At 42.7% G+C, this 60,948-nt stretch overlaps 1 protein-coding gene across 3 annotated transcripts; it reads left to right on the forward strand.

Annotated features, from left to right (window-relative positions):
- The first annotated feature begins 28,596 nt into the window (after positions 1–28,596).
- On the forward strand, positions 28,597–58,014 carry LOC132898015 (transforming growth factor beta-1-induced transcript 1 protein-like). Of its 3 annotated transcripts, none has more exons than XM_060939363.1 (12): positions 28,597–28,840; positions 48,627–48,677; positions 51,319–51,476; positions 51,597–51,652; positions 51,828–51,964; positions 52,033–52,108; positions 52,476–52,560; positions 52,714–52,890; positions 54,536–54,709; positions 54,803–54,884; positions 55,076–55,224; positions 56,360–58,014. In XM_060939363.1, the coding sequence occupies exons 1-12, from the start codon at positions 28,828–28,830 to the stop codon at positions 56,624–56,626; spliced, it is 1,425 nt and encodes a 474-aa protein (XP_060795346.1). In that variant the 5' UTR covers positions 28,597–28,827; the 3' UTR covers positions 56,627–58,014. The 3 variants fall into 3 exon arrangements, with proteins under 3 accessions (XP_060795346.1, XP_060795347.1, XP_060795345.1); XM_060939362.1 differs by lacking the exon at positions 28,597–28,840 and adding an exon at positions 31,300–31,979; XM_060939364.1 differs by lacking the exon at positions 48,627–48,677 and having other exon boundaries at positions 28,621–28,840.
- The last annotated feature ends 2,934 nt before the right edge of the window (positions 58,015–60,948 follow it).

Raw genomic sequence — 60,948 nt, forward strand, 5'->3', positions numbered from 1 at the left:
ATATATACACACACACAAAATGGAATCATTTGCTGACAGCTCAGTCCCCCCCAGTTCAAAAATCCTATCTGCGCCCCTGTCTTACTCCTTCCCTGGACCCAGTTCCCCGGAACTGAGGCGTAGAGCCCCAAAATCAGCCCCTGCCCCCAAAAACCAGTTTCTTCCTTGATTGTTCTCCTCTCATTCTCCTTTACCTCAAATGTCTCCCCCAACTTTCTTTCTTTCTACACAAGTAGAACTTTCATGCCCACCAGGACTGGGGCAAAGCCCAGGCAGGTTTGCAGGTGTGGCAAGAAATCAGGGCATTTCCAAAATTAGCATTTTCTCATTGTAGCAGGAACACTGAATCAGAACCCTGATACAGCACGTCTCCCCTGATTGAGCCTCAACATACCATATGTCAGTGAATATACAAGGGAATACATGTCAGAAATCGATGGACTCAGGATGAAACAAGACCATCATCCATCAAAGCCTGATTAAATATGGGGCATTGGGAAATGCAAAATTGGTGAAGGTGAGGTATGTGTGCATGGGGATGTTCATGAGTATCCACTGGTGTCAGTCATTATTGAATTCCAGAGGCAAACGTATAAAGTGGAGGCTTTCAGGCATTATTAAGGGAAATGTTTGTGGATGGGTCCTGCAGTAGCGAGGCATGGTGTGGAATGTGTGCAGTGTTGGCTGGGGAGGCAGTGCTGGGACTGTCAAATTAAGCTCCGCTTTAGGGGGACATAGAGGGTGGGGTGGGCTTTGCCCCTCCACCATTTGCAGGGATTCCCCTCAGGGACTTCCCTTTAGAGCAGTCAGGTGATGAGACCCTGAGGCATGTCTTCAACCAAGTGAGAGTAATTGATGGTCATCAAATCCAGCCTAATGTTGTGCTAATCCACTTGTTTTCTATTATTATTATTATTATTATTATTATTATTAAGAATAGGTTATATCAAATGACACAGGACACTAAGGCCCTGTCCACACGGCAACGGATTCAGGTGACTCCGATACAATTGCTTATCGTTTAGGCCTGGCGTCCACACGGCACCGGCGTTTTGGGTGCCCAAAACGCAATCTTTTTGAGAACGGGTTCCAGAGTGGAAAGATCTGGCAACGTTGCCATTGTGAAGTCGTCTGGATGAGTAGAACGGATTTGTTTACAATGACGTCACAACCACATGACTGTGAGTGCTTCACGCCGGGTAGAAGTGTAACGAACTCGATGCGAGTTGTCAACAAATCCTGTAACTTGGTTCATGAAACGCGCTTACAAAATATTTTCACTGTGAGTATTTATTGTGTAATGGTGCAAAGTGGGAGAGAGAGAGACTCTGCCCTTAGGGCAGAGTCAATCCCGCCAGCAAAAATAGGGGAAAAAAAGGAGCGATCTCACCTCATCAGATGTGGGTTTAAGTCCTACAATACATTCCTCAAAAAGGGCGTAGAAGAAATTAATCCATCAACGTGTATCATTCAATTTATTCCGGACCATTAAAGACGCCGCCTTCCGCGTAGAATCATACGTCATCCTCGTCGCCATATTGGATAGGTCAAAGCGGAGAATAAAGATTCATGTGCTGCGTTTAACTGTACCAACAGGTTTACCGTCCAAACGAGATCATATGGGATTACCTTTCACAGGTGAGAAACAACAAATTAATCCATCAACGTGTATCATTCAATTTATTCCGGACCATTAAAGACGCCGCCTTCCGCGTAGAATCATACGTCATCCTCGTCGCCATATTGGATAGGTCAAAGTGGAGAATAAAGATTCATGTGCTGCGTTTAACTGTACAGGTTTACCGTCCAAACGAGATCATATGGGATTACCTTTCACAGGTGAGAAACAACAAATTAATCCATCAACGTGTATCATTCAATTTATTCCGGACCATTAAAGACGCGCCTTCTGCGTAGAATCATACGTCATCCTCGCCGCCGTTTTGGAGAGGTCAAAGCGGAGAATAAAGATTAGCTGCGTTTAACTGTACCAACAGGTTTGCCGTCCAAACGAGATCACATGGGATTACCTTTCACAGGTGAGACTGGAAAAATACTTTTCATTGTATTTGGTCATTATAATGTAATTTTACAAACAGATTTTCCTGACTTTGTGGCTAATATGAAGTCTCGCGCATAATAGTTTATGTGCATGCGTCCTTACTTCTTCTATTGTTCTGGTGTCTCCGAAGGGACCGTCTTACAGCGCCCCTAGAGGTGTGGCATGTGTATTGCATTGTTTTCAGCAAGCGTTGCGTTGCCATATGGACCTGATATTTTACTGATTGTTGCCCATTTGGACGCGATATATTTTTAAATAACATCTCGTTGCCATTGTCGTGTGGATGTAGCCTCAAACTAAGGCCCTGTCCACATGGCAACGGATTCAGGTGACTCCGATACAATTGCTTATCATTTAGGCCTGGCGTCCACACGGCACCGGCGTTTTGGGTGCCCAAAACGCAATCTTTTTGAGAACGGGTTCCAGAGTGGAAAGATCTGGCAACGTTGCCATTGTGAAGTCGTCTGGATGAGTAGAACGGATTTGTTTACGATGACGTCACAACCACATGACTGTGAGTGCTTCACGCCGGGTAGAAGTGTAACGAACTCGATGCGAGTTGTCAACAAATCCTATAACTTGGTTCATGAAACGCGCTTACAAAATATTTTCACTGTGAGTATTTATTGTGTAATGGTGCAAAGTGGGAGAGAGAGAGACTCTGCCCTTAGGGCAGAGTCAATCCCGCCAGCAAAAATAGGGAACAAAAAAGGAGCGATCTCACCTCTTCAGATGTGGGTTTAAGTCCTACAATACATTCCTCAAAAAGGGCGTAGAAGAAATTAATCCATCAACGTGTATCATTCAATTTATTCCGGACCATTAAAGACGCCGCCTTCCGCGTAGAATCATACGACATCCTCGTCGCCATATTGGATAGGTCAAAGCGGAGAATAAAGATTCATGTGCTGCGTTTAACTGTACCAACAGGTTTACCGTCCAAACGAGATCATATGGGATTACCTTTCACAGGTGAGAAACAACAAATTAATCCATCAACGTGTATCATTCAATTTATTCTGGACCATTAAAGACGCGCCTTCCGGGTAGAATCATACGTCATCCTCGCTGCCGTTTTGGAGAGGTCAAAGCGGAGAATAAAGATTAGCTGCATTTAACTGTCCCAACAGGTTTGCCGTCCAAACGAGATCACATGGGATTACCTTTCACAGGTGAGACTGGAAAAATACTTTTCATTGTATTTGGTCATTATAATGTAATTTTACAAACAGATTTTCCTGACTTTGTGGCTAATATGAAGTCTCGCGCATAATAGTTTATGTGCATGCGTCCTTACTTCTTCTATTGTTCTGGTGTCTCCGAAGGGACCGTCTTACAGCACCCCTAGAGGTGTGGCATGTGTATTGCATCGTTTTCAGCAAGCGTTGCGTTGCCATATGGACCTGATATTTTACTGATTGTTGCCCATTTGGACGCGATATATTTTTAAATAACATCTCGTTGCCGTTGTCGTGTGGCTGTAGCCTAAGGAAGAGCCGACCCAATTATTGGTATCAAATAGCCAGAGGGAATTTCTGTTTCTAGTGACTCATCATGATCCCATGGCTGGGTGCTTGGGCCAGGATAAAGCACTAAACCATTTCATGAGCTGTGCCCATTAGTCGGGCATTTGTGGTGATGTTTGCAGGTGCAGAATGTTGCAAATGTCAGCTGTTGAATCCGCTGGCCAACTGAAGAAGCTGAGTCTTGGTGTGAATACACACCAAGACTGTGTGTATTCACCACGAATGCCCGACTGATGGACACAGCTCATGAAATGGTTTAGTGCTTTATCCTGGCCCAAGCACCCAGCCATGGGATTATGATGCACCATAATGCCCATTACCCTTAATCGAGAGTACATTCTGGACCTGAGAGCAAAACGCCACACCTTACGTCACCTAACACAGGAGAATTTGCATCAGGCCCAGAAACAATAGTCCCTATTTTTTTTTTTCAAGACATTGCACAGTATATCTACCTCTATGTTTGCACATTGTTTGCCTCTCCTTTTTTTAAAATGTTATCTTCATTTTTCACTCTACCTTTATATTTTGCATTCCATATGCACTTTATATTTTATATTTCATATTTTATATATACATTTCTTTTTATATTGGTAAGTGTAGTTTGGTCAGGCAGTTGCAAAATAAGAATTTCATTACCCAATAATAAACCACTGTGTCTGTTATTGTGTATATGACAAAAATCTTGAATCTAATGTATGACAGAGGTACTCAACTATGAAAATTTGTACTGAAACATAAAGCACTTATTTTACTAACCACACCAAGCTCTAAATTACTTGCAAAGTGAACTGTAGGTGCTAAATAAGGGAACTGGACTCACTTGAAATCCTTGAAGACGTTTCATCTCTCATCTGAAAGGCTTCTTCAGTTCTGTCTGACTAGTGGGAGTTTCAGGTATTTATCCTCAAGTGGACCAAAAGCAACCCTAAGGAGAGTTGTTGAGGTCATATGGGTCGTTGACCCTCTCGGTCATCCTGTAGGTTGTTCGGGTCACTGAAGCCTGGGTGTGAATGGAGTTAGCAGTCTGGAGGGTCATTAGGGTGATCTGTGGGTCATTGGCTCTCTCTGCCATCATGTGAGTCATTGAAGTCAGCGGAGTCTTGGTGTGTATTCAGTATTTTGGGAAGTGTGCCAAGGACTGCATTGTAGGTGGCTGATAAGTGGTGTCTCAGGCCCTGTCCACACGGCAACGGATTCAGGTGACTCTGATACAATTGCTTATCGTTTAGGCCTGGCGTCCACATGGCACCGGCGTTTTGGGTGCCTAAAACGCAATCTTTTTGAGAACGGGTTCCAGAGTGGAAAGATCTGGCAATGTTGCCGTTGTGAAGTCGTCTGGATGAGTAGAATGGATTTGTTTACGATGACGTCACAACCACATGACTGTGAGTGCTTCACGCCGGGTAGAAGTGTAACGAATATCACCAGGATATCACCAGGAAAAAGCCTTACAGAGCACTAGTGAGAGTGAAACACAAGCTTGGATATTATTATTATTATTATTATTATTATGTTCAGTGTTAGTTCACAGTAGTAATGCAAGAAGCAGAATAGTGACAGTAATAGTGAAGCAAAAACATGCAATTGTACAAACACTGCAGCTCTACAGCAAAATATTCATTTATGAAATGGTCTGATTCTTAACACCAGTAGTGCCAATGATCTTCTCATTGCGATGCGATGCGAGTTGTCAACAAATCCTATAACTTGGTTCATGAAACGCGCTTACAAAATATTTTCACTGTGAATATTTATTGTGTAATGGTGCAAAGTGAGAGAGAGAGAGACTCTGCCCGTAGGGCAGAGTCAATCCCGCCAGCAAAAATAGGGGAAAAAAGGAGCGATCTCACCTCTTCAGATGTTGGTTTAAGTCCGACAATACATTCCTCAAAAAGGGTGTAGAGGAGCAAATTAATCCATCAACGTGTAGCATTCAATTTATTCCAGACCATTAAAGACGCCGCCTTCCGCGTAGAATCATACGTCATCCTCGCCGCCATATTGGATAGGTCAAAGCGGAGAATAAAGATTCATGCGCTGCCTTTAACTGTACCAACAGGTTTACCGTCCAAACGAGATCACATGGGATTACCTTTCACAGGTGAGAAACAACAAATTAATCCATCAACGTGTAGTATTCAATTTATTCCGGACCATTAAAGACGCCGCCTTCCGCGTAGAATCATACGTCATCCTTACCGCCATATTGGATAGGTCAAAGCGGAGAATAAAGATTAGCTGCGTTTAACTGTACCAACAGGTTTGCCATCCAAACGAGATCACATGGGATTACCTTTCACAGGTGAGACTGGAAAAATACTTTTCATTGTATTTGGTCATTATAATGTAATTTTACGAACAGATTTTCCTGACTTTGTGGCTAATATGAAGTCTCACGCATAATAGTTTATGCGCATGCGTCCTTACTTCTTCTATTGTTCTGGTGTCTCCGAAGGGACCGTCTTACAGCGCCCCTAGAGGTGTGGCATGTGTATTGCATCATTTTCAGCAAGCGTTGCGTGCCATATGGACCTGATATTTTACTGATCGTTGCCCATTTGGACGCGATATATTTTTAAATAACATCTCGTTGTCGTGTGGATGTAGCCTCAGACCACCTCCTCTGTTCAGCGATGGTCATTCCAGATTGACAAAGGCCCTTTGAGGTCACATGGTGGGTTGGAGAACTTGACAATGATGTTAAGCAAATGAATAGAGGTGATGCACTTCAAATATACCATCTCAACTTTCTAAAACCATGGACAGAGGCAGTTGGATGGTGGAGGGAGGAGCTAGGACTCCCCTGTGGAGACTACCTCTCATCGTCCCAGCAAGCACAAGTCACCCAGTGTGGTTATACACAGCCACTTATACTGGTTAGTTTGTCACCATGCCATTTAGGTTGTTTGGAGCCCTAGCAACATTTCAAATCCTCCTCTGCATGATACATTTGTTGCTGCCTATTTATACGACAATCATTTATAGTAATGATTGACAACAGCATTTACAACATCTGAGGTCTGTCCTGAGATCTATCCTGGGACTCACAGCAAACCCAAAGAAGTGTGCAATCAAGACAGGTGCAAATACGGTATTTGGGCTTCCACTTGAGTCATGGGCAGGTGCATCCCAAAATTGATAAGACAGCAGCGATTGTGGCCTGCGTGAGACCCAAGACCAAAAAGGGTGTGAGACAGTTCCTGGGGCTGGTTGGGTATTATCAGAGGTTTGTGCCTAATTTTTGGGATGTGACCATCTGAGTGACCTCACTAAAAAGGGATCACCAGCTCCAGTCCAATGGATGGAGCTTTGCAAGCAGGCTTTCTGCCAAGTTGCCCATTTTTCTTGCTTCCAATACATCAACTTCAAGAACTGACTGCTCTCTTGCTGCTTAATATATCCCAGCCCTTGACAGATGCCACTGTAATGAGATAAGCAATGTCATTCATGTCACCTGTCAGTGGTCATAATATTATGGCTGATTGGTGTATGTTCAGTTACATCATGGCCCATGCTGCATTGAAGCAGTGCAAGATGAGACCTGAGAACCTGCTGGGCAATGCTGCTGGCAGCTCACCCTCAATAGGACTGGCATGTAGATATGAGCTAACCAGGAAGAACATGCCAAAGAACATAGCTACCACCACTACAACTTGTACATGTCCCACATGTAACAGAACCTGTGGTTCCAGAAATGGACTGTTTAGCCATCCTAGAACCCACCATTAGAGGACAAAAGTGGATGTCAACAATGGAGAATGGCACTCTCTGACACATTGTCATCTATTATGGATGTAACCAAATATGAATACGTTATTCAGATTGAACAGGTAATGTTTCTTAATTGAATACAAATACAGATATAAACAGTTTTTCAGATTTTTTTATTTTCCATTTATTCAGAGGAAGTGCGTGCATTAGGACTATGATCCTGCAGGATGAAACAAAAAAGATTTTTACAAAGATTTTTTTTACTTCAACATAGAACTTTAAAGGACAGCTCACCTCAGCTTGTGGGGAGGGCCACCAGTTTTCAGCAAAACTACCTCCCTAATGACAACTCAAAAACTGCACAAAATGATTTGCTACTGGCCCAATATGTTTGGGCATTTCTGATCTGCATATACACTATATCAGGAGTTCTCAACCTTTTCTACTTTAAAACCCACCTATTAATATTTGTAACAAGTCAGGGCCCATTAAAAAAGATCCCCAATTATTTTGGCTCATCTATTCTATTAGAATCTAATAATTGATTGTAAAGTGAGGGTAGCACGGTGGTGTAGTGGTTAGTGCTGTCACCTCACAGCAAGAAGGTCCGGGTTCGAGCCCCGTGGCCGGTGAGGGCCTTTCTGTGCAGAGTTTGCATGTTCTCCCCGTGTCCGCGTGGGTTTCCTCCGGGTGCTCCGGTTTCCCCCAAAGACATGCAGGTTAGGTTAACTGGTGACTCTAAATTGACCGTAGGTGTGAATGAGTGTGTGAATGGTTGTCTATGTGTCAGCCCTGTGATGACCTGGCGACTTGTCCAGGGTGTACCCCGCCTTTCGCCCGTAGTCAGCTGGGATGGCCTCCAGTTTGCCTGCGACCCTGTAGAACAGGATAAAGCGGCTAGAGATGATGAGATGAGATTGTAAAGTATATTCATGGGATGTAACATCACTCCGTGCTACAGATGGGAGCCCAGGAATTAAATAAATGCAATAAAAACAACTGTTTTTAATTGTAGGTATTGTATTTAAAACTGTATGGATGTGCCAAAAGCCAACATAAAACCATGCATGCAGGGCATTCTCAGTCAAAAGGGATTAATGATCCCAAAATGGAGTCTGGTCGATTAACACAAGAACTTATTGCCATGTTTGTGTACAGCAAACAAGCAAGTTATTAAAACCAAGAAGTGCACTTAAAAGAAGTGGATATAAAAAAGCACTCAATGGGATAGATCCTTACATGTTAACAAAGAAGGATTTTTCCTATGAAAGAAAAATTGACTAGCTAAATTTGACATTAGTAGAATAAAGTTTGATCCTATTGTGGCTGTAACTAAATACAAAGACAATAATTCTGCATACTATTAACTTAATGTGAAGATAATTAACAGATAATCATCAGATTTAAGGGTTTTTTAAAAGATTGTATATATTTTTAGTCTTTTGTATTTGTAATTATTTGTATATGTACATGCATGACCCCACCAGCACTGCTGATCAACTTCATCTCATCTCATTATCTCTAGCCGCTTTATCCTGCAGGCAAGCTGGAGCCTATCCCAGCTGACTACGGGCGAAAGGTGGGGTACACCCTGGACAAGTCGCCAGGTCATCACAGGGCTGACACATAGACACAGACAACCATTCACACCTACGGTCAATTTAAAGTCGCCAGTTAACCTAACCTGCATGTCTTTGGACTGTGGGGGAAACCGGAGCACCCAGAGGAAACCCACATGGACACAGGGAGAACATGCAAACTCCGCACAGAAAGGCCCTCGCCGGCCACGGGGCTCGAACCCGGACCTTCTTGCTGTGAGGCGACAGCGCTAACCACTACACCACCGTGCCACCCCCTGATCAACTTATTTTGTTTAAATAAAGTTATTAATTCATTATGAGTTGGAAAACTACCCAGCCATTGAGTTTCCCGACAGCTCAAAATACGTGGTGCTGCAAACATCATTCTACACGGACACACAGATAAAAACCTGGAAGAGCATGGAGGCCTACAACTTTTTATATGTGGCTGAGTTAAAGATCTGGGGATCAGGACACTACAAGATAAATCCTGGATCATTTTTGCCTGGGTAAATAGTAGTTTCTGGGATTTTTGTCCACATCTTTGAGAAGGTTGCTACGACACTATAAGTTTTAGTATCGGGTGTAAACAAACCACAGCCACTCGATTCTCAATCCTCCCTGCTTTTCTCTTCCAGCAGGCATCACAGAGCCATATAATTTACCCACAAACGTATTTATTTATTCAGCCCGCTGCACGCTCTCTCTATGTCTCTGTGTGCACGCATGCGGGTTAAATGTGACAAAATAAAGGCTTGTTCTTAATTTACCCACAAATGTATTTATTCCACTTGAAAAGTATACAGCAAACCAGCTACTAGATTTGGGACCCTACGACATCCTGAACTATTTATTATTTGGCTTCAAACTTGAAAAAATTTTGTGGCCCACTAGATGGCGCTTCACGGCCCATCCAGTGGTTGAGAAACACTGCACTATATGAACCGTGGGTGGTAAAAGAGAGCAACTGGACTTGCTTGAAGATTCTTGAAGACGTTTCACCTCTCATCCAAAAGGCTTCTTCAGTTCTGTCTGACTAAGCCCATGTTTACATTAGACCATATCAGCGGATCATCAGATTAACGTTTTTAAAATGATTAGTGTGCACACAGCAACACCAAACACGATTCGCGTGCACACAGCAACACCAATACACGGATACGCTCGGCTCCGCAGGCATCCTGTGCTCCAAATCACTCCGCCCTGAACAGCGAGTGCCCTCTGGAGGGTGCGCACTCCGGCCTTGCGCAGCTCACAGAGCACGCGAGTGAAGTGCACAACCACTGATTTGGGACTGAGCCGCTGTGTGTGTGATCCCAGCGCATATCACTTACCACTTGCAAGTGGAAGGATGGCAAGCCTAAAGACAATCATAACTACACAATGGGCAGTATTTGCATCAGTATTTGCAGTATTTTCATACTTTTATACTCTTTAATGAAAGGTGAAAGTCCGCAAGGCAGAAGTCCGCGCCGTTTTTCAGCAGTCGCGTCACATGACCAACGCCAGCGAATCAGGAAGGTGGATGTCACAGTGACGTTGTCCAATGACGACGCCAGCTAGAGCTCAGCACAGCGTATCCGCGTATCTCAATGTTTACACAGCACCGGAGCTGACACGATCTAGATTGAATACGTGGACGCTGGCGGATTCCCGTTTCCTGGCGTTTCTAGGCGGTTTAATGTAAACGGACAGTGCATCCGCGAAGAAAACGAGACAGATACGGTCTAATGTAAACTTGGCCTAATAGGGAGTATCAGGTATTTATCCTCTCATGGATGAAAAGCAATCCTAAGGTGTCATTGAGTCATCCTGTTGGTGTGGGTCACTGGGGGCTGGGTGTGAACGGCCTAGAGAGTCGTTCGGGTGATCAGTGGTTGTTGGAGAACTGAAGAAGCCTTTCACATGAGAGGTGAAACATCTTCAAGAATCTTCAAGCAAGTCCAGTTGCTCTCTTTTACCACCCACAGTTTACCATGACCTGGATGACTGAGAATCTTCACAGACACTGCACTATATGGCCAAAAGTTTGTGGGCACCTGGCCATCAAACCCAGATATATGTGTGCGCGCGCGTGCGTGCGTACACGCATGTGTTTAACTTCCCTTTCCAGATTTAATCTTCACTTTGCTGTTATAGTAACCTCAACTCTTCTGGGAAGCCTTTCCAGTAGATTTTGGAGTGTGGCTGTTGGGATTTTTTTAGGGATAAACTTATAAATTCATATATGTAAAATTTATATTGGGAAAATATATTTCTGTAAAGCTGCTTTGTGACAATGTCTATTGTTAAAAGTGCTATACGAATAAAATTGAATTGAATTTGTCCATTCAGCCACAAGAGCATTGATGAATTCAGGCACTGATGTCAAGTGAGGAGGTCTGGGGCACATTTGGCATTCCAATTAATCCCAATGGTGCTCAGCTGGGTTGAGGTCAGGGCTCTGTGCAGGACACTCAAGTTCTTCCACCCCAAACTTGGCAAACCATGTCTTCATGGAGCTAGCTTTGTGCACAGGGGCATTGTCGTGCTGGAACATGCTTGGGCCTCCTATTTACAATGAAGGGAAATTGTAAAGCTACAGACATTCTGTACAATTATTTACTTCCACTTTTGTGTTAACAGTTTTGGGAAGGCTCAAATATGGGTGTGGTGATCAGGTGTCCGCTAATACTTTTGGTGATATAGTGTATCTGCAATACATGGACATAATGTGCAGGACATAGTAACCCTGTTCATGGGACAAGGAAGTTCATTTCACATGATGCTAATAGGTACTGCACTATTCATTTTTGCCGTCAGTGGTTTGCTCCAGTACCCTACACTGGCTTACTGAGCTCCAAAATAGAATCACATTTCTGTCCAAAAAAAAACAAAAACATGCTTTCATTTATTGAACTGTCACTCCACATAGCGCATGCAGACCATACACTGTGTACAGGGCAGCAAATGTGTGATCATTTAGAATAGCAGTTGGCACCATGCTAAACTGGAGGCTATAAGCATCCATTATTTGCTTGCTACATTAGCCTCATACAGTAGCACCAGTGCAAAACTAAAGAAGCAGACAAATTAGCGTGTTACATTTGAGGTGTGGGAGAAATTGTGTGTAATTAAATTTGTGGTCTTAAACACAATGCTGTTACAGGGTTATACTAGTATTGGGGGACAAGTTCTTAACATTGGGGTTATCTGTGATGTTGACAGGGTCGTTAGCATTTTTACCATCTGTTATTTATAATTTAGTTTAATGCAAATAAACTTGATTAATGGAATATCTCATTCACCTCATTATCTCTAGCCGCTTTATCCTGTCCTACAGGGTCGCAGGCAAGCTGGAGCCTATCCCAGCTGACTACGGGCAAAAGGCGGGGTACACCCTGGACAAGTCACCAGGTCATCACAGGGCTGACACAGACACAGACAAACATTCACACTCACATTCACACCTACGGTCAATTTAGAGTCACCAGTTAACCTAACCTGCGTGTCTTTGGACTGTGGGGGAAACCGGAGCACACCCACGTGGACATGGGGAGAACATGCAAACTCCACACAGAAAGGCCCTCGTTGGCCATGGGGCTCGAACCCGAACCTTCTTGCTGTGAGGCGACGGCACTAACCACTACACCACCGTGCCGCCTAATGGAATATTTCATCTCATCTCATTATCTCTAGCCGCTTTATCCTGTTTAGCCTTCAGATCAGACCGCAGTGGCACCGTGTCCCAACACGCTGTCATGTTAATAATGCAACTTTACAATGTTAGCACACAGAACGGCTATTGAAAATGACAAGCATTTTTAAGCAGATTTCTAGCTAGAAGCACTGTAAATGATGATATTCCTGCTATCTTTTGCAGTGTAGGTCCATAACCTAAACAGCATATTATTACAATCTGTAGCTTTACTGCAGCAGTACTGCTATAGCATCAGATAAAATCCAAGCTTTGTAAAAGTTCCAATTGTCACAGAACAAAAATCTCACTGCATTGCAAAACTTTGTGATCATATACAGCAACAATGCTCCAACCAGGATCAAAGTTTTAGTGAGGGCCACACTGCAGAAATACACACACCGTCCATTTTATTAGGAACACAGGCACATATGCTAACTGCATGAATCTGCCAATCGTGTGGCATAAACTCATACATATACAGTTCAAGACCTTCAGTTAATTTTCACATCAAACATCAGAATAAAGAAAAAGTACTTAGTCAGGACATGATGTAATTATGTTGTCACCAAGTTTCTAATATCATAATAATGATATCATGGGAATTTCATCACAAGCCTTTGCATATTTCTCTGATGTCATCATGATGTAGTATATGCATGCCCTATACAGAAAAAATGCACTGAAATATATTTTAAATTGTCAAAAATATATATGGAATATATTCTAAATACACTGATCAGCCATCACATTATGACCATGGACAGGTGAAGTGAATAACATTGATTATTTCATTACAGTGGCACCTGTCAAGGGGTGGGATATATTAGGCAGCAAGAGAACAATCAGTTCTTGAAGTTGATATGTTGGAAGCAGGGAAAATGGGCAAGCTTAAGGATCTGAGCGACTTTGACAAGGGCCAAATTGTGATGGCTGGATGACTGGGTCTGAGCATCTCCAAACTGGCACATCTTGTGAGGTATTCCCGGTATGCAGTGGTTAGTACCTACCAAAAGTGGTTGAAGGAAAGACAACCGGTGAACCGGTGACAGGGTCATGGGTGTCGAAGGCTCATTTATTTGCATGGAGCACGAAGGCTAACCCATATGGTCCAATCCCACAGAAGAGCTACTGTAGCACAAACTGCTGAAAAAATTAATGCTGTAATCTTTCTGTTTTAGCCAGAAAACTGGCATATACCTGATTTTAAAATAAAAATATATGCAAATTTATGACATGAAAACAGCAGAAGACCACATTGGGTCCACTCTTGTCAGTCAAGAGCTAGTGTCTAAGGCTATCATGGGCACAGACTCAAACAGACTGTTGAAGATTAGAAGGGGGGGAATCACTTTCCAGTCTTCAACTGTTCAGTTTGGGTGAGTCTGTGCTCATGATGGCCTCAGATTCCTGTAGGAGAGTAACCCAATGTGGTGTTCTGCTATTGTAGCTCCTTTGATATTTTGGGCATTTTGAGATGCTTTTCTGCTCACCATGGTTGTAAAGAGTGCTTATTTGAGCTACTATAGACTTCCTGTCAGCTCAAACCATTCTTTTCATTCTCTTCTGATCTCCTCTCCTCTCAGCAACAAGGTGTTTCAGCCTCCCGACCCTCCACACACACACAAAAAAAAACCCAGATAATTTTTGGTTTTGTACAATTCTGTATAAACTCTAGAGACTGTTCTGTGTGGAAATCCCAGGAAATCAGCAGTTTATTAAATACTCAAACAAGCCCATTTGGTACCAACAACCAAGCCACAGTTAAAGTCACTGAGATCACACTCTCTCTCCTCTCATTTTTCTTATGTTTCTTATGTTTGATGTGAAAATTAACTGAACTTCTTAACATATATCTGCCTGATTTAATGCATTGTGCTGCTGCCACATGATTGGCTGATTAGGTAAATGAATGTGCATGAATGGGTAGTTCTGCTTGTGTTCCTAATAAAGTGGATGGTAAGTGTTATTCCTTCATGAACTGCTCTGACTCCAGTTAATAGTTGACAAGACATTCAAGACATTCTTCTTCTGAGTTTCCTGTTTATTTCACCCTCCAAAAATATGCCATTTCACAATATCTTAGAGATTGTTTTAAGAGACCATAGTACACAGTAAAGGAAATCCTTTGTATGACTACACCATTTATTTTGGCTACTTACTGACTCTTTTCTAGCGTCTACATCTGAACTAAACCAGACCAGAAGTACCTTTCCCCCCAAGGACCTTTTCCTGGGAAAAAAAAAAAGCTGCAGTGTGACGCACAAGCTCAGTCCTCTCATCTTACAAACACTGATTAATGAAAGAATAACTGAAGATTTAAATATAATTTGTGATATTTTTATTTTTGTGTATTACTTAAATATTGATATTCATTCATTCATTCATTCATTCAGGAAGTGCTTAACCTGGTCAGATTTACCTCCGATGTGGAGCCTATCCTGTGAACACCGAGTGTGAGGTGAAAGAATTCATCGAGGATGGGATGCCAGTTCATTGCATGGCACTACACACACACATATATTCATATCTATGTATATTCAGTGTAGTATTCTGTCCAAACTACAACCACCTCCCTGCATGTTTAAAGACATTGGGAGGAAACCAGAGAACCCAGAGGAAACCCACACAGACACACCAGGATAACATGCGAAACTCCACACCGACAGTAACCCAAGCTTGGTGGGGTCAACTGGGTCAAAATGGGGACAATGGCTACAAATGTTGAGAATCCCTGTGCTAGGGAATCGCAGGCACTTCCAAGCTAACATTACATTACATGGCATTTAGCAGATGCTCTTATCCAGAGTGAGGTACAAGTGCAAAAGTCAGGTACACAAAGTGCTGAACTTCTAGACAAGAAAGCTCTAGTGACAACTGAACAAGTGACAGCAATACCTAGTGTAATATGCTGTTGAAATACCAATACTCAAACAATCAAGGAAACAAACCAATCATATAAAGTACAACTAAGAAAACTCAAGACAGCTAACTCCAGGCTAGATCATACACAGCCTGGGTTGGTCAAGACCGAAACACAGTTACACAGTGGGCAAGAAAGAAGGGAAGAGGTACAGCCTGAAGAGGTGAGTCTTCAGTCTGCGCTTGAAGGTGGTCAGGGAGTCAGCAGTTCTGACCTTAATGGGAAGGTCATTCAACCAACGGAGAACTAGGACAGTCCTGAGTGGGTTGGGCAGAAGTGGAGAGGAGGAGGGGCCAGGCGACCAGTAGTAGTGGAGTGTAGGGATCTGGCTGGTGTATAGGGGTGGAACAGACACTGGAGGTATGCTGACCTTAACCCTTTGAGAGACTGGTAAGCTAACACCAATGTTTTAAATTTGATGTGAGCAGCAATAAGTAGTCAGTGCAGGTCAGTAAGCAGAGGGGTGACATGGGAAGAATGAGGGAGGTTGTAGACCAGGCGAACTGCAGCGTTCTGGATGAGCTGCAGGGCTCTGATGGCAGAAGCGGAAGGCCAGCAAGGAGAGAGTTGCAGTAGTCCAAGCGGGAAAGGATCAGCACTCAGACAAGGAGCTGAGTAGAGTAGATGGTAAGAAAAGGGTGGATCCTTCAGATGTTGTAGAGGAGGAATCTACATGTCTGGGTCACTGCAGCGATCACACATCCACATCCACACCAAGACTCAGCTGACTTCAATGACTCACAAGACAGCAGAGAGAGCCCACAGATCATCCTAACAACTTTTTAGGCTGCTAACACCATTCACACCCGGCCTCCAGTGACCCTAACAACCTACAGGATGACTGAGAGGATCGACAACCCATGTGACCTCAACAACTCTCCTTAGGGTTGCTTTTGGTCCACTAGAAGATAAATAGTTGGAGCTCCCCACAAGTCAGAGAGAACTGAAGAAGCCTTTCAGATGAGAGGTGAAATGTCTTTAAGGATTTCAAGCAAGTCCAGTTGCCCTCTTTAGTACCTACAGTGGTGCTTGAAAGTTTGTGAACCCTTTAGAATTTTCTATATTTCTGCATAAATATGACCTAAAACAACATCAGATTTTCACACAAGTCCTAAAAGTAGATAAAGAGAACCCAGTTAAACAAATGAGACAAAGCACCGGGCCTGAGTGAGCATGCTGACCCCAGGAGAGTGCTCCGGAGATGGCGACGCAAGCGAGGCAAGGCAGGGGGCTTCATGCTAGGGTAAAAGCTCGCGCTAGCCAACTACCACTACCCAGCTTCCTGCTAGCCAACATGCGATCTCTGGAAAATAAACTGGACGAATTAAGAGCCAGAATCACAGCTCAGCAGGAAATAAGAGAGTGCTGCGCTCTAATTTTCACTGAGACCTGGCTCTCAGACAAAATCCCAGAATGCACCATTCAGCTACAGACTCGCTCTGTACACCGAGGAGACCGGACCACAGCCTCTGGTGAGGCTAAAGGGGGAGGTGTGTGTGTGTTTATTAACAAGTCTTGGTGTGGAGATATACAGACTCTTTATAAGCACTGTTTGCCAGATGTGGAGCTGTTACTGCTGAAATGCCACCCCATTATCTCCCAAGGAAATTCACTGCTGTGTTTTTGGCCGCTGTTTACATCCCCCCACAAGCTAACTCCACGGCAGCACTCAGTAAACTCCATGATGACATCAGTGTGTTAGAGACGTCTCATCCCGACGCTGTTTTTATCATCGCCGGTGACTTTAATCAGTGCAATTTACGGACTGTATTCCCTAAATATTATTAACATGTGGACATCCCCACCTGTGATGAGAACACACTGTACCATGTTTACAGCAACATACGTGGTGCATACAGGGCCGCACCCCGCCCCCACTTCGGACACTCGGACCACATCTCTTTGTTCCTGTATCCGGCCTACAGACAAAGACTAAAACAAACAAATCCTGTCACCAAACAAGTCAAACTCTGGAGCCCAGAGACTGAGAGCACCCTTCAGGACTGTTTTGCTCGGACAGACTGGGATGTGTTTAAAGCTGCAGCCACTTTGGAGGACTCTTCTGTCAGTATACAGGACTATGCTGAGTATGTGATTGGGTACATCAGCACATGTGTCTGCAACATCGTGCCCACCATACAGATCAGGAAGTTCCCCAACCAAAAGCCCTGGGTAAACAGTCAAGTATGACACATGCTGCATGCTCGCTCTCTTGCATTTAGACAGGCAATGAGACAGAGTACAAAGTGGCGAAGTACGGACTGAGGACAGCATTACAGCGGTCAAGGGGCAGTACAGAGAGAAGCTGGACGGCTTCTATTCTACTGCTAACCCCGGGCGAATGTGGCAAGGCCTGCAGCACATCACAGACTATAGGACCACCACCAGCACCATCAGCTTCACAGACAACCTGATGGATGACCTCAACACTTTCTACACCTGCTTTGAGACCTCCAGCTACAGCACAGAGAGGAAGCACACACTCACCTGGACCAGCCAATCCCCCTCCCCCCCCCCATTAACAGTCTCATCAGGCCAGGTACACAAAGCTCTGAGGAGGATCAACCCCAGGAAGGCAGCAGGACCAGACAACATCCCTGGGTGGGCCCTCAGAGTATGTGCCAATGAGCTGGCTGATGTTTTCACCACCATCTTTAACCTTTCCCTCAGCCAGAGCACCATTTCCTCCTGCTTCAAGACCACAACCATCGTCCCTCTTCCCAAGAAGAGCCCACCCACCTGCCTGAATGATTACAGGCCAATAGCACTCACTCCAATCATCTCAAAGTGCTTTGAGAGACTGGTACTGGCCCACATTCAGAACAGCACACCAGAAACCCTGGACCCCCTGCAGTATGCCTACAGGCCCAACAGGTCCACCTCAGATGCCATCGCTGCTGCCCTCCATTATGCCCTCTCCCACCTGGAAAACAAAGACTCTTACATCAGGATGCTCTTTGGTGACTACAACTCTGCCTTCAACACTGTCATCCCCCACAAACTCATCCATAAACTGTCCACACTTGGTTTGCACCCTACCCTCTGTGACTGGCTCATCGACTTCCTGACTGGCAGGCCCCAGACTGTCAGGATTGGTAATAGGACTTCATCCAGCATCATCAGAAACATTGGCACCCCACAAGGATGTGTCCTCAGCCCCATCCTCTACACTCTGTTCATCCATGACTGTGTCGCCTCCCACAAGGACATCATCATTCTGAAGTTCGTGGATGACACCGCAGTGATAGGACGCATCACTGGCGGTGACGAAACGGCCTACAGGAGGGAGGTGGCCAGTCTGGTGTCATGGTGTGAGGACAACAACCTCGCCCTCAATATGGACAAGATGAAGGAGGTGATAGTGGACATGAGGAAGGAGAGGAGACCTCATCGGCCACTGTTCATCTGGGAGCTTGAGGTGGAGAGGGTGAGTAGCTTCAAATACCTGGGTGTTCACATCAGTGAGGACCTCACATGGACACCTAACACCACACAGCTGGTTAGGAAGGCTCAACAGTGACTGTACTTTCTGAGGAGGCTGAGGAAGTTTGGCAGGTCACCCAAGATCCTCAGCAACTTCTATAGCTGCGTGATTGAGAGCATCCTGACCAATTGCAGCACTGTGTGGTATGGCAGCACTACAGCAATGGACCACAAACGCCTGCAGAGGGTGGTGAAGACTGCTGAGAGGATCACCAAAACTTCACTGCCCTCTCTGCAGAGCATCTACTACCACAGAGTCCACAGGAGAGCTGCCTCCATCCTCAAAGACCCCACCCATCCCCAGCATAGACTGTTCACACTCCTACCCTCAGGCCAGAGGTACAGAAGTCTGAAATGTAAGACTGTCAGACTAAAGAACTCTTTCTTTCCCACTGCTATCAGACTCCTGAAAAGCTGACAGGAGTCTATAACCATGGATTTACCTCCCTGTAAACTGTCCTTGACTGTTTACATCTGTTTAGATTTGTTTGCACATTACTGCCCTTTTTGCTGCTGTACCTTGACTGTTTACATCTGGTTACATTGTTTGCACATATTTGTACATTACTGCCATTTTGCTGCTGTTTCCTTGACTGGTTACATTGTTTGCACATTCACACATTACTGCCCTTCTGCTGCTACGTCTGATCATTGCCTTATTTTTGTATTACACTACCTATTTTGCATTACATTTACCTTTATTTTGTACTATACTGGGTGTTTTTGTTTTTGTTGCTTTTGCTTTTCTTTGCTTTTATTTTTGCACTATATTGCCTTTACTTTGTATTACTTCTTCTGTCTATTTATTTATTTGTAATTGGCATTCGTGGTGGACAGCAAACTAAGAATTTCATTGTGCAAGTGGACATGTCCTTACTGTGCATATGACAATAAACACTTTGAACTTGAACAAAAATATTATACTTGGTCATTTATTTATTGAGGAAAATTATCTAGTATTACATATCTGTGAGTGGCAAAAGTATGTGAACCTTTGCTTTCAGTATCTGGTGTGACACCCTTGTGCAGCAATAACTGCAACTAAACATTTCCGGTAACTGTTGATCAGTCCTGCACACTGGCTTGGAGGAATTTTAGCCCGTTCCTCCATACAGAACAGCTTCAACTCTGGGATGTTGGTGGGTTTCCTCACATGAACTGCTCACTTCAGGTCCTTCCACAACATTTCAATTGGATTAAGGTCAGGACTTTGACTTGGCCATTCCAAAACATTAACTTTATTGTTCTTTAACCATTCTTTGGTAGAACGACTTGTCTGCTTAGGGTTGTTGTCTTGCTGCATGACCCACCTTCTCTTGAGATTCAGTTCATGGACAGATGTTTTGACATTTTCCTTTAGAATTCACTGGTATAATTCAGAATTCATTGTTCTGTCAATGATGGCAAGCTGTCCTGGCCCAGATGCAGCAAAACAGGCCCAAACCATGATATTACCACCATCATGTTTCACAGATGGGATAAGGTTCTTATGCTGGAATGCAGTGCTTTCCTTTCTCCAAACATAACGCTTCTCATTTAAACCAAAAAGTTCTATTTTGGTCTCATCCATCCACAAAAAATTTTTCCAATAGCCTTCTGGCTTGTCCACATGATCTTTAGCAAACTGCAGATGAGCAGCAATGTTCTTTTTGGAGAGCAGTGGCTTTCTCCTTGCAATCTTGCCATGCGCACCATTGTTGTTCAGTGTTCTCCTGATGGTGGACTCATGAACATTAACATTAGCTAATGTGAGAGAGGTCTTCAGTTGCTGAGAAGTTACCCTGGGGTCCTTTGTGTCCTCACCAACTATTACATGCCTTGCTATTACATGTGATCTTTGTTGGTTGACCACTCCTGGGGAGGGTAACAATGGTCTTGAATTTCCTCCATTTGTACACAATCTGCCTGACTGTGGATTGGTGGAGTCCAAACTCTTTAGAAATCATTTTGTAACCTTTTCCAGCCTGATGAGCATCAACAATGCTTTTTCTGAGGTCCTCAGAAATCTCCTTTGTTCGTGCCATGATACACTTCCACAAACATGTGTTGTGAAACTCAGACTTTGATAGATCCCTGTTCTTTAAATAAAACAGGGTGCCCACTCACACCTGATTGTCATCCCATTGATTGAAAACACCTGACTCTCATTTCACCTTCAAATTACCTGCTAATCCTAGAGGTTCACATACTTTTGCCACTCACAGATATGTAATATTGGCTCATTTTCCTCAATAAATAAATGACCAAGTATAATATTTTTTCTCATTTGTTTAAATGGGTTCTCTTTATCTACTTTTAGGACTTGTGTGAAAATCTGATGATGTTTTAGGTCATATTTATGCAGAAATATAGAAAATTCTAAAGGGTTCACAGTCTTTCAAGCACCATTGTATGGCTTACAATAACTTGGATGACTGAGAACCTTCACAGACATCTAATCTGATGATGTTTTAGGTCATATTTATGCAGAAATATAGAAAATTCTAAAGGGTTCACAGTCTTTCAAGCACCATTGTATGGCTTACAATAACTTGGATGACTGAGAACCTTCACAGACATCTGTCTTGCCTGGGCTGAGCTTCAGGTGATGGTTGTCCATCAAACTCTGGACGTCACACAGGCAAGCAGAGATGCGAGCAGATATCTGTGTGTCAGAAGGAGGAAAAGAGAGAAACAGTTGGGTGTCATCAGCATAGCAGTGGTAGGATAGACCATGGGCAGAGATAATTGGGCCAAGAGACTGGGTGGAGAGGGAGAAGAGAAGCGGACCAAGGACTGAACCTTGGGGGACACCGGTGGTAAGTGGGCGTGGTGCTGATACAGTACCTGACCAGGTAACCTGGAAGAAGCGACCAGAGAGGTCGGACTTAAACCAGTCTAGGGCTGTCCCGCAGATCCCTAGAGCTGATAAGGATGACAGGAGGATGGAGTGATCAGCATTGTCAAATGCAGCGGAAAGATCAAGGAGAATCAGGGAAAACGAAGGGGGAAATTATATTTTCATGTTTTTGGGATTTGTGTACTTATATTTGATATTATATAAAAATATGAAAAGTCATGAGTTGATTTTAAGGTTGGTTTTGATTTCATTAGCTGCAGAACCCACCACATCTAGCCACGATGACTCCAAACCATTTTGATACTTGAATCCAAATCTTAAACATAGATTTCCTCACTGAACGAGTTTTTTTCTGACTGACTACTCTTCTTATAACAACAACAACAACAACAATAATAACAATCGCACACTTCAGACTGGGCCCTGTACTACGAAGCGGGTTTTCTGGCTTACCAGGGTAACTTCGAGAGTAACTTGATCACGTGCAGCGTAACTTCCTGATTAACCCATACTACGAAAGTTGCCTATGTTCAAACCGAGGTATGCTGCCATGGCAACTTACGCTGCATCTCAAACCTGCTCATCTCAGGTTATGTTCTTGGTTAACCCGAGGTTTCCGATTAACCAGACCCTTTTTAAACACCACCTCTCCACCGACATTTCCTCTAGAGACAATGCCAGCGTACCTGGATGACCCGTGCGATATCGGAGCGCAGATTAGAGATGGGATTTATGGCTCTTTGATGGGATCCGCATCTTTGTGATCCGTTCTTTGAAAAGAGCCGTTCAAAAGACTGGCTCATTTGGCTCTTTTTAAATATTTATTCAGTTTTAAGAAGACAGCGTCTAAAGAAGCCAGATCCCTCTGCTTAGACAGTGACAATATTTCTGGACATACCTTTTATATAAAGCAACCTAGACTTACATTATTGTAACCCCAAAACGCTCATAAATAACCATTAAAAAACAATGAGGGCTTCAATGAATGTCCATGCAGAACGGCTTTTCTGTAAAAAAAAAAAAGAACCCACTCAAGAACATAGTTATCAAGAACGCAAGAATATTTTATAGAAAAACACTTGTTTTACAAAAATATTTAAGTCTGAGATAAAATAGATACAACTACAATAAATATAACACAAGAACATTTTAATAGAAAAAAACTTATATTAAAAATATTGAAATTGTAACAAAAATAAATACAACTAAACAGTCAGATAAATAGATAAAATTATAACAAGAACACACGATTATTTTAATAGGAAAAAACAATTAATGCAAAAAATATATTATTAGAAAAATAGATACAACTAGACAAACAGATAAATAAATAAAATACACAAAAATAGAACAAACAAAATGACGATAGAATAAATTAAATAAATGTCCGTGCAAAGTAGTTTTATCACACAACAACATTATAAACTATATACAAAACAATTTGAACTATTAGGCAAACAGATAAAACTTGAATAAATAAAAGGCAAATGCTGTTTAGCCTACTTCTTGTCCTTGGGCAAAAGCTTTTTCATCTGAAACACAGTACAGAAAAAGAACGACACACACACACACTTACCATTATGAATGATGTTTTTATATTTCATTTTCACCTGTTGCCAGGTGCGTTTGGCACTGCTGTTGCCTCTGAAATGTTCACAGGACATATACCAACTTAGTCAAAGGGACTGAACAGTCAGTCATCCTAATTCATGTGACTCTGTGCACATATCAGCTTAAGTAGGCTACTCCATGAATTTACCATACCAAATTTTATTCAGGATTTTTCGGACATTAAACAAGCTATATATGACTGGGGCCACGTCGAAGGACCATTTTCTGTGACTTGTGATTGATCATGAAGCTTTCTCTCATCCTATACTTCTGTTCTGGAACATGTAGAAGGCAGGGGCGCAGATAGGATTTTTGAACTGGGGGGGACTGAGCTGTCAGCAAATGATTCCATTTTGTGTGTATATATATATATATATATATATATATATATATATATATATATATATATATACACACACACTACCGTTCAAAAGTTTGGGGTCACTTTGAAATGTCCTTATTTTTGAAAGGAAAGCACTGTTCTTTTCAATGAAGATCACTTTAAACCAGGGGTGTCCAAACTGATCCATAAAGGGCCGTGTGGCTGCAGGTTTTCATTCCAGCCATGCAGCAGCACACCTCATTTGGCTTATTCAATCAACTGACACACCCACCCTTTAATCAAGGGTGGGTGTGGCTGCAAGTATTTGACTGTGTGAAGACAGTTCAGTTGATTGAATAAGCCAAGTCAGGTGTGCTGCTGCATGGCTGGAATGAAAACCTGCAGCCACACGGCCCTTTACAGCTCAGTTTGGACACCCCTGCTTTAAACTAATCAGAAATCCACTCTATACATTGCTAATGTGGTAAATAACTATTCTAGCTGCAAATGTCTGGTTTTTGGTGCAATATCTCCATAGGTGTATAGAGGCCCATTTCCAGCAACTCTCACTCCAGTGTTCTAATGGTACAATGTGTTTGCTCATTGCCTCAGAAGGCTAATGGATGATTAGAAAACCCTTGTACAATCATGTTAGCACAGCTGAAAACAGTTGAGCTCTTTAGAGAAGCTATAAAACTGACCTTCCTTTGAGCAGATTGAGTTTCTGGAGCATTACATTTGTGGGGTCGATTAAATGCTCAAAATGGCCAGAAAAATGTCGACTATATTTTCTATTCATTTTACAACTTATGGTGGTAAATAAAAGTGTGACTTTTCATGGAAAACACAAAATTGTCTGGGTGACCCCAAACTTTTGAACGGTTGTGTGTATACATGTTATTTCACCTCCCTCACTGCCATCACCAGGAACTACCTGCAGGCCAGGACAATGATAACATTTTAACATAGCCTATGGAAATCCAAAGTTTACACATTATCATCACGCACAGAAATTGCAAAACTAGTTTTAAAACCGCTAAGTTCCAACTGTTAAAGATAGCGAGAGGCTGGGCTGCGTGTGTGTGTGTAAAGTGTAAACCAGTGCATCCTGACTTTCTAACTATGCCTGTGTGTTGCGTGAGCGGCAGTCAGTCAACAACTCTTCGCAAAGTTTCCTTATGAAACAATATGCTCGCTGAAATTATGGCAGGGAACGCCAGACTAAACATTAAAACTGCCTTCTGAGCACTGTATCTACAGGCTACCACTGAAAGAAGGAGGCTACCAGAAAGGCATCTCTACTCCGTACGATTTTACTTTCACTACGACATTACTTTGAACAGAGTATCAAAAAGTTGCAAGGTGATATGATAAAGTAAGGCACAGTTTACTTACAGTCGTTTTTTGTTTTTTTTTAAACGATGCAATCGTTTTCTGCCTTTTGGCACCCTTCATCATGCCGTGTTGGGGTCCTGAACTAGGAGGCGCTGTCCCCGATACCTGTCAAAGTCGTTGTGGGTAACCATAGCAACCAAGCTCGAGCTCGCAACCTGTGCAGTCTGCGCAGTTGCAACTATACTGCTGTGCACCTCAATAAACCGAATGGTAATTAGTCTTTTGATTTTTCCGTGAGGTTTGCCTTATGCAAAGAAAGACAGCATAGACGTTTTTTTTTTTTTTTAAAGATATTTTTTTGGGCTTTTTGCACCTTTATTGGATAGGACAGTGTAGAGACAGGAAATGAGCGGGAGAGAGACGGGAAGGGATCGGGAAATGACCTCGGGCCGGAATCGAACCCGGGTCGCCCGCATTCATGGTATGGCGCCTTAACCACCTGAGCCACGACGCCCCCAGCATAGACGTTTTTTCCTCCCTATAAGTGGGGGGGACCGAACGAGGTGAATTTAAATCTGGGTGAGACGAATCCCCCCCGTCCCCCCCTCTATCTGCGCCCGTGGTAGAAGGGAGAATGTACTTGCGCATTTACCCGATCGGCAATTCGTTGCCAACATGCTTGCCGCTCCTTATTGGCAGCCGCTGTGTTAGATTTTGCTCTTAATGTTGTTTTGAACTCCTCGTAGCTTTGCATTATGACAGCGCATTCTTCCTCCGTGAAGTACGGCGACCGTGCCATTGTGAACAGTGGTGATTTGCGCTGATAACCTCCCCTTTAACGTGAACGCGCATTAACCCTGATTAGGCCGGCAGCCCGGATAGCCTACCATGCACCCCCCCACAACAATTTGCCACATGGTTTTTATCAACCCTTGGCATGTCTTGATCATGTTTGTGTGTGGTAACAGAAAAATTACTCCTTCCCAGTAGCGACTTTTATGTGATTTTTGAATGACCCTAAAAATTACGTTTTTTTTCTTTGTTGAGAATACTGCAGATATGCCCAGTTTATTAAGCTACTATTGTACCCAGAAAACATGTAATTTATGGTTGGTATATATCAAATAAATGTTTAGCACCACAACAATACATTGATTTTAATTATATTGCACAGACTTAATAAAACAATTATTATCAACACAGGTTTCATGGTCCCCATGCAAATCTTTGCATGCAAACATATTCTCTCTTATTTGTTTTACATTTAACATACCAGAATCACATCTATTATTCCAGAAGTTCAGAAGACCAAATGTTCCATAAACTAATGAGAAAATAAAAGTGCATGTTCGTTAAGACTTTAATTTTCAGAAAAACCGAAAGTAGTGAACATCAACATGTTTGTGCTGTCAACTAACATTGATCAGTTAAGTCAATGATTATATTTTATTTAATAATGTGTTACTAATATGTTCATGGTGAATATTATGTTTTATCTATTTAAGATTAAATGCTAATTTAATATGATTTTTCAGTCATATTTGTCTTATTATACAATTTAATCAATTTAGTTCCATATTCTGATTACTTTCAGGTGTGTCAGCTGTCTTGAGTTGAGAACATTGTGATGGATTCACCTGGGCAATCTGGTCCAGCTGCAAAGAAGAAAAAAGGTGATGGCACATCTCCTGATCCATATTGTGTTGTTCATTTTCGTGATATATGCCATGGTGCATTCAAGTCATCTGAGAAGGTTACCTGTAAATCTTTTATAACAGTTCCAGTGGTAGCCGTGATCGTCATTTTGAATGGCAGGCAGAAGATTGCATTGTTCTTGCATCCGATAAGGAGATGTCACACTTTCTGCCTGGCGACGTATCTTTATTTCCTGGAGCCTCTCAAATTTGGAAGATGAATTCTTGTCATCCTTGAATGACTTGAATGCACCATGGGATATATCACGAAAATGAACAACACAATATGGATCAGGAGATGTGCCATCACCTTTTTTCTTCTTTGCAGCTGGACCAGATTGCCCAGGTGAATCCATCACAATGTTCTCAACTCAAGACAGCTGACACACCTGAAAGTAATCAGAATATGGAACTAAATTGATTAAATTGTATAATAAGACAAATATGACTGAAAAATCATATTAAATTAGCATTTAATCTTAAATAGATAAAACATAATATTCACCATGAACATATTAGTAACAAATTCTTAAATAAAATATAATCATTGACTTAACTGATCAATGTTAGTTGACAGCACAATCATGTTGATGTTCACTGCTTTCGGTTTTTCTGAAAATTAAAGTCTTAACGAACATGCACTTTTATTTTCTCATTAGTTTATGGAACATTTGGTCTTCTGAACTTCTGGAATAATAGATGTGATTCTGGTATGTTAAATGTAAAACAAATAAGAGAGAATATGTTTGCATGCAAAGATTTGCATGGGGACCATGAAACCTGTGTTGATAATAATTGTTTTATTAAGTCTGTGCAATATAATTAAAATCAATGTATTGTTGTGGTGCTAAACATTTATTTGATATATACCAACCATAAATTACATGTTTTCTGGGTACAATAGTAGCTTAATAAACTGGGCATATCTGCAGTATTCGCAACAAAGAAAAAAACCCGTAATTTTTAGGGTCATTCAAAAATCACATAAAAGTTGCTACTGGGAAGGAGTAATTTTTCTGTTACCACACACAAACATGATCAAGACATGCCAAGGGTTGATAAAAACCATGTGGCAAATTGTTGTGTGGGGGGGGTGCATGATAGGCTTTCCCGGCTGCCGGCCTAGATTAGGTTAAACCAGGTTCAACAAATCAACTTCATAACTGGCGTCGTAGTACCGTTTAACCCCAAACAAGATAACCAGGTTTTGTCAACCCCGGTTTAGCGGGGGAACCCTGGGTTACTTCTGGGTAGGTTAACCTCCGTTCGTAGTACAGGGCCCTGATCTTTAATTCCATCATTGTGTGATGTCAGTGAGTGAAACCCTTTTCCTGCAGCTGCATTTTAATTCAGTTAGTTTTCCATTCTAGTTGATGATGTAGTGATGTGTATTTTTCTTTTGAAGCTGAAGTCCACAGTTCTCGAATAAAACATTACTATTTCTTGTCTGCTTTACAGGCGGTGACTGAGTCACTTTTTCTAACCCAAATATGGGCTTGGAATGTGCGCCATGACGGACCCAGATAGAGGGCGGAACCACAGATTTGTAGGCCACGCCTTCTTTTCGTGGCGACTCTCCAATCTGGGTTTTGTAGAGCGATTAGCAGCTCGTGCAGCGAATTCATGGATAAGGTTCCACAAAGGGACCATAGAAGCCGGAAATGTTTGTATTTATAGATTTATTTGAATTAAAAACGTGAATTTCGGTAAGGTACGGTTTATATTTACACACTTTGACCCTTATGATATGTTTTTAATTTTGTTTAAAGTAAAATATCCCAATAAAAACGAGATGTCACTTGTACACAACCCAGTGTCCTTACTAGGTTAGTGTACACGTATGAATATTAGAACACAGCCGTATTCTGGAGCCTATGCAGCAGGAAAAGGGGGCGGGGAAAGGGCACGCCCATTTTGTTCATAGCACCCTCGCGCACCGTCTGGGAATAGCGGTCCAAGCTTGAGGAGTTACGCGCGGGCCGTTAGGAATAACGGGCAAGTTCACGAGCGTTCAAACGAAATCCTGTATATCAGCGCCGTTCTTTGACTCGAAGGAGTGAAGATGGATGATTTGGGTATGTACTATCTATCTGTTTAGCGCAGTCTGGTTGGCATCCAGAATGATGAGGAAGAAGGAGGGAGGAGTGAAGAGAGAGAGAGAGAGATGAAAAAACAATAATAAGATAATTTATGAATCCCGGTCGTGTCTCATTTCTCACTTCTATCCCATACAAACCGGATAGACGCGGTGCGCGTGCCCCGTACTGACCAGGCGCGCGCACGAGTGCCCTGGGACCCAGGCAAACTTTAGCAGACTTCAGTTCACTGTACAGTGTGTTGTGCACGTGCACACCTCCTATTCCATATGCAGTGCACTAGATGTGATGTAGGGGAAGTTTTGTGTAGGTTGTAAAAGCCATCATCCTGTCCCAAATGGCTCACTGTTTTATACAGTTCTATGATGGACGTGTCCCAAACCATGCTCTCTTTACCCTTTAAAGGCAACATAAATCTCACCATGATTATCAGCCCAGTATGGGCTTGTCACAAACCACACACCTTATTCAGTACATGCCCCACTTTGGTATTTTTTATTTTTATATAGACACTACCTATTGTGGTGCATTGTGGAGTTTTTCTGTATTTGCTCCCAGAGATGACTATAAGTGCACTGTGTAGTGAACAGGTTGTGATTTTTGGACATGCGCTTGAACAAGATTTCCACTAGTATCTCAAAACAAGTGCACTATGCAGGGCGTGAATCAGGTCATGCATATTGCATTATAGTGCCAGTTTTGGGATTCACCTCCCTCCTCAGTCAGTGCACGAACAAAGTGCATATGCTTGGTGCAGAGGTATATGTGGCTGTACTAACACTGGTATACACACTACATAGTGCCCTAAATCTACCATAAGGGAGCCTTTGTATATTTAGAAGTGCACTATATAGGGTATATGGTAATAGTTTTTACATCCTCTGTAGAGCACAATATGTGAAATAGGGTACTGTTTATGATTCTGCTTCTTACTCCCTGTAAAAGTGCACTAACAAGGGCCCCTACACTGTACTTAGTGCACTATGTATGCTACTAGCTATGTTAGTGCACATATGTCATTTCATACCCTATGTTGTGCACTACCTAGAAGGAAGAAGCTTTTTTTTTATACCCTATGTAATGCTTGAAGGTTCAGTCGAGAGTGATTTGGAACACAGCCTTTGTATGTGGTAATTACAGCTTGAGCTGTGTGTGTGGTGGTGAACGGGGAGGGCGGAGGGACCCACCACATCGCCTGTGCGCTCTTCTGAGGCAACCAACATGGCGCCTCTCTCTCTCTCTCTCTCACACACACACAATGCAGAAGTTGGGGTTTTACAGCCACATGGTGATGAGGTCACGTCAGTGTTTAAGAGTGGAAACATTACTGTGTGTGTTGAGAGCAGGCCCGCCGACAGGGGGGGACAAACGGGTATGTTGTCCCGGGCCCAGGAATGGGGAGGGCCCAGAACTGGGCTCTCATGAAGTTGCGATTATTTTATTTCATTTCAAAATAGGGCTGCACTATTAATCGAATTTAATCGAAAATCGCGATTTTGGCTGCCACGATTAAATTAAATGAAAATCGCGATTTATTTCCATTTAAAATGCGAGCTCTGCTGCATATCTGATCAAGCACTTTTTGACCAGTACTCCGCCAAACCATTAGGGGCGAACCAACGCATGTAAGGTTTCATTACTCCGCCTAAATAAGCAAGCAAGCCAAGTGCGCAGAGCTTCAGTGCAGCGGTATCCAGTGTTGCCAGATTGGGCGGTTTTAAGTGCATTTTGGCGGATTTGAACATATTTTGGGCTGGAAAACGTCGGCAGTGTCTGGCAACACTGGTGGTATCTTCTTCAAGGGGTGATAGTGTGAGAGTAGGTAACAGATTGAGCGTATTTAGCACTGGAGGCAATGTTGTGACCTGCCTTCGCTCATGTTTAAAGCCAGAGCATGTTGATAGGCTGGTCTTTCTAGCTAAAAACTTGTAGGCCTCAGTATAATGCTATGTAATTGTTGCAATTGAGTTTTCAGTTCCTTCATCCTTTGGTAATTTCTTGGATAAATTTCATTTATTTGTCATTTGGAAATCAGAATTTCTCTTTTTTAAATTTCATTCTGCACTGAAAGTTGTTCATATTGTTTGTTTGAATATAGTGAAATAAAATTTAAGTGATTTCCCTAACATCAAGAATAATCGTGATTACAATTTTAATCAAGATAATCGTGATTATCATTTTTTCGATAATCGTGCAGCCCTATTTCAAAATGTGTTGATTTGGGGGAGAAATGTGCTATATTTGCATTCAATAAATGATTTCTAGATCTTTTGCCTTTATTGTCTTTGAAAAAGGCGTCAAGAACCCCCTACCACCCCTAATGCAAAAATGGTTTGGTCTGACTCTTTGATTAAGGGGGAAAAAAAATGACATCGTTCGATCATAGCGCTTCGACAATCAGCGTGCGTGCCATTTGCTAACATGCACAAGTCAGGAGCACAGAAAAGAAAAGAGAAAAAGAGAGGAAGAAACCAAGAGACTCAGGGGCTGACTGCATAAATATTTTAAAAAAGATTCGGATGATGCAGCAGGTACTAGCAAAGGCAGTGGGGCAGCTGAGCCAGGTAAGACACAGCCAACTTTTTCCAGCCCCATAAAGTAACCCCAACCAAGGCACGCGGGGCACGCAATTCATGTTACAAATGAGGGGAGAGAAAGTCACACTGAACACCATATCAAACGCACAGGGCATTGAATCATTTCACAACCACAACGGCTTAATAACATTGTGTTTCATATATCTGATTGAAGCTAAGAATATTCACATTAGCCCGCAATCATATCCCGCCGTTTCTCGAGCGGTGTGTTCTTCTCTGCTTTTCACACTGGACAGTACGCACGCACAGTATACTATGTTCGCCCCCAGCCCTGCCCGAAATCCCCCATCCATCGCTGCTCCTTCAAGAGCACCCCAATCGCGTGATTATAGTAGACTATCCACGAGTTTAGGAAGGCATTGCGGGGGCTGTCACATGCAGGCTTGGGGCGTAACGGAATACATTTAATGGCGTTCGGGGGGGGGCCCCATTCAGAGCATTTTGTCCCGGGCCCAGCCAAAGCTGTCAGCGGCCCTGGTTGAGAGAGACAGGAAAAACAGGAAAAATGCTTACTAAGCACGGTGAGTCTTGAACCACACACATCTGGATTAGATTGGGACTGAATCCGCCTTCTTTACTCTCTCTCTGTGTGTGTGTGTGTGTGTGTGTGAGAGAGATGCCAGCAGTGTGTGCAGCTCTAAATATGGTCAAGTCCTACAGACAAGAATTTCAACTCCTTATATGAGCACTTTGGTGTGTGTGTGTGTGAGTGACTCATCACATGGCTTGATGCCAAACACACTTGAGTTAAACAGTGATTGCTGCCGTCTGTTGATGTTACACAACCTGAAAAAACATCCAAACTGCAGTGTCTAATCTAACATTGGCTCTCTACTCCCGATCGAGTACACTAACATTGGGAACGGAGTGAGTGATTGTCAGTGATTCTCTGTCTGTGCATGTGTCCCGATCCACACAAAATATTCACAACATAGGCCACATAAACAGCCTGTTCACTATATGGGACACATGGACACCATCATCGGGCCATGGTGGGTGTGTCCCAATCCACACACCTTATTCACTATATAGGCTACATAACCACTAGCACCGGTCCACTGTGGGCATGTCTCAAGCCACTCACTCAAGACTCAATTCACCATAAACACCATCATTTAATGATTTTGGGTGCATCCCAAAGAACATGCCATCCATCCATTATCCGTAACTGCTTATCCTGTGCAAGGTTGCCAGCAAGCTGGAGCCTATCCCAGCTGACTATGGGTGAGAGGCGGGGTACACACTGGACAAGTCACCAGATCCTTGCAGGGCTGACACATATGCCGCTTTTCCACTACAAACGCGGCTGAGTCGGGCTGAGCCGTGCCGTGCTGAGTCGGGCTGAGCGGGGCTGTTGGAGTTGCATTTCGACTACAACTGCGCTGAACCGTGCTGGCTGGAAGTGGGTGGACACATTGGGTGGAGTTAGCGAAAGTGGGTGGACGTCAGGTGATGCCGTTAAGCAGCGCAAACAGTGACATCAGTGAGCTTTTAAGCGGTAGTCTCACGACCCGAATAGTAAACAATAAACATGGAGGACATGGAGTCGTTAGTGTTGCTGGTCTTGGTGCTGTGGCTTGTTGTCACTGACAACGCGGACAGATACTGGCAAGAGTGTATAGATGAGGCGAGGCACATAAGGCTTCAGAAATTCTCGTAATTCGTAATTCTTCTTCCGGGTTTGCGGTGTTTACAGATCCCAGCGCGCTCGCGGGGCGTGTGTGGGCATGTGAGGACACTCCTCCTCACCAATCAGTGCACAGGGGAGTGTCTGCTCACGCCCCCAACCTCACTCGGCTTGCTTTGGCTCGCTTCAGCCCTACTCCAAAACGGTGCCAGTTTTAGGGGCTAAGAAGGGCTGAAGCGAGCTGAGTCGTGCTGGTTTTTGGTAGTCGAAACATGAGCCGTGTCGGGCTGAAGCGAGCTGAAGTGAGCTGAAAAAGGGTAGTGGAAAAGGGCCAATAGAGACAAACAACCATTCACACCTATGGTCAATTTAGAGCCACCAGTTAGCTTAACCTGCATGTCTTTGGACTGTGGGAGGAAACCACAGCACCCGGAAGAAACCCATGCAGACACTGGGAGAACATGCAAACTCCACCCAGAAAGGCCCCTGTTGGCCCCTGGGTTCAAACCCAGAACCTTCTTGCTGTGAGGCGACAGTGCTAACCACTACACCGTGAATGATAAGAGAGCAACTGGACTTGCTTGAAGATTCTTGAAGATGTTTCACCTCTCATCCGAAAGGCTTCTTCAGTTCTGTCTGACTAATAGGGACTAATGGGGAGTATCTGGTATTTATCCTCTCATGGATGAAAAGCAATCCTAAGGTGTCGTTGAGACATCCTGTTGGTGTCAGCCATCAGAAACAACAATCTGACCAACACAGAGGCAGAACATCTTGGACTGAAGATATCAGCTGTTCTGTCCAGTGTGAAAGCACCCCCCTCCAACCTCACCAGCCAAGAAAGGAGGGCTCTTAGATTGCTTCAAAGAGACTGGAACATCACCATCTTTCCTGCTGACAAAGGGAGATGCACAGTGGTGTTAAACACAGTGGACTACCACTCAAAGATGACCAGTCTCCTCAGCAACACAACCACCTATGAAACCTTGAGGCGGGACCCCACCAGTTGTTACAAAAAGAAAGTTGTTAGCCGCTTGCAACAACTAGAAAAGGACCAAGCCATCAACCGATTTCTGTACTACAGATTGTACCCTGGGGAAGCCGTTCCTCTCATATATGGACTCCCCAAGATTCACAAGGAAGGAGCTCCACTCAGACCTACCATTAGCAGTATAAACTCTGTCACCTATAACATTGCCAAACACCTAGCCACAATCCTGGCTGCTCTTGTTGGAAACATGCCACATCATGTCAAAAACTCCCAAGATTTTGCTACTAAAGTTGCAGACCTCAAACTAGACTCAGATGAAACCATGGTTTCCTACGATGTCACTCCTTTATTCACCTGCATTCCCACCACTGAAGCAGTCGAATCTGTTAGAAAATGACTCCTTCAAGACAGCACCTTACTGGATAGAACGGACCAGATTTGCATCCTGCTTGACCTCTTCCTGACCACCACCTATTTCCAGCTTAATGAAAGTTTCTACAGACAGAAGCATGGATGCACCATGGGCCCACCGGTGTCCCCTATTGTGGCCAATCTATACATGGAGGAAGTGGAACATAAAACTTTGACCACTTTTTCAAGAGTTGCTCCCAGCCACTGGTTCAGATATGTAGATGACACCTGGGTTAAAATCAAAACCCATGAGGTGGAAGCCTTCTCTAAGCACATCAGTGCAGTGGATATCAACATCAATTTCACCCGGGAGGACGTCATCTAGCCTTCTTGGATTGTGATGTACACATTAGACAAGACAGAAGCCTTAGCATCGAGGTCTACCGGGAACCCCCCCACACACAGACCAGTACCTACTCACACCACCCACTGGAACACAAATTGGGGGTCATTAGGACCTTGCAACACAGGGCTCAGAACATTTCCTACCTGGCGCGTAATTTGCATGGGGGTTACGGGGGTTATGACCCCCGCAAAAATCAGATCCAGCCAATATACCCACCCCCAATATAATTGCATCATTCAGATTAATAAAAATATGAAATATCTTGCATGAATAACTTGTTTATTTTCTCTATTCATTTGATTTGCCAGCAAAATAGTAGCATGTTTAATCATCTGGTAATGTAACCCCCCCCCCCACCGAATACTTGGTATTACCCAACCCGCTTTCTCTACCGATTCACCATTTTACACAGTCCTGTATGAATTGTTGGAGAAAGTAGTGGCAGGCTCATGCTAACTGAATATGGTAAGATGAAAAGAGCACTTAAATTGTTGTCTGGCTGCCTTTTTCATTGTTGGTCGACACCAACCCCAAATAAAAAGAGAAAATCCTGACCAAAAGGAGGTAAATAACAATATTGTTAAGTTAGCTGATGATTTGTTGACTGGAGTTGGCTAGCTAGTTGTTCGATTGCCAGTGTCCTGTGAGGTAAAGCCAGAGGGTGCCAGGGGATCTACTGGACCAATGTCAGTTTTGAATTGTAACTTAAGTTGCTGTTTGCTCCAATATAGTCAAACGTTTTGGGGAGATTGGCATAATTTACTTAGATGCTATCCGTTCATTGCTGCTGAGGGCTAGTTCAGAGATTACTCCACTCATTTTGAACGCACGCGCCTGTGTCACACACAGACACACGGTGAATGACGGTGCATGTGAGTAGGCTAGCTCCAAGGTACAAAAGACAAGGATGCAGTCTATGACCAAAACGGTGTGTTGAGGATTACCAGAAACATCTGGTTAGTTGTTCAATAGTTTATGCAAAAAATCTGAAAGATTTAATGTAAAACAATGGGCGTAAAAAAAAAAAATCTAATGTAAAGGAAAGGAAGTGTTTGCCCTATTTACTGGTATCTTCCACACCAAGTCACTGTTAACTAGTATGTCTGACATTTAGCTTGTTAATTATCTACAATCACAGCATTAAAGTGGTCACTAAGGCTACATCCACACGACAACGGCAACGAGATGTTATTTAAAAATATATCGTGTCCAAATGGGCAACGATCAGTAAAATATCAGGTCCATATGGCAACGCAACGCTTGCTGAAAATGATGCAATACACATGCCACACCTCTAGGGGCGCTGTAAGATGGTCCCTTCGGAGACACCAGAACAATAGAAGAAGTAAGGACGCATGCGCATGACTTCATATTAGCCACAAAGTCAGGAAAATCTGTTCGTAAAATTACATTATAATGACCAAATACAATGAAAAGTATTTGTCCAGTCTCACCTGTGAAAGGTAATCCCATGTGATCTCGTTTGGACGGCAAACCTGTTGGTACAGTTAAACGCAGCTAATCTTTATTCTCCGCTTTGACCTATCCAATATGGCGGCGAGGATGATGTATGATTCTACGCGGAAGGCGGCGTCTTTAATGGTCCGGAATAAATTGAATGCTACATGTTGATGGATTAATTTGTTGTTTCTCACCTGTGAAAGGTAATCCCATGTGATCTCGTTTGGACGGTAAACCTGTTGGTACAGTTAAACGCAGCACATGAATCTTTATTCTCCGCTTTGACCTATCCAATATGGTGGCGAGGATGACTTATGATTCTACGCGGAAGGCGGTGTCTTTAATGGTCCGGAATAAATTGAATGCTACACGTTGATGGATTAATTTGCTCTTCTACGCCCTTTTTGAGGAATGTATTGTCGGACTTAAACCAACATCTGAAGAGGTGAGATCGCTCCTTTTTTTTCCCTATTTTTGCTGGCGGGATTGACTCTGCCCTAAGGGCAGAGTGTCTCTCTCTTTCTCTCTCTCTCTCACTTTGCACCATTACACAATAAATATTCACAGTGAAAATATTTTGTAAGCGCGTTTCATGAACCAAGTTATAGGATTTGTTGACAACTCGCATCGAGTTCGTTACACTTCTACCCGGCGTGAAGCACTCACAGTCATGTGGTTGTGACGTCATCGTAAACAAATCCGTTCTACTCATCCAGACGACTTCACAACGGCAACGTTGCCAGATCTTTCCACTCTGGAACCCGTTCTCAAAAAGATTGCGTTTTGGGCACCCAAAACGCCGGTGCCGTGTGGACACCAGGCCTAAACGATAAGCAATTGTATCGGAGTCACCTGAATCCGTTGCCATGTGGACAGGGCCTAAGAAAACTCCTCTCTTGACACAATAAAATCTTGAAATAATAAAATGAGTCTAATATGGGTTAGACAAATATTTCAAATCCAGATAAATTCATGTGAGCATTATAACCAGGAAAATGAAATACCTAAAGTATAACATTGCAAAAAGAATGTAGGCTGAGTATTACAGTACGACAGTAAAATTGTGGGAAACACTGAAACAACATTAAAATTTTTTTTTTGTAGCAATCTTAATATGCTAGTAAGATGGCAAAAGGTCATTAAAATGCTTTCCAACTTTTTTGTGAGGGAACATGCATTCTCCAAAACTGATGCGGATATACCCCCTCTCTCAAACCATTTGAACATTAACTGAGATTTTTTTTATATATCAGGAGAAGAGGGAAAGAGAGGGAAATGGCCAAGGAGGTACAGGTGATGAGGGAGAGACAGGTGGCCAGAGAGAGAAGGAGGCGACAGAGGAGGTGTGGCAGTTGAGCGAGAGAGGAGGAGGTGACGGAGGAATTGCAGCAGTTGGAGAGAGAGAGAGAGAGAGAGAGAATAGGAGGCAGCGGAGGGTCAGGTGATCAAAGAGAGGGCGGGAGAGCACAGAGACGGGCAGCGCAGGAGGCACAGATGACCAGGTAACAGACCTTAAAAAACTAAATTGTGCATGCAAGCACACACTGAACTGATTTGTATTTGGTCCGTGTGGTTTCCTCACAGAGGGGCACATGATGAGGGCAGCAGTCAGGCAAATGAGCAGGTGAGAATGCAAGGAAACATAATTTAGCTGTGAATAGTGTTATTGATGTGTACAATACATTCGTTTAATAGGATTATTATTTCAGAGAGTGACAAGTTTTCTTGTCATGTTTACCACAGGATCTTGAGCCCCATGTCAGGGACCAGTTGAATACCGGCAACAGGGAGGGATTTGATGTTTCAGACATTATCACCTGCACAAAGCCTGTGCAACCTGATCCTAAGTTTATAGTAGTGCAGAAGTGAGCTAAATGTGTGTTGTCTTTAACAGAAATGGTTCATAACTTTTCCTTGGTTGCATTACAGTGCCACCTTACAAGGGGTCATATGTTTTCACTGTGCCAAAGTTTTTTTTGAATCAGTCAACATTTGCAAGCAAGTGTGACCCTGCCTTTGTGAGTGTAGGCTTTAGAAACTGGAAAAAGGCTATCCAGAGGTTCTCAGAACATGCAAAAAGTCAGTTGCATATCCATGCCATGAACATCTATGCACAAGAAGGGAACACTGTAGCTTCACAGCTTTCTTCAGCTGTTGCCAGACAACAGGAGGAAGCAAGGTATGGATTGTTGAAGATTGTAGGCTCCATCAAATATTTAGCTCGGCAAGGTTTAGCTCTACGAGGTCATGTGGAAGAGAAGGGTAATTATCCCAACATCTTAAAGACAAGGCAGAAGATGACCCTGCTTTTCAGGAGTGGTTAGAGACACACAAGCAGGATTACACAAGTCCTCTCATTCAGAACGAAATACTAGGCATAATGAGCCTAGTATATTATAACATTATAAGAGGGAATAGCTGACACTATTCGATGCCTCCCAGTCACACAGTTTGCCTTGATTGTTGATGGGACAAGACATATCAGGTCAAGAACAAGAATCTGTATGTCTTCGTTATGTGGATCATGACTTAAATCCTCATGAGGAATTTATTGGGATGTATTCAGTGCCTGAAACAACAGGAGAGTATCTTGCAAAAGTAGCATTAGATGTACTTTGCAGACTAAATTTGCCATTGTCAGCACTGCGTGGGCAGACATACGATGGCGCAGCGAATATGTCTGGCAAATATTCTGGTACACAGGCTCTTATTAGGGAGAAACAGCCACTAGTTTTATATGTGCACTGTGGAGCACACTGTGTGAATTTGATAGTACAGAAGGCATGCACAGCTTCTAGAGTTCTGCAAGATGCCCTTGATTGGGTTCATCAATTAGGAGTTTTGTGTGGACAGTCCGGCAAATTCAAACAGATGTTTCATCAGATAGCGATATCTGACCATGGAACCCCAAGTGCCCTGAAACCACTGTGTGAAACTAGGTGGACTGTTAGACATGGTGCCGTCCGTCCCGTTTTAACACAGTATGATTCTATCCTCACTGCCTTAGAGGAAATGGCAGGGACTGACTCTCCCACTGCAGCCACTGCAAATGGTCTGTTTCAGCAGTTTGAGAGGCAGTACTGTACTTGGTCTTGTGATGGCACAAGCAGTTATTGGAGAGCTAGAGTGTCTCAACAGTTCTCTTCAGAGAAGGACACAGACTGTTTCTGGTATGCAGGCTGCTGTTTGTAAGGTTCAGTCTACTCTCAATGGCAAGAGAAGTGATGAGGCCTTCCGAAGCCTTTTTGAGAAGGCATCTACAGTTGTGAATTCTTTAGACTTAGAACCTATAACAATGCCAAGAGTTCGACAACCACCCAAGCGCTATAGTGGAGAATCAAGTGGTTTCAGTCCTAAAACTCCTATGGAATACTAGAGTTGAGTTTTATAAGCTACTTGACACCATTCACACACAGTTCACAGAACGTTTCCAGCAGGGTGGTGGTCTTACCCTGCAAAAGCTGGAGAACACCTTGCTTTCTGGAAATATTGACCCGGTGGTTCATGACTATCCAGAAATTAATGCCCAGCTGCTGGAAATCCAGCTACCCATGTTCAAACATAATTACATGTACAGTTCCTGTGGAGAGGCTACAAACATTCTCAAAGGTTTGCCATTAGAGGTGCGAAGCTTATTCACTGAAATTGAAACTTTGAGGTTACTCCTTGTGGTACCAGTCTCGTCCTCTGAGTCAGACAGGAGCTTTAGTGCTCTTAGACGATTAAAGACTTGGTTATGCACAACTATGACACAGCAGAGGCTGAACCATGTTGCAGTGTGTCACATACATCAGGACAAATTGGACCTCTTGACTAAGAAGTCAGCGTGTACACAGTTCATTTCTTTTACACCGAGACGCAAACAGGTATTTAGTGCTTTTATCTGAATTGCCCAACAATATCTATAGTCTGCTAGTAGTAGTAGTATTGTTGCTGGCAGAATAGACAACAATATGGTATCCTGTTTATTTTAGTCAAATACTTGGCATGGTATGTGTGTTAAGTTGCAGCCTAATATGTTGTAGCATACCTTAATACAGGGGTGCCCAACCTTTTTTTCAACCAAGATCTACTTTTGAAGTTGATGGTGTGCCGAGATCTATCAAGTCAAAACAGAAGGGGCGGCCAATAAACAAGGAACCCCAATAGCAGATCAAGCTTAATTGAGTTGTTTTTTATTTGTACTGGAGAATAAACAGTAAATCCAACAAATGAGGAAACACTCAGTTTCAATAATGGGTTGTCCAAAATAGAACTTCACAAGACTCTCTCTCTCTCTCTCACACACAAACACATTCTCTCAACCACACACACACACACACACACACACACACACACTCTCTCTCTCTCTCTCAATTGCACGCACACACACACTCCAAAAGTCTAACAAAAAGAGCAGTCCAGAAACTCCAGAAAAGGCTGGGCCAAAAATTCAAAAGCAGTAATTCCACATAGTCACACACACACACGCATTAACTTCAAAACACCAGAAAAGAGCAGTCCAGAAAAGGCTGGGCAGTCCAAAAATTCAAAAGCAGTAATTCTACATAGTAACACACACAGGTGCATTAACTTCAAAAAACCAGAAAAGAGCAGTCCAGAAAAGGCTGGGCAGTCCAAAAATTCAAAAGCAGGAATTCCACATAGTAACACACACACACACACACACACACACACAATAACTTTCACAAATGCATTAACTTCAAAACACCAGAAAAGATAAGTCCAGAAACTGCAGAAAAGGCGGGGCAGTCCAAAAATCCAAAAAAATAGGTAAGTCCACAGTAAAAGACAATTAAAATCCCAAAAAAGAAAAGTTTTCAAGGAGAAGGGAAGTCCAATATTCCAAACTTCACTGGGCAGGCAAACCAGCAGACAGACTTGAATTCAACTGAAAAACAGATAAAATCAGAACATACTCTAAGTATCACACAAGGAGAAGGACATGGCAATCTGACACAGAACATACAGGAAACTGAACTAGGAGGAGACATTCAGGTAAACAAAAGATGACCAGTAGTGACCGCCAATAATTGTTGTGCACCTAGGTACCTTAATTATGCACATGACAGAAAGAAAAGCAAACTAAAATTCTAAATATGTCTAATTCAAGATAAAAAAAAAAAAATCAGTTCTCTACCTTGGTGGGACTTCTGGCACTGGGCGGAGGCAGCTAGCTTCTCATAATCCGGACAGTAGGAGCTGAGTGCCAGCCTTAAGCAGGCCGTAAGGTGGTCATCAGTCAGTGTGGTTCTGTACTTGGACTTGATTTATTTTCATGTATGAAAAGGCAGACTCTCACAAATATGTGGATCCAAAAAGGGCAGTCATATTCAGTGCACATTGTCTGAGGCTTGGATACTTCTCTTCCAGCAGCAGGTTCCAGAATTCGCCACTCATGCCAGGTGTTGCTCTGGATTTGATTTCAATGTCATTTTGCAGTGTGAGAATTTCTTTCTCAACAGCACTGGCATCCAGGTTGAAGAGTGAGGTGGGAAGCACAGAAAGCTGGCTACAGGCTCAATGGACGCGAAGTCAGTAAACTGGCGCGCAAACTCCGCCAGAATGATTTGGATTTGGTGCTCATAACGAGCAAGTTCCACACTGTCTTTGCCCTGACGGCGGAGCTCTGCCTCCATGTGCGGAAAGTTCCTCAAATCACACCGTTGTAGCCTGCTTAACAGCAGGTGCAACTTGGCTTTAAATGTGTTCACTGAACTGATCGTGCTGACGATGTACTTTCCTTTCCCCTGCAACTCGAGATTCAAGTCATTGATCTTATTGGTGACATCGGTGAGAAAAGCCAAATCAATGAGCCACTGCCCATCCTCTAGTTGAGTATAATCAGCAGCATGGGTTGTTGTGTGCTTCAGGAATTCTTTAATTTCGGGCAAAAGTTCCAAAAATCTTTCAAGGAATTTTCCTCGGCTCAGCCACCTGACATCGGCGTGCAGCAGCAGATCGGTGTGGTCTGTGCCTGTCTCCTCCAGCTGGGCACGGAATAGCCGCCTCTGTAAACTCCTGGCACGAACAGAGCACGCGATTTTCGTAGCTACATCCATGACGTCTTTCATGTTTAAAATCTTCCCGCACAGCCCTTGTTGGTGAATGATGCAGTGGTAGTTCAAAAAACCTGGGAAAGATTTGGACTGTTTGCACAAAGCAACGAATCCAGCGGTATGTCCAACCATTGATGGAGCCCCATCCGTTCTGATTGAGACAAGTTTGAAGAGGGGCAAATGGGTCTTAGTGACGAACTCCATAAAATATCCGACCCTCTCGTGTGCCCTTTCAGAGGCAAAATGGTTAGCAGCTCTTCCTTTGCACTCATGTCATCAAAAACCATTCGAATAAAAACACAATTGAGCCACGTCCACAGCATCAGTAGATTCGTCAAATTGTAAAGAAAAACAAAGACACGTGTCTGTCATTTCTTAGCTGCTGTTCAGCAACCTCTGACATTGTCTCGCACCGCCTTGTAACAGTGTTTCTGGATAGCTGCAGGTCCTGAATAGCCGACATGATCTCGTTCTTATTTTTGAAGTCAGCAAAAAGTGCATCTGCGGCCTCCACAAGTGCTTCTTTCACCATTTCACCGTCTTTAAAACATTTCTGACGTTTTGCGAGAATGCGACTAACACGGTAAGACGCTATCATCGCAGCTTTACTTTTATTGACGGGTCTAGTGAACACTGCCTGCTTCGCAGCTAGCTGTCTCCTCAGTTCGTTCACCTTTTGGGTTCGCAGAGCTGATTTCGCCGGGAAGTCAGTAGCAGATCTCTTGTGAATGGTGTTAAAATGTCGCTCCAAATTGCCCTTCTTTGGGATGGCCACGGTCGCATTACAGATCAGACACACTGGTCTTGAATTTGAATAAACAAAAAAGTAATCCTCTTCCCATTCGGAATGAAAGTGATAATTTTTGGCTTTTTTGACCTCCGCCATTATCTCTTCAGCTCTAGCTTCTTCGCGCTTTAGAGTCCTTAGTTACAACAACCTAGCAACCTTGCCAAACCATACCCAGTATGCACCAGAAAAGGTCACGTTTATTATTATTATTATTATTATTATTATCGTTATGAAAATACATATTGGTCTTTCATGAATGATGACTTAGTGTGCTTTTTGAACAGGGTTTTTTTTTTGTCATAGCCTATTAAATAGACCTACATGATTACAAAACATGGTCATGAGCTTTGGGTAATGACAGAAAGAACAAGATCGCGGATACAAGCGGCTGAAATGAGTTTCCTTCGCAGGGTGGCTGGGCGCTCCCTTAGAGATAGGGTGAGAAGCACAGTCACTCGGGAGGAGCTCGGAGTAGAGCCGCTGCTCCTTCACATCGAGAGGAACCAGCTGAGGTGGCTCGGGCATCTTTTTCGGATGCCTCCTGGACGCCTCCCTGGGGAGGTGTTCCAGGCATGTCCCCCCGGGAGGAGGCCCCGGGGAAGACCCAGGACACGCTGGAGGGACTATGTCTCTCGGCTGGCCTGGGAACGCCTCGGTGTTCTTCCCGAGGAGCTGGCCGAGGTGTCTGGGGAAAGGGAAGTTTGGGCTTCCATGCTTAGACTGCTGCCTCCGCGACCCGGTCCTGGATAAGCGGAAGAAGACGAGAGACGAGAGATTACAAAACATTTCTCGAGATCGACTAAAACTCTGCCTGCGATTGACTGGTAGACCGCGATCGACTGGTTGGGCACCCTTGCCTTAATATGTGATGGGCCTACTTTTGTATTTTCATGCTTTTGTTTGGATTTTGTTAGTTTGAACTGGTGATGCCCACCAATATGTAAAATTAGTTTGCCATGTTCAGAATAGAGATGCAAGCTGCACTCCAGTGTGCTACTCTGTATTGTGTGATGTATTGAGTGTTGTCATGAATTGTGCATAAGACATTTGCTATGTGTAGTTTATTGGTGTCAATACAGTGATGCAATTGATTAATCTTTAAGTTTTTTTTTTTTTCCATAGTGAACACACACACACACACACACACACACAATTGAGTGGAAGCTGCCACAGTCTTGCTAGCTAGTGCTTAAACACTGAATTAACTACTGTCATTGTGGTATAAATAGTCAAGTGCACAGCTGTAACTACGTTAAGTAAATCAGAGTAAAAGTATCACAATGTATTTCTAATACAGGAATGCCAAATTAGCATGATTCCTTTTACGCAAGTAAATGATTCAATAAATAAGAGTTTAACACCCCCCCCCCCCCCCCCAGTGGTAGACCCAAAGTTACACCCTTGATTCCTACAACGGTAGAGGGAAAAGAGAAGGAGCAGAATCACATTTAAGAAAGCACTTCAGAACAGCAGGTATCCCAACTGGTCTTCCTTCAAGAGCCAAAAAAGGAACATAACAGACAAGGAGGATAACAGGAACAAACACAAGAACATTGTCATTCCCTACATTTCTGGTCTATCTAAAACTCAGGAGGATCTTCTATAAAGACAACATTCCGGTACATTTCAGACCCAGTAACACCCTGAAGCAGAAACTGGTCCACCCTAAGGACAGAATAGCCAGACACAAACAGGACAACGTAGTGTATGCAATTCAGTGCAGTGAGGAATGCACGGACTCGTATATTGTGGAGACAAAACAACCGCTTCACAGGCGCATGGCTCAACACAGGAGAACCAGTTCCTCAGGCCAGGACTCTGCTGTCTATCTTCATCTTAAGAACAAAGGATACTCACTTCAGGATTGCAATGTATGCATTTTAGCCAGAAAGGATCGTTGGTATGAGCGAGGAGTTAAAGAAGCCATTTTTGTCAACCTGGAACGGCCATTACTGAACAGAGGTGATGGTCTAAAACATCATTTATCAGCCACCTACAATGCAGTCCTTGGTACACTTCCCAGACAGCTGAATGCGCGCACAAACCCAGCTGTTTTCAGTGACGTCCACACAGCAACGGATTCAGGTGACTCCGATACAATTGCTTATCGTTTAGGCCTGGCGTCCACACGGCACCGGCGTTTTGGGTGCCCAAAACGCAGTCTTTTTGAGAACGGGTTCCAGAGTGGAAAGATCTGGCAACGTTGCTGTTGCGAAGTCGTCTGGATGAGTAGAACGGATTTGTTTACGATGACGTCACAACCACATGACTGTGAGTGCTTCACGCCGGGTAGAAGTGTAACGAATATCACCAGGAAAAAGCATTACAGAGCACTAGTGAGAGTGAAACACGAGCTTGGATATTATTATTATTATTATTATTATGTTCAGTGTTAGTTCACAGTAGTAATGCAAGAAGCAGAATAGTGACAGTAATAGTGAAGCAAAAACATGCAATTGTACAAACACTGCAGCTCTACAGCAAAATATTCATTTATGAAATGGTCTGATTCTTAACACCAGTAGTGTCAATGATCTTCTCATTGCGATGCGAGTTGTCAACAAATCCTATAACTTGGTTCATGAAACGCGCTTACAAAATATTTTCACTGTGAATATTTATTGTGTAATGGTGCAATCCCGCCAGCAAAAATAGGGGAAAAAAGGAGCGATCTCACCTCTTCAGATGTTGATTTAAGTCTGACAATACATTCCTCAAAGGGCGTAGAGGAGCAAATTAATCCAATTTATTCCGGACCATTAAAGACGCTGCCTTCCGCGTAGAATCATACGTCATCCTCGCCGCCATATTGGAGAAGTCAAAGCGGAGAATAAAGATTAGCTGCGTTTAACTGTACCAACAGGTTTACCGTCCAAACGAGATCATATGGGATTACCTTTCACAGGTGAGAAACAACAAATTAATCCATCGTGTATCATTCAATTTATTCTGGACCATTGAAGACGCCGCCTTCCACGTAGAATCCTACGTCATCCTCGCCGCCATTTTGGATAGGTCAAAGCGGAGAATAAAGATTAGCTGCGTTTAACTGTACCAACAGGTTTTCTGTCCAAATGAGATCACATGGGATTACCTTTCACAGGTGAGACTGGAAAAATACTTTTCATTGTATTTGGTCATTATAATGTAATTTTACAAACAGATTTTCCTGACTTTGTGGCTAATATGAAGTCTCGTGCATAATAGTTTATGCGCATGCGTCGTTACTACTTCTATTGTTGTGGTGTCTCCGAAGGGACCGTCTTACAGCGCCCCTAGAGGTGTGGCATGTGTATTGCATCGTTTTCAGCAAGCGTTGCGTTGCCGTATGGACCTGATATTTTACTGATTGTTGCCCATTTGGACACGATATATTTTTAAATAACATCTCGTTGCCGTTGTCGTGTGGATGTAGGCCCTGTCCACACGGCAACGGATTCAGGTGACTCCGATACAATTGCTTATCGTTTAGGCCTGGCGTCCACACAGCACCGGCGTTTTGGGTGCCCAAAACGCAATCTTTTTGAGAACGGGTTCCAGAGTGGAAAGATCTGGCAACGTTGCCGTTGTGAAGTCGTCTGGATGAGTAGAACGGATTTGTTTATGATGACGTCACAACCACATGACTGTGAGTGCTTCACGCCGGGTAGAAGTGTAACGGATATCACCAGGAAAAAGCCTTACAGAGCACTAGTGAGAGTGAAACACGAGCTTGGATATTATTATTATTATTATTATTATTATTATTATGTTCAGTGTTAGTTCACAGTAGTAATGCAAGAAGCAGAATAGTGACAGTAATAGTGAAGCAAAAACATGCAATTGTACAAACACTGCAGCTCTACAGCAAAATATTCATTTATGAAATGGTCTGATTCTTAACACCAGTAGTGCCAATGATCTTCTCATTGCGATGCGAGTTGTCAACAAATCCTATAACTTGGTTCATGAAACGCGCTTACAAAATATTTTCACTGTGAATATTTATTGTGTAATGGTGCAAAGTGAGAGAGAGAGAATAGCCCGTAGGGCAGAGTCCATCCCGCCAGCAAAAATAGCGAGAAAAAGGAGCGATCTCACCTCTTCAGATGATGGTTTAAGTCCGACAATACATTCCTCAAAAAGGGCGTAGAGGAGCAAATTAATCCATCAACGTAGCATTGAATTTATTCCGGACCATTAAAGACGCCGCCTTCCGCGTAGAATCATGCGTCATCCTTGCCGCCATATTGGATAGGTCAAAGCGGAGAATAAAGATTAGCTGCGTTTAACTGTACCAACAGGTTTGCCGTCCAAACGAGATCACATGGGATTACCTTTCACAGGTGAGACTGGAAAAATACTTTTCATTGTATTTGGTCATTATAATGTAATTTTACGAACAGATTTTCCTGACTTTGTGGCTAATATGAAGTCTCGCGCATAATAGTTTATGCGCATGCGTCCTTACTACTTCTATTGTTCTCGTGTCTCCGAAGGGACCGTCTTACAGCGCCCCTAGAGGTGTGGCATGTGTATTGCATCGTTTTCAGCAAGCGTTGCGTTGCCATATGAACCTGATATTTTACTGATTGTTGCCCATTTGGACGCGATATATTTTTAAATAACATCTCGTTGCCGTTGTCATGTGGATGTAGCCTTACAGGAGGACAGAGAGAACCAACAATCCACTGATTACCCAAACGACTCTCTAGGCCGTTCACACCCAGCCCCCAGTGACCCACACCAACAGGATGACTCAACGACACCTTAGGATTGCTTTTCATCCATGAGAGGATAAATACCTGATACTTACTTCCTATTAGTCAGACAGAACTGAAGAAGGATTTCGGATGAGCGGTGAAACGTCTTCAAGAATCTTCAAGCAAGTCCAGTTGCTCTCTTTTACTGCCCACAGTTTACTATGACTTGGATGACTGAGAATCTTCAGACATGTAACCACCATGCCGCCCTAACAACACACCATATTCACTATATATAATCCGCACGCCCTATTCAATGGACAGTGCAGATAGACCCATCAATCCAATGTGGGTGTGTCCCAGTCTACACAACCTATTCACTACACAAGGCACATGGATGCCATCATTGGTCCACTGTGGGTGTGTCCCAATAAACACATCTTATTCAATATAATAGGACACATAAGCACAATCATTACTCCATTTTGGGTGCATCCCAAACCACACACCTTATTCACTATAATGGGACACATGAGACAGTTTGAGATTTTCACCAACTTTGTACTGAATGGAAATGATCCACTCGGGAGCCAAAAGAGTCTACTCTTTTTAGTGATCTGAATCAAATGAACTGACTTGTTAAAGAGATCCAGAACTCTCGTCACTTCATCTCTAAACTCTGCATTAGAGAAAGTTGTTTAGGAAGCAATTCCATGCTATCAGGCGTCCAGCACACACTTCCTTTTGCCTGCTGCTTTCAGTTTGATTGTGTGTGTGTGTGTGTGTGTGTGTGTGTTGTAGGAGAGACTGACTCATCTAACTACCCCCTCAGCCCCCGTATTGTCATGTTTGGTATGTAACTGTCAACCTGTCAATCTTTCTCATTTTATGTGTATATGTACACGTTTGATAACACATTTTCTCAGCCATGCCTTGCTTCCATTTCTCTTTTTCATCTCCCAGCATGCTTTGCTTTGCTAATTTTGCATTCCCCCCCCCCCCCCCCCCCCAAAAAAAAAAAAACCCTGAGTAAACCAGTGGCGGCTCGTCTGTAGGGGCAGGTGGTTGAAACTCGAATTATGTTTTGAGAGACCAAAGATTTAAAAAAGTCACTACTGGACAGATATAAGAAGATTGATGTGTGCATCTTTCTAGATTGCAGGGCTGCGTACTCGCTGTCCCAATTTGCTCTAGAGTTATTATTGCAGCTAGTGCAACTATTCGCACCATTAGAGGCCCATTGGGGTGGGACTCGCACCTCCTCATGCACTCTCTTGCCCCTTTTCCACCAAAGCAGTTCCAGGGCTGGTTCGAGGCCAGTGCTTAGTTTGGAACTGGGTTTTCTGTTTCCACTGACAAAGAACTTGCTCTGGGGCCAGAAAAAATGGTTCCAGGCTAGCACCAACTCTCTGCTGGGCCAGAGGAAAGAACTGCTTATGTCAGCGGGGGGGGCGGAGTTGTTAAGACCAACAACAATAACAAGACCACGAAAAATCGCCATTTTTAAGCGACGAGAAGCAGCAGCTGTACAAACGCGAAGTCATTTATTATTATTGTTGTTGCTGCTGCTTCTTCTGTGTTTTTGCTTCGATATTCACTCCAAGGTTTATGCAAACGTAGCGACGTAACTGACGTATACAGCGACGTAATGACGTGGCTCCCTTTAGCACCGCGAGCTATGGAAAAGCAAACTGGTTCTCAGCTGGCTCGCAAGTTGAACGAGTTGTGCACCAGCACTGGCCCCGAACCAGCCCTGGAACTGATTTGGTGGAAAAGGGATGTCTGTGAATGTTTTCACTGGAGGAGGAGCAACAAACTGGAGAGATAGTGACTTGGCTGAGAAAAAGAAGAAAACACTCTCCTTTTTCCAATCATGAATTCTTTCAGGGATTCTTTGTGGTTTGAGATGTAGTCGTGGAAATCTGGCAACCCTGCTTTACAATATTAACCTCAAACAGTTTGTCTAAAACCTCATACTAGACCAGCCTTTCTCAACCGGGGTGCCGCAGCACCTTGGGGTGCCATCTGGCTTTGTTAGGGGTGCTGTCAAAAAATTATATATTCTAACATTGAAATAAATAAAATGAATTAAAATTCCAAAAAAACAATAGTTACACTAATGCAGATCATCGCCGCCTCATGCATCATCAAAATTTGTCTCACGGCCCCCTTTCCCATGTCACAACATCACTGCCGGGGTCAGCGTATGGTCAGCGTGACTGCGTATATTTTATATGGGGGTGCCTTGAGAATTTGCATACTTCTGAAGGGTGCCGTGACTGAAAAAAGGTTGAGAAATGCTGTACTAGACTGTATGTTGAATGGAGGTGAACTCTGATCAGCTCTCACCTGCATTTTGTTTAAGATATTATTAATGCGTCGTGCAACACCGAGCTCTATGGTCACAAGCCACTACTTGGGAATAATGCAGTATTTCTCATCATGGAATACTACTACTACTACTACTACTACTAATAATAATAATAATAATAATAGTAGTGACAAAAATATTAATTGCTAGCGGTTCTCCTAAACCTCTATTGCACTGTTTTGACTTTTTATATTCGGTACATCGATCAGTCATTTCCACTAGAAAGCCTCAGTGAGCTGGAATTGTTTGGAGAATTGTTACTCTTTAATCACATTCACCAATATTTTATGTTCACATGCTATCCTTTTATATTGTATTATAATAGTTTGAAGTTCATAAAATCATTTCTCCAGTAGAGGGCGATGTTGCTCTTGGGAATGTATACACTCACAGGCCACTATGTTAGGAACACCCATACATACACCTGCAGTTTTATGCAGTTCTCTAATCAGCCAATCCCTTGAGAGCAGCATAATTCATAAAATCATGCAGATACAAATCAAGCGCTTCAGTTAATGTTCACTTCAAACATCAGAATGGGAAAAACTGTGATCTTAAAGTGTAACTTTCACTGTGGCATGGATGTTGGTTTGAGCCAGATGGACTGGTTTGAGTATTTCAGAAACTGTTGATCTCCTGGGGTTTTCACACACAACAGTCTCTAGAGTTTACACAGAATGGTGTGAAAAACACTGAGTGAGCGACGGTTCTGTCGGTGGAAACAAACACCTTGTTAAGAGGTCAGAGGAAAATGGCCAGATTGGTTCGAGATGCCAGGAAGGATATAGTAACTCATACAATCTGTCTTTACAACCGTGGTGAGCAGAAAAGCATCTCCGCATGCAACAGCAGAAGAGCACATTGGGTTCCACTCCTGCAGTCAAGAACAGGAATCTTAGAATCAAGAACAAGTTCCTATGAAAGTGGCCAGTGAGTGTATATTTTAACCCCCTAAGCCCGGCTGGGAGTGCATTGGTTTTATTTTTTTACGCCCTTTCTTTCTCCCAGTCAACAAAAGGTGTGGGTTTTTTTTTTAGTTTTTTTTTTTATGACAAAGTATAGAAACTTCTGCCTCTCTCTCTCTCTCTCTCTCTCTCTCTCTCTCTCTCTCTGTGTTTGTAGATGCCCTCCTGGCTGATCTGGAAAGCTCGGCTTCTCCTCTCGCTCGGTGCCCTGTCCTGTTGACCTCTGACCCTCCAGTGACCTCTGACCCTTCACCCACGTGCAACCAAGACTCGGCTCAGAACCGGCCTCCTCCGCCTGCATACACACCTCAGCAGGTGGGCAACAAGAAGCACTTTATGCATACACTATATATTTTTATTTTTATTATTATTATTACACTCTTTACATACATTCATTTATAATTTATACGGAAAGTGTTTTCATCTCTCTCCTAGACAGTTTCAGCTGCCATGAAGTCCAATAGCTCTCAGAACCCAGACAAGCTTTACAGGTAACGGCTTTATATCAGTGTCTGATTGTGAATCAGGGAACCACTTTAGGTTTAAATCCCAATCCAGGTCCAACAGATTTGGATATTTAGAACACTAAACTACACCAAGTGATCACATATCATGTGAAACATCTTCCATTTATTTGCTGTGATTTGCCTGTGTGTGGTCCCTCAGCACGGTGTGTAAGCCTCGTTCTCCCCGTTCTCCCGACCCTCCTCCTGCCTTCTCATCCTCATCGGTGTTGGGGGGAGGCCTGAGTGAACTCGATCATCTGCTGCAGGAGCTCAATGCCACCCAGTTCAACATCACCGGTGTGTGTGTGCACGTGTGCGTGTATGTGCGCACTCTGTCTGTCTCATACTGATTGTCTGTTTCCTAGATGAGATTCTGGCTCAGTTCCCTACGACTAAGAAGGAGGACAAGGAGAAATCAGGAAAGTCAGCTCCCTCCAGTGGGTGTGTTCTCTTCTCCAGTTCCTCAATTAAATGTCTGCTTGTTAATCTGGAACATAAGAAAACACATGGTTGTTTAATGCAGGGAGTTTGAAAGTCATCCAGCTTGGAGTGAAAGTGTGGTTGTTTATATCCCCCCTCACTGACTTTCCCTTACAGTCATATGTCAGCCATCTTGCTTGTGATGTCCACTTTTCTCTGGGTGTTAATGGAGTCAGTCAGCAGATACCTGTATATGAGCACCAGCTTGTGTGCTATTAACTAGCAGGGAAAAATAATTACATAAGTTCTATTGCAATGGCTTTTGGGTAGCTTAGTCATCAACGTTTCAGTAACTGCTTCATTTAGGTGTGTGTGTGTGTGTGTTTAGATCAGTGAAACCCTCCGCCACATCAGCCACTCTGGAACTGGACAAACTGATGGCGTCTCTGTCAGATTTCCGTGTGCAGAGTGTGGTGCGTAGCTACATGCCGCTATTGTATATGCTAACTGGTGCTAGTTACATGATTACTTTGCTACCAATTGCGTAAAAAGAGCTAAACGTCTATCACAACCTATCAACAATTACAAGACGTTATGTCTTGACTCTGCCCATCCTCTATTATTAGCCGGCAGCTCAGGCCAATCCAGCGCCTTTGCAGCAACTGGTGTCCCCACCCCCGCCGCCCTCCAGCGGCTCACTGGACAGCATGCTGGGCCTTCTCCAATCAGATCTGAGCAGGCAGGGAGTGTCTACTTCCTCCAAGGGAAACTGCTCTGCCTGCCAGAAACCAATTGTGGGACAGGTGAGATAACGTTAATGCTAAACAATTCATGACTAATGACTCTAAAATGATGCATCTCCTTGTTTCTACATTCCTGTAAATTAAAAAAAAAAAGCTCGTGTTAATAAATTGTATATTATCTTGCGTATGGTGAATAGCTATAATAGTATAAGCTAGCTAGCTTATACTGTATGTGTTCCTAAATACAGACTTTACACTAAAGTATTTCACTATTGTATACTTTTAATCAAGAGACTACATTTTAGTACGTTATACAACATACAAGTGCATCTCAAGCAATTGGAATATAATGAAAAAGTTCATTAGAATATTTCCTAAGATCAGTCAAAAAAGGATTTACAATACAGAAATGTTCAACTTCTAAAAAAAAAAAAAAATGTTCATTTATACACTCAATACTTGATTGGGGCTCCTTTACCATGAATTACTGCATCAATGCGGAATGAGATGGAGGCAATCAGCCTGTGGCACTGCTGAGGTGTTATTGAAGCCCAGATTGCTTTGATAGCAGCCTTTGGGTCGGGTGTTGACAATAGCACATAGATTCTCTCTGGAATTCAGGTCAGGCGAGTTGGCTGTCCAACTAAGCATAGTAATATCATGGTCAGCAAAGCATTTGGTAGTAGTTTTGGCACTGTGGACAGGTGCCATGTCCTGCTGGAAAAGGAAATCGGCATCTCCATCAAGCTTGTCAGCAGATAGAAGCATGAGGTGCTCTAAAATCTCTTGGTAGACAGCTGCGTTGACTTTGGACTTGACAAAACACAGTGGACCAACACCAGCAGATGATAAGGCACCACAAACCATCACAGACTGTGGAAACTTCACCCTGGATTTCAAACATCTTGGATTCTGTGACTCTCCACTCCTCCTCCAGACTCTAGGACCTTGATTTCCAAATGAAACACACAATTTACTTTCATCTGAAAAGAGGACTTTGGACTACTGAGCAACAGTCCAGTTCTTTCTGTCCTTAGCCCAGGTAAGATGCTTCTGACATTGTCTCTGGTTCAGGAGTGGCTTGATATTAGGGATGCGACAGTTGTAGCCCCTCTCCTGAAGACGTCTGTGCGTGGTGGCTCTTGATGAACTGCCGCCAGCCTCAATCTACTCCTTGTGAAGCTCTCCCAAGTTCTTGAATTGACCTTTCTTGACAATTCTCTCAAGGCTGCGGTTATACCTGTTGCTTGTACACCTTTTCCAGACATCCTTTTCAGCAGTGACCTTCTGTGACTTACCCTCCTTGTGGACGGTGTTGACGATTGTCTTCTGGACAACTGTCAAGTCAACAGTCTTCCCCATGATTGTGGTTGCATGTACTGAACTAGACTGAGAGATGTATGGTATTTATACTTTCTTACTCAAAATGCAATTCTCACATTTAGAGATGATTTTTAGAAATAGAAGAAAAAATTGTGTAATGAGTCTGGAATATATAAAATTTTCATGTTCTTAAATGAGGAAATATTGAACTTTTTCATGATATTCAAATTTTTTCAGATTCACTAGTATAATGCACTAAAGTGCAGACTTTTTTTGTGAAAAAAGTGTATTTATATATTTATTAATATAACGTACGTACGAATAAGATTTGCTAAGCATGTATGCTAATTCTTCTGTTCCCCATAATGCCTGTGTGCTGTAGGTGGTGACAGCGCTGGGGAGGGTGTGGCACCCTGAACACTTTGTTTGCTCCGAGTGTGAATGTGAATTGGGGAACCGTAACTTCTTTGAGAAGGACGGGCGTCCGTACTGCGAGCCAGATTACTTTAGCCTGTACTCGCCTCACTGCGCACACTGCAATAAACCCATTCTCAATGTAAGCGTCTCATTTCTTTTCCCGCTTTAACATTTTCTCTCCAAAAAAAACAAAAACGTTCACAGGTAGTCATTGGCTTTGTTTGATCTGTAGAAAATGGTCACTGCGCTCGATAAGAACTGGCATCCAGAGTGCTTCTGCTGTGTGAAGTGCAGCCGGACGTTCGGAGATGAAGGTATGTATTAGGCTCCATTGCTGTGTCTTTGTCAAGTCACATGTGTTCTGATTGGTTGAAAGCAGGAACACGAGCACTTTTGTGACATCGCTGATAAGTCCTCAAATCTGTGTGGCTTCGTTACACCACCCCATACTTTAGTTGTGCATGTACTTTTGAGATCTAGAGCATTTCTTGTCTCCTTCTCTTAGGGTTTCATGACCGTGAGGGACAGCAGTACTGTCAGCAGTGTTTCCTGGCGCTGTTTGCATCACGTTGTGAAGGCTGCTCTCAGCCCATTGTGGAGAATTACATCTCTGCCCTCAATGCCCTTTGGCACCCACAGTGTTTTGTCTGCAGGGTAAGCTGTACATTATTCTAAACCTTATCCAGTGTATTTACTTCTCAGACCTTCTTACACAAACTGTATGATTTATGTCCATACAATTAAAATTCTAAATTAACTTTTTAAAAAATGTTTCAGTTGAGATTTTATGTTTAGCCTCAGAGAATTTCAAGCTATAACTAGTACAATAATTTTACAGTATTTGCCCAGAAAGAAGGAAACAAATTAAAACTGTATCTGAAGACCTGTAATTTGGTGTGGTCCGGTAGCTTGGGAGCTTTCTGGTCAATTCTAAATGTTCTACAAGGTGGAAAAAGTACCTTAGTAGTACATTTATATTTTGCTGTTTAAAAAAAAAATCAAAATCATCCCTTTACTGTATGTTTAATAGATGGAAACATACTTTGGTAATTAACAGTTGAAAAGGGTGTTTTGTAATGAATTATTTCATTTGAAATGGTAAAATTGGACTCCTTGTTCATTTGAAATCATAAAAATACTTTTATACAACTTTTTTTTGATCTGGTATTTTTTGAAATGGTAATGTATAATTTTGTAGCAAATTATTTAGCTCAATTTTATAGCAGATTCTTCAATTTTAAAAAGCAAAAAGGTACTTTTGTAGTGCTTTTTTTTAAAGGTAAAAACATACTTTTGTAGCAGATTTAATTTTAAAAGATAAACTCACCTTTGTTTAATTTAAAAAAGTAAAAATGTACTTTTGTAGCAGATTATTTAAATTGAAATGAAACCTCTGATTTGTAGCAGTTGCTTTAATTTTAAAGTATAAGAACTTTTATTTTAATTTGTCACAGATTCTTTAATGCTAAATATTAAGTGTGTGTAATATATTCTTTAATTTTACAAGGTACATACATCTGTTGAACATTCTATAATTGTACAAGGAAAATTTTTTTATAGTGGATTCTGTGATTTTAAGTGGTAAAAATGTACTTTGGTAGCAGAGTCATTCCTTTTCAAAGGGACAAACAATTTGAGTGTATTCTTTCATTTGGAATGTTGGATATATTTTTGTGGATTCTTTCCTTAAAATGCCAAAAAGGTACTTTAATTGTGAATTCAAAAGATAGCACATGGGTCTGATGTTCTGTATGTTCACATCATTTATTTATTTATTTTTTTAACCCAGGAGTGTTTCAGCCCTTTTGTGAACGGAAGCTTCTTCGAGCATGAGGGCCAGCCGCTGTGTGAGGCACACTATCACCAGTCTCGTGGCAGTGTGTGTCAGGCCTGTCAGCAGCCCATCGTGGGACGCTGCGTCACTGCCATGGGCGCCAAGTTCCACCCGCAGCACCTGGTGTGTCAGTTCTGCCTTAAACCTCTGAGCAAAGGCTGCTTCAAGGAGCAGGACAACAAGCCCTACTGCCACCCGTGTTTCCTCAAGCTCTTTGGCTGAATTTAAATCAGGAACGCCCTGTACATTCACAGTAGGAAGCTTGACAGAATCAGTATTATCATGCATCTTTTATCCTTATTTAAAAATCAGACAAAAACAAGTGCAATTTTATAGTCAAGTGATGTTCAAAAATAAGCGTTTTTGTAACTTAAGTGATGCAGAAGAGAAGAAACAAGTGATATGTAACTTGGATGACCCTGTTAGCTCTATTTACATGCACACAATTGCCCAATGTTGTTATTAGACAGAATGAAGATGTTTTATATGAAGAGTTGTTCAAGAAACAAAGCTGATCTTGAAGCAATGATGTGGAGGTTTGGTTAGAAATTGGTGTAAGTTGTTGGGAATTTTTTTTTTTTAAATTTAAAATTTCACACATCTGAGTGAAATGTTATTTCTGAAAGGAAAGGTTCATCCTGTGTTTGTCACTGTGCCTTTTACATTAGTAGCTACATGTCAGCGAGAAGGAATTATTCTTTCATTTTGTCTCACTGTAACCTTGGACTATTAATGTAAATATAATTATAGAGGCCGAAGAATTGTACATGCAAAACTATTATTTAATACACTGAACATTCCTAACATGTAGCATGGTCAAAGAAAGAAAGTAAGCATTAAGCATGTTACATTTTCCAACAACAACTGAGACCTTACAAGCTAACACTAGCCAGCTGGTAGTGAGTGTAAGCTGCAGGAGTGATTTATATTTAATGCCTAGTCTAAGTTTAAGGTTATCTAACTTAATAATTCTAGGTGTTTTAAAATAGAAAAGTGAGCTGCCAAACATGACCATGTAGAGCTAACTAATACTTGGTTTCACATCAAATTATGCAAATTAGTTAAACTTTTTAAATATTTAAATACAGTTAGCTTTTAAGACAAAAGGATTTATTTTCTAGTAACAATTATTGGAACATGCCTACACAACAGCCAAAGCATTGATTCTCTTGACGTTTTAAATAAAAACATGAAGTAAACCACACATCGGTTGCTGATGATCACCAGCTGTCTTATTTAGCTTTAAAGAAAGGAAGAAAGAAATGCTCATTTGCATAAATGATTTCCAAAGATCTTTTTTTACCATTTGGATTAAATATTTAAAAGTTAATTTTGTTTCTTTAAAAAGAGAAACAAGAATTATTTCAGTTTAATATATTTGCTTTATGTAGCATATAGTCACTGATATTGCATAAGTGGTTATAGTTTCATATTTTACGTCTTTTTTTTTTTTTAAACATGTAATGTGGTATGATATACTGCCAAAAATGTATTTTAAAAAGATGTTTACACCTTGTTATGCTGTTTTCATATTCAGATAAGCTGTTTTTTTGTATGTCTCCACTCTTCCTGCCACACAATGAAGAAGACAATAAACACCTTTCTGTATACTCAGTGGGTCTGTACAATCATTTCATAGCTCAATAATCATAGTTTCATTATCTTTTTTTTTTTAAATGCAACCTGCGATTCAACATGGCTTGGACATAAATGCAAACTCTGCCCTCTAATGATGAAGAAGAAAGAACTTGAAAATGGTGCATAATTTTGGATACAATCTGAAACTATGAAAACACCCAAACACTGAGCTCAAAAGATTCACAAATAACCTGTGTATGTGACTATTTCAAACCTCTAATTTTAAATTTCAGACAAAAAATATTTCGGTTGAGGTTTTTCCTCTCACTCCAGTGTTGCCTCATTTCACAGGATTGAAAACTAATTTACATACCAGCAGAATAAGCCCTATAGCAGGGGTGTCAAACCTGATCCATAAAGGGCCTTGTGGCTGCAGGTTTTCATTCCAGCCATGCAGCAGCACACCTGACTTGGCTCATTCAATCAACTGAACTGTCTTCACACAGTCAAATACTTGCAGCCACACCCACCCTTGATTAAAGGGTGGGTGTGTCAGTTGATTGAATAAGCCAAATCAGGGTGCTGCTGCATGGCTGGAATGAAAACCTGCAGCCACATGGCCCTTTATGGATCAGGTTTGACACCCCTGCCCTATAGCTTCACTCACTGGTCCCTTTATTATGAACACCCATACATCCACCTGCTGTTTTATGCAGTTATCTAATCGGCCAAACCCTTGACAACAGCACAATGCATAAAATCATGCAGATACAAATTAAGCGCTTCAGTTAATGTTCACTTCAAACATCAGAATGGGAAAATCGTGATTTCTGTGACTTTCACCGTGGTATGGGTGTTGGTGCCAGATGGACTGGTTTGAGTATTTCAGAAACTGCTGATCTCCTGGGGTTTTCACACAAAACAGTCTCTCGAGTTTACACAGAATGGTGCAAAAAACATTGGGTGAGTGACAGTTCTATGGGTGGAAACAAATGCCTTGTTGATAAGAAAGGTCAGAGGAAAATGACAAGATCGGTTTGAGCTGTCAACTGCAGTGAGTAGAAAAGCATCTCAGCATACAACAGCAGAACACATGGTGTTCCACTACTGCAGCCAAGAACAGGAATCTTAGAATCAAGAACAAGTTCCTATTAAAGCTATACGGTCTTTCAATTTCATAAATTCAGTGAAATTTAGTTCCCTCTGAAATTTGGTCATCGTGATATATGTTTATTTCTGCAATATCTCAAAACAACAACAAAAAAACCCCAGGCCATTCTGTGGCTGGAAAATTATTTAATTTGATGGGATTCCCTAGCAAATAATGTGCATGAACTCACTTGCTTCGTGCAGTCAAGCAGACAGAGGAAGTCCGGTGTGCGCGTGTGCAGGTTTACCTGCTTCTCCTTTTCCTTCTTCTTTTGGGTTTTATGGCAGCTGGCATCCAGTGTTGAATTACTACCATCTACAGGTTTACTTTGACCATGCACTGACCGTTACATCATTGTCACTAAACGAACAGCTGATCACACCGAGGTGCTCGCTGACTACCGATATTTATTAGTTTGGTCTGTCTGTGAAGGTTCTCAGTCATGCAGGTCATTGTAAACCATAGGTGCTAAAGAAGGTAACTGGACTTGTTTGAAATTCTTGAAGGTCTGAGACACCACTCATCAGCCACCTACAGTGCAGTCCTTAGCACACTTCCCAGAAAACTGAATACAGATCCACACCAAGACTCAGGCTACATCCACACGACAACAGCAACGAGATGTTATTTAAAAAAATATCGCGTCCACATGGGCAACGATCAGTAAAATATCAGGTCCATATGGCAACGCAACGCTTGCTGAAAACGATGCAATACACATGCCACACCTCTAGGGGCACTGTAAGACGGTCCCTTCGGAGACACCAGAACAATAGAAGAAGTAAGGACGCATGCGCATAAACTATTATGCGCGAGACTTCATATTAGCCACAAAGTCAGAAAAATCTGTTCGTAAAATTACATTATAATGACCAAATACAATGAAAAGTATTTTTCCAGTCTCACCTGTGAAAGGTAATCCCATGTGATCTCGTTTGGACGGTAAACCTGTTGGTACAGTTAAACGCAGCACATGAATGAGGCATCTTTATTCTCCGCTTTGACCCATCCAATATGGATGACGTATGATTCTACGCGGAAGGCGGCGTCTTTAATGGTCCGGAATAAATTGAATGCTACACGTTGATGGATTAATTTGTTCTTCTACGCCCTTTTTGAGGAATGTATTGTAGGACTTAAACCAACATCTGAAGAGGTGAGATCGCTCCTTTTTTTCCCTATTTTTGCTGGTGGGATTGACTCTGCCCTAAGGGCTATTCTCTCTTTCTCTCTCTCTCTCTCTCTCTCTCACTTTGCACCATTACACAATAAATATTCACAGTGAAAATATTTTGTAAGCGCGTTTCATGAACCAAGTTATAGGATTTGTTGACAACTCGCATTGAGTTCGTTACACTTCTACCCGGCGTGAAGCACTCACAGTCATGTGGTTGTGACGTCATCGTAAACAAATCCGTTCTACTCATCCAGACGACTTCGCAACGGCAACGTTGCCAGATCTTTCCACTCTGGAACCCGTTCTCAAAAGATTTCGTTTTGGGGCACCCAAAACGCCGGTGCCGTGTGGACGCCAGGCCGAAACGATAAACAATTGTATCGGATTCACCTGAATCCGTTGCCGTATGGACAGGGCCTCAGCTGACTTCAATGACTCACATGATGGCAGAGAGTCAATGACCCACAAATTACCCTAACGACCCTCTAGGCTGCCGTTCACACCCGGCCTCCAGTGATCCTAGCATCTACAGGATGACTGATAGGGTCAATCTGTGACCTCAAAGACTCTCCTTAGGGTTGCTTTTGGTCCACTGGAGGATAAATACCTGGAACTCCCCACTAGTCAGACAGAACTGAA

Source organism: Neoarius graeffei, chromosome 14 (assembly GCF_027579695.1).
Source record: "Neoarius graeffei isolate fNeoGra1 chromosome 14, fNeoGra1.pri, whole genome shotgun sequence".
NCBI classification, from domain to species: domain Eukaryota; kingdom Metazoa; phylum Chordata; class Actinopteri; order Siluriformes; family Ariidae; genus Neoarius; species Neoarius graeffei.

Coding starts and splice junctions, on each gene's coding strand:
- LOC132898015 (XM_060939362.1), top strand. Junction 51,653..51,827: donor AACCCAGACAAGCTTTACAG/GTAACGGCTTTA, acceptor GTGGTCCCTCAG/CACGGTGTGTAAGCCTCGTT. Junction 54,885..55,075: donor CCGGACGTTCGGAGATGAAG/GTATGTATTAGG, acceptor TCCTTCTCTTAG/GGTTTCATGACCGTGAGGGA.